General features: G+C 36.6%; 7 protein-coding genes across 10 annotated transcripts; 2 read left to right on the forward strand and 5 right to left on the reverse strand.

The window, feature by feature from the left end:
* Nucleotides 1-10,128: 10,128 nt before the first annotated feature.
* On the reverse strand, nt 10,129-13,903 carry LOC110734422 (transcription factor UNE12-like). Its single transcript, XM_021914572.1, has 6 exons — nt 13,439-13,903; nt 12,928-13,047; nt 12,489-12,554; nt 11,784-11,849; nt 11,120-11,197; nt 10,129-10,940 (listed from the first exon to the last, which is right to left on the reverse strand). The coding sequence occupies exons 1-6, from the start codon at nt 13,784-13,786 to the stop codon at nt 10,710-10,712; spliced, it is 909 nt and encodes a 302-aa protein (XP_021770264.1). The 5' UTR covers nt 13,787-13,903; the 3' UTR covers nt 10,129-10,709.
* A 2,128-nt stretch (nt 13,904-16,031) lies between these two features.
* On the reverse strand, nt 16,032-22,131 carry LOC110734424. 4 transcript variants are annotated; one of them, XM_021914577.1, is made up of 8 exons: nt 21,402-22,131; nt 20,534-20,712; nt 20,311-20,432; nt 19,434-19,569; nt 19,221-19,348; nt 18,946-19,144; nt 18,736-18,845; nt 16,032-16,610 (listed from the first exon to the last, which is right to left on the reverse strand). In XM_021914577.1, exons 2-7 carry the CDS (start codon nt 20,592-20,594, stop codon nt 18,736-18,738), a joined length of 756 nt encoding a protein of 251 aa, XP_021770269.1. In that variant the 5' UTR covers nt 20,595-20,712; nt 21,402-22,131; the 3' UTR covers nt 16,032-16,610. The 4 variants fall into 4 exon arrangements, with proteins under 4 accessions (XP_021770269.1, XP_021770267.1, XP_021770270.1 ...); XM_021914575.1 differs by having other exon boundaries at nt 18,732-18,845; XM_021914578.1 differs by lacking the exon at nt 16,032-16,610 and adding an exon at nt 17,928-18,618.
* Nucleotides 22,132-22,804: 673 nt separating this feature from the next.
* Nucleotides 22,805-27,650, forward strand: LOC110734423 (tryptophan synthase alpha chain-like). The gene is made up of 9 exons (XM_021914573.1): nt 22,805-23,032; nt 24,221-24,367; nt 24,442-24,507; nt 24,597-24,705; nt 25,781-25,857; nt 26,557-26,634; nt 26,769-26,846; nt 27,089-27,148; nt 27,232-27,650. The coding sequence occupies exons 1-9, from the start codon at nt 22,832-22,834 to the stop codon at nt 27,415-27,417; spliced, it is 1,002 nt and encodes a 333-aa protein (XP_021770265.1). The 5' UTR covers nt 22,805-22,831; the 3' UTR covers nt 27,418-27,650.
* A 623-nt stretch (nt 27,651-28,273) lies between these two features.
* On the reverse strand, nt 28,274-32,682 carry LOC110734425 (V-type proton ATPase subunit F). The gene is made up of 5 exons (XM_021914579.1): nt 32,503-32,682; nt 32,150-32,240; nt 31,312-31,393; nt 30,499-30,581; nt 28,274-28,650 (listed from the first exon to the last, which is right to left on the reverse strand). Exons 2-5 carry the CDS (start codon nt 32,210-32,212, stop codon nt 28,489-28,491), a joined length of 390 nt encoding a protein of 129 aa, XP_021770271.1. The 5' UTR covers nt 32,213-32,240; nt 32,503-32,682; the 3' UTR covers nt 28,274-28,488.
* Nucleotides 32,683-33,243: 561 nt separating this feature from the next.
* Nucleotides 33,244-43,211, reverse strand: LOC110734426 (histone acetyltransferase GCN5-like). The gene is made up of 13 exons (XM_021914580.1): nt 42,490-43,211; nt 41,053-41,117; nt 40,863-40,943; nt 40,553-40,624; nt 39,653-39,821; nt 38,088-38,131; nt 37,799-37,898; nt 36,966-37,034; nt 36,168-36,222; nt 35,204-35,322; nt 34,028-34,121; nt 33,670-33,811; nt 33,244-33,582 (listed from the first exon to the last, which is right to left on the reverse strand). The coding sequence occupies exons 1-13, from the start codon at nt 43,117-43,119 to the stop codon at nt 33,522-33,524; spliced, it is 1,701 nt and encodes a 566-aa protein (XP_021770272.1). The 5' UTR covers nt 43,120-43,211; the 3' UTR covers nt 33,244-33,521.
* Nucleotides 43,212-45,383: 2,172 nt separating this feature from the next.
* LOC110734620 (protein ELC-like) lies at nt 45,384-46,355 on the forward strand. The gene has a single exon (XM_021914779.1). It carries the CDS (start codon nt 45,384-45,386, stop codon nt 46,353-46,355), a length of 972 nt encoding a protein of 323 aa, XP_021770471.1.
* A 649-nt stretch (nt 46,356-47,004) lies between these two features.
* On the reverse strand, nt 47,005-57,659 carry LOC110734427 (guanylate-binding protein 5-like). Its single transcript, XM_021914581.1, has 17 exons — nt 56,958-57,659; nt 53,901-54,003; nt 53,613-53,682; nt 53,481-53,519; nt 53,262-53,379; nt 53,118-53,175; nt 52,861-52,925; nt 52,673-52,679; nt 52,263-52,323; nt 51,455-51,514; nt 51,319-51,338; nt 51,158-51,223; nt 50,385-50,552; nt 49,648-49,905; nt 48,873-49,085; nt 47,917-48,188; nt 47,005-47,415 (listed from the first exon to the last, which is right to left on the reverse strand). The coding sequence occupies exons 1-17, from the start codon at nt 57,047-57,049 to the stop codon at nt 47,274-47,276; spliced, it is 1,812 nt and encodes a 603-aa protein (XP_021770273.1). The 5' UTR covers nt 57,050-57,659; the 3' UTR covers nt 47,005-47,273.
* Between the last annotated feature and the right edge of the window lie 12,983 nt (nt 57,660-70,642).

Here is a 70,642-nt window from a genome sequence, read left to right on the forward strand (position 1 = left end):
GAGCCTAGAGGTGAGAATAAGCCTGAATGGTTCCAAGATTCCAAGTTAATGGCCTAATATCATAAGATGAACAAAGCTCGGCTCTACTCCAAAGACTCGTGAACAAGTTTAAATACTTGTAAATAATTTATTTTACATGTTAAAGTTTTAACTTGGATCGATCAATGATGATGATATTAAAACCCTTATTATGTGTGTAGTACACTAGTATGCGCCAATTATAATCGTATGATAGTGATTATGTTGGAAATTAAAATCCTTAGAAGAACAAGAAGATGAATGAAATATCAACCTTATACCCTTTCAATAAGGTGTACATTAGAATTACTTCATTTTCCCACCGAACAATGGGCATAGTTAATCTATAATGAATTGTTATGGGAAACTCGGATTGATATGCCATTTTTTGCTCTTTATAAGTATTCTCTTTGTAAAATTCTCTCTAAATTCGAAAAATGAAAATATGGAGAATACCACGCTAAATCTCTTGAATTGAGATTGATTTTCCTTTTTTTTTTCTTTTAAATTTGGCAAGTGTTGGAGCATGAAATTTTGAACAAAACACAGCGTTTTCTTCCGGGTGTACATGTGTAAATTTCAATTTCCAAAAGTCTAGTAAAAGATCATCTATAATAACCTATAGTAAAAGCAAAACCTTCCTATATTTATATAGTACTATTTGCTTTATATTATTCATCAAAACTCTATATAAAAAAATAAAAAAATAAAAAAAAATCTATAATAACACAATTTACATGTGATATGTTACCCCAAAACTTTCTCCACCTTCTACTATTATGAAATAATTTTTTATATTTTTAAATATTATAAAATACTTACCATCGTTTTTTGTAGTTGTCACATATTCCTTTTTAGTAAATTTATTTTTAGTTGACATGTTTCCTTTTGAGTAAGTTTTATACATTGTTTTTTTTAGTGTACCTCACTTGCTTTATCATTCTCTCTCCTCTCCTTAATATGTGTGCCTAAATTGAACGCGTCAACTAAATAGAAACAGAGGAAGTATATAATAAAAATCATGAAATCAATGTTTTTTTATAAAATTGAACTAGCTTAAAACCCGTTCCACGCACGGTTTTTACAAATTATGTAATGAAAATGTTGACTTAATCATACCTAATTTTAACTTGCCAAAAAAAAAATATTTTTTTAAAAGAAATTAAACTTCAATTTAAATTAATTTGTACCCATGCCAAAGACTGTACCCTTTTTTTTTGTTATTGACACTCTTTGACTTATAAACATTTAATACAAATTAATTAAATTTTTATTTTTATGTGATAATTATAATCAATTTTTTAATTAATAGTTTAGATGAAATTTGTTAATATGATAACAATTGTTTTTATTGATAGGTTATTGCAAATATTTATATAATACCTTAGCAGAACTTGATCTAGAATAAAATCTCATGCTAACATTTTTCCTCAAAAAAAATAAAAAAGAAAAAAATAAAAAAAATTGTTGTTATATTTTCTTTTTTAATTAATAGTCTCAGTCTCTAATACAGTTCCAGATTAATCTTATGGGCTTACTGACTAACAATATAACGTACCACAATTATCCCTCAAACATATGCTATCTGTTTGAATTTGGAGAAAAAAAAAAAAACGGTATCAAATTTTCTACTTTGATTTCAAATGGATAGGATCGTCGATGAGAAGGACTTTGACCTTGTAAGCCAAAAGAGGTATATATTATGACCCAAAATATTATACGAATAACATATGTTTTTTTTGTATTTTTAGTATAGTGTATTTTAGAACATTTTTACACTAATTACTAGTTTTATTTTTATTTTTTGTTTATTTTGTTGAAAACAGAACGCACAAAAGTATTACATTGATTGGAATCATGGGTTTCAATGTATTGCAGACGATGAAGAAATGGATTGACGTATTAAGTTTTGTGTACGTGTTGCGTTATAGCGGAGTATTGTGAATTGAAGATAGTAGATGAATTTGATGAAAGTGGGAAGACGGTGTACATGGGTGAGGGTAATGTTACTTTGGTCACTGTACATGGTGAACAATAAGAATAAAGACACGCGCTAGTTTTGTTCGGTTGACGGGGTGATGAACATATTTACTTAGGTTCATACGGTAGCTCTTTTGGATTCGAAATTGAAGGCAAAAAAAGGTTTTGGAAAGACCAGAAAGGGAGGGATACATCACATTTATATACCCCAAATTCATTCATGGTTTTAAGTGATAGAGAGAATTAATCAATTATAAAAAAAACTTAAATCTTTATACAAATGTGTTAAAAGAGGTACTTTCATTTTCTTATTTTTGTATGATAACTGGTGAAAAATATATTAGAGATGATGATGTTCCATTGGACAATGATTTGACTTTATATTTTACAATTCATGTGATGGAGTTACTAATTTGTAAATATTTTCATGTAATTTGTTAATTGATTCGTAAATTATACTTGTATAATTTGTTAGTTTATAAATGGTTTTATATAATTAGTTATTTAGTGTAATTTTCAATAAGCTATTATCTTTAATTCTCATGAGTGAAAATGTGGAGCATGTGAGGTATTGATAGCGGTAAAACTTGAACATTTATTTTTGCTTTCATTAAGTTATTTCTCAGATACAATGCAAACATTTAGAAAAACAAGATGATATTTACGGTTTGTTTTAAGATAAATGTAATGATGCAAGTCAAGATAAAAAAAAAGAATTTTTTTTTTGAGATCTACAAAGTAATTTCAATGTGTCACTATTGCCTTGGTCAAGTGTTTTTGGAATACAACCGATTAGATCAACATCAAATAAAGCCGATCAAAATAAATCTTCAAAATATTCAGATTTCGAGATTGTGTTCGGTTACCTCGGCAAAAATCTCACTTAAGTATTACAATTAAAGTTGATCGGTATAATATTAATGATCGTAGTTCAAATAATGATGTCTTTATCTATCAAACTATTTCCTCAATGCTACATTCGACTTATGAGTATTGCTAGTAATTTAGAATGTTACTTTATTTTATGAATAGTATTATGATTCTAATTAAATTGGAATAACTTTTATTTTAGTTTAATTAATGGTAAAATGAGGATAAAAATCGCCCACAATTATCTACATAAAGCCCACAATTTTAAAAACTTCGACACTTTTGCCTTTTTTTTTTTTTTTTTTTTTTTTTACTTTTTACCCAAAATGAAATTTTCTCTCACCAAAAATGTGGAGCAGCACTGGATTGCCGAGGGACACCGGAGAGCCGTCATCATCGCCAGAAAATGAGGTACGTTACGGTAAAGAAAGACGAATTGGCGGCCGGCGCATGGTCGGACCGCCGCCACCGTGGCAGTGGCGCCTAGTCAGGAAGCCGCCACCGTGGTAGTGACGTCTGGCTGGAACGCCACAGCCATGGTGGAGGTGTCCTGGCCAGGCTCCACCGCCACGGTGGCGACGTCCCGGCCAGACGCCACCGCCATGGTGGCGGTGGTCCGACCGTGCGTCGGCCGCCATTTCGTCTTTTTTTTGTTTTTTTAATTTTATTTAAAGTTTTGGGTTTTTTTTTGTGTTTTTAAATATATAAAATTTGAAATTAAATATGTGTTAATGATTTCAAAAAAAGCAAACTAATGTTTTATTTTGAAATTATGTTTTAAATATGTGTTAATAATGTCAAAAAAAAAACAAAATTATGTTTTAATTTGAAATTAATATGTGTTAATAACTTCAAAAAAAAACAAAATTATGTTTCAATTTTGTATGTGTATGAATACTTTATATATAATTACGTGTTAATTTTGTGTTAATTATGTGTAAATTTAGAAATTAAATATATTATGCGTTAAATATAGAAATGAAATTTACAATTTAAAAATTTAGAAATTAATTATGTGTTAATTTTGTGTCAAATGTATTAATTTAATCTTTATATAATTATATTTATATGTCATTGTTGTAGGATTTTGGTGGAGACGGTGTTGATTACAGTGGGATTTTTGTACATGATGGTCCATTCGAAGATGCTCAACAAGCGATTGATTGGGCAAAACAGGTTGCAATTAGATCTGGTTTTTGTTTAGTAGTAGCATCTCATAAATCTCAGCGGGATGGTAGAATGGATCGCATTTTGAGATGCGACCGTTATCGCAAAAGGGAGGAATGAAATTTCAGTACAGCGATTCGGTTTGATACAAAGCGGAAAGGTTGCAGGTGTGAGTTCAGAGTAAAGGTTCGGCAACGTTACTCTAAATGGGGGTATCACAACCATGAGATGATAGTATATGAAGTGGGTTATCGACAGTTAAGCGGCCTAAGTCCTACTGCAAAACTAGTTGTCAAAGAAATGAGTGATGCGCAAGTGAAGCCTGCTAAAATATTACCATCTGTGTTAGAGAAATTTCCTGAAGACCAGCAGAACCGAAGACACATCTACAACGTTAGACAGAAACTGAGGTTTGAACGGTCAGAGGGAAGGAACCCTATTCAACAGCTTCTACACCAGGCACAAGTACGTGGTTACCTGTTATGGTTTGATTCTGATGAAGAGACATCGGAGGTGACTCATTTATTCCTTGTGCATCCTGATTGTGCTGATATGATCAAGTCTTGGCCATCTGTGATTTTGATCGATTCAACATACAAGACAAACAAGTACAAGTTCCCACTGGTTGAGATGGTTGGGATGGCTCCAACAAACCAGAACTTTCTGATTGGTTATGCAGTCATCAAGATTGAGACGACTGCGAGTTATTATTGGGTGTTAGAGAAGTTGAGAAACTACATCGGCCCTAATGTTCAGCCATCAGCCATCGTCAGTGATTGTGAGGGAGGTCTCTTTGCCCCTATAACGGAGCTGTTTCCAGAGTCAAAGCATTTACTGTGCACATGGCACATCAACAACTGTGTGAAAAGAAAAGCCTACAACTTTTTCAACAAGAATTTAGATTCAGCAGAGAGATTGGTAAATGGTAAGTGGAGGAAGATCCTGCAATCTACCACAGAGGCAGAATACGATCGAGCCTTGGATAACTTCACAAGGAAAAGTTTGTCAAATATTGGACAAACCAAGTTCTTCATCCTGGAAATACTACAACATGTAGAGTTGAGAGCGCTCATAGAGCTTCGAAGGATTGGATTGATTCTTCCACCTCTGCTCTAGACACACTGTTCGAGAGAATACACAAGGCTATTGATACTCAAAGGAACGGCATCAAGAACTCTCTCGAGGACTCTAGACGGCGACATGGCATGATGTATTGTCATTTCATATTTAAGATTCTCCATGGTCATGTGTCACACTACTGCTTGGGGTTGATTCTAAGCGAGTACAACAGGATGAAGGAGTTGGGTGATGAAGTGGCTTTTTGGTCAGACATAAAATTCAATATCGATGTATTATATAAAAAAAACAAAAATGTTCTATAAAAAAATTGCCCACATATCAGTAATCCCTCTGTGACGCCCACTGCCACTGCTGAAGGGCCCGTTCTAGATCATCAATAACAGCTCTGCCTGATGCAGTCGTCATGTTGTCCCTCTCCTGAAAGAGTCTTTGTCCCAGCTGCATCATCTTTCCTATCCACTACACACAACGTCAGACATAAAATTCAATATCGATGTATTATAAAAAAAACAAAAAACACAACAATAAATGTTTTATGAGACATACCGCATCTATAGCAGTGAGCAGTGGCACATCATCATCATCGGCGTCTCGCCATGGTAGAGGTCTCTGATCAACCTCGGGTGCGAATACCGGTTGCACCATTCCATGTAATACTGGTCACACATGCCAGTCACCCTAGTTGGCGGCCGCTGCAGCTCCGCAGTCCATAGACGGGCAACCATCGGAAACTGCTCCCACATGGAAATCATACTTTCCGACCATTGGACGACGTACTCCTTCGACGACGCAGATCGGACCGCCTTACTGGCCCATGCTGGTGGAGGAGGGACAACTTGGACAAATCCAAGCTGACGAATACAGCGTTGGGGCATGTACGCCTCCACGATCTCCCGTTACTGAATCAGTCCCGCGTAGAGGGTCCTGGGTACCCTAATACTAGGGTTCTGGCCGAAAGGCATCCAGTTCACTTGCACATTTTTTCAAATTAGTAAGATTCATATAATAAATGCATCAAAATTTAAAATTAGAAATAATTTATACACTTTACCTCTAAGGGGGACATCCTTTCAAGCAATAACCGTATCGATCGGAGGCGATCAACGCACTTCTTCTCGAACCGCGGCCTCCACGCACAAGCACGTGCCATCCCATCCCCAATAGGAACCGGGTCGCGGTGTGGTCGAAACGCAGGAAAATACTCGTATATTCAGGTCTGTAATAATGTCAGACATCCAATGAAACCTGCCGCGTCATCCTGACTCGAGAATCCGGCTCACACGCGTCATCCCGACTCGAGAACCCGGCTCACACGCGTCATCCCGATTCGTATCACTGAACGGAAGGTGGAAAGAGTTTGTATCCAACTGCCATCGCTCAAAGAAAGTCGTGATCAGCGTTGAGTCAATCCTATCGTGCATGGTGGCAGTAAGGTGACTCACTCTAGTGCCCCTCAATCGGCTGAGCATATCGCTCTCCTCCGGCCAAGCCTCAGCCCAACTACACAGAAAGTTACAAGTTTTTTCCCGCGTTTGGCATTTCAAAATGCCCGTATCCAAAGCCCTCTCCTGGTCCTCCCAGATACGGGTAGCTATGTGTCCTAGAAAGCTAGGAATCACACTCCCGTCTACAGGTCCCCCATCCACCTCACCCCTCACCACCCAAGAATCATTAACGGCCCTCGACCGTTTTTTGCTTACCGCAGACACAGTGGACGCAGATGATATGCCACATCTACTAACAAATCTACCATCTCTACCCTTACGCACATCTACCCTATGCATCTCATACATATCATCAAGCCTCTGACTGAATGGACTGTAATCATCATATGGTCCACTCTGATCGTCCATCCCACGCACCACATCCTCATCTGCCTCCTCCTCCTCTTCCTCTTCCTCATCACCATCATCATCTTCATCCTCCTCAGGATGGTGAACCCGGTCTCTGCGAGCCGAGGCCGAAATACCACGAGATCTAACGTGTCTGGGCCCCGAGCTCTCCATGGAGTAGATTCTACTTCTAATAACATCCATACTCTTCCCTGTACTAGGTCGAAAATGCGATACTTAACTCCATTTAAATAACGAAAAATAATAGCAATTGTTATTATTATTTATATTAATAATCTATTTTTTTAAGTATCAACAACAAAAATTAGAAATCCTAACCAAAAAAAATATCAAATAAACAAAAAAATACTAATAAATTGACATAAAAAAAATACACAACACTAAAAAAAAAGATAAACCGAAAAAAACAAAACAAAAACAAAAAAAATTACAAAAATTCTAAAATTTTTTTTTTAAAAAAAAAAACCGGATACGGCGGCGGTGCCTGGAGAGGACGCCATGCCCACGGTGGCGGCGCCCTAGCCAGAAGCATGTCCCACGGCGTCGGCGCCTGGGCAGGACGCCTTGGCCACGGTGGCGGCGCCCACGCAAGACGCCACCACCGTGGATCTGGCGTCTCGCCCAGCCGCCGCTGCCGTGGGCCAGGTGTCTGGCTAGGGTGCTGCCACCGTGTCCTCTCCAGGCGCCGCCGCCGCATCTGGTTTTTTTTTTTTTTTTTTAAACAAGTACCTTCCCACCGCGTGACCGCCCTCCCTCCGCCTCTGGCGCCGCCATTTCCTTGCCTTTCCGCCTCGACATTGTAGTTTGAGTTTTTTTTTTAGAGAGAGAAAATGAGAGTAGAGAGTAGAGGGAAGATGAGAGTGTGTTTTTTAGTTTGTGGGCAAAAGTGTCAATTCACTTATAATTTGTGGGCTTTATGTAGAGATTTGCGGGCGATGTTTAGCAATTCACTATTTGGAAAGGGGGCTGTAGCCTGTAGGTGTTCTACACTTGGGTGTAGGTTTTAACAATTACTATTGAATAAGTTATGGCTCATTTGGTACTTTTGAAAGGATAAAGATTAGCAACACATGACGCCGTAACACTTCTTTGTAATTAGTTTTATCAGGAAAACTAGTCATTAAATATTGAACCCTAAACTAAAAAGTTGATTAATTAAAATTATAAATAAAAAAAAATAATAAGTTCAGTTAAAGCATCTAAATTTACTGCATAATTTGACATAATGAAATTTATACAACCCTAATTCCTCTAATCTGATGAAAAAAGAACTAGCCTTTACTATACGTTATCCTTTCAGGTATAAAGTTACGTACTTGAAACGTTGGACTTAATTTCATTTGTCTAATCTTACTGTTATCTATACGCGTGCTATCATAAAATGTTGGTCATTTTTGTAATCTTGATCTCCTACTTTCTACTGAAGTTGATCTTCACAGTTCATAGTAGTTTGTGCACTCGTACTCCAACAAGGGTCGTGTCCACTTCATGCCGAGTTGATAGCTTAACTATGCCCATTATTCGGTGGAAAAATGATGTAATTCAGTAATTGTAATGTTTGAAAAAGTTCATACTTCGTATTTCATTCATCTTCTAAGGATTTTCCAACATAATCACTATCATACGATTATTGGCGCGGTCTTCGTATTTCATAAAACTTCTGAGGGATTTCCAACATAATCACTATTACACTTCGTATTTCATTCATCTTCTAAGGGTTTTTCAACATAATCATTATCATACGATTATTAGCACAATCTTCAACTACAATTAGTAAGCACATTGCCTGGTGATTTCGTGGAAATTCTAACGAAAGCATGTGCTTCAACATGAGAGGATCAAAGAGAAGTATACTTGAGGTGGCTAATGGACCAGATCAAAGACTGGAACATCATCCAAGTCTCCAACAATTGATCAAACACAAATCAGCAAGGTTAACGCACTTAGCTATGCTTTTTAAGTGAGACAGCCCTGCTCCATACATCAGTCTAGCCCTGGTTTTTAACATGGTTGTGGAGTATTTATTCATGTGCCTTCACTTGAATAGAGGCAGATTATACAATGTTTACATTTGGTTACTTCCCCCCCCCCCCCCAGCCTTAGGCCGAATCCCCTCTCCCCCAGTCATCGGTTCCCAATTTCAGCCTTAGGTCAGAAACAAACTAGCTTGCTGGGAGGGGAGTAGGGAACCTACTCTCCCAAAAGTACCCCAGCATATCACGCGCGCGTGCACACACACAACCACACGCACACGCACACACATACACTCACCCTTAATCTCTTTCCCTCACCCCCCCCAAAAAAAGGCTACATAAAAATTGAGATCACTCAAAGACCTTAGCAGCAACTAAGCCTCCCTCAAAAACAATCCTAGACTGGCTTTATACAAAGACAATAGCCAACCAACCACCTAACCTTACATAGGAAAGCAAATGATTAAACGCATAGTGTGTCTTAGCTAACTCGATTGTGGTAAGCAAAGTGACCACAGCACCCCTCAATATTGTAGCACTTCAAGTATGGGTTTGTGACTAGCTAAACTTAAAACAAAAACCAATTCACACCGATTTATAGTAACACTGTAACACACTAAAACATATACTCAGAAAAAACTAACAAGTCTCCTTGATTTAATACTAATGTGAAACCGTCTCGTATCTAATTAAGCTCTGAGTAGGACGCTTTTGGTGGGTGTTCGCTTTTCCCCAATCCCTCCAAATAGCTTTAACCCTCGCTCCCTCCCTCCCTCCCTCCCTCCAAGTGCCTAGGCTCTCTAACTACTAGAGTGGCTGGAGATAAAACCCAAAACCCAACCATCCCACTTCACACAATAAAACAAAAGAGTAAACTCATAGTGCTTAAGAAAGCGACTCGGGGGTATCACCTAGTATGTACACCTACCTAGACTCCTTTCAAGAGAGGTTGGTAAGATAAATCAACAGCTACTTTGGCAGCAAAATATGACGACAAATGAAATACCCACCTAAGCTGCAAAGTAAGCAAAGGGGTTTCCCCAAACAAAAAAAGAAAGGAAAAAAAACTGATTCTACAGGCATATAATTATTCAGGGGATGGGGCTAAAAAGAGATCAAATTTGTCAGCTGACTTTATAAAACATAAGGCCAACCACCCTCCTAAATAAAGATCAAAACATAAAACATAATTAAATGATATGAATTGAACTATACAATAAAAGAAGCTATTCTGGACAACTAAACATTATCCTTTCTAAAATCTGCATTCTTTCCTGATAAGAAAAATACATAAAATATTACAAAAGATATATGTACTCATCCATTCCTTTATCAAGGTCCCACCACCCACTAAGAAAGAGGAAAAAAAAATTGACAACCCTCCACTAACATAATATTACATAAAGTGCTTTTGTCATCCACCACTAACTCTTCATCCCCACCATATTAGAATTCAAAATTCAGAAACTCAAGTTAAGCTTTGACAATTTTCCCCCATTTCTTGCCTTTACTTGAACTCAACAAAGACTAATGTTAGAGGTGTGCTTCCAATTTTTTAGCCATGATATTAGTCCCTATTTGTTGACAAAACTAATAAAAAAGTTGGGCACTATGGCATCTGACTTTGATATCAAATTCAAAGATGAGATGATTGAACTGATTTCTTTGGAGAGGTTGGATTTCGACAGCTATATAGAGTGGGACCCATGATCAGATTAGCGAGTTAAGATGAAGGAAACTGAGGAAAATCACCTTCTGATATGGAGATTTATGAAGGTGGGTTTGACTCGGGCTTCACAAGTGACCCTGCATCTGGCGGCTGTGTGTGGTAGATTGCGGATGCGAGTGAGATAGGCATGATGCAAAGTGCCTTGGATTGAAGGAATTGCATTGCGGCCCCAACATTTTCTTCCATGAGCTTTGCAACTTGTCTTTCAGTTCCGTCATTCGACCATTTTTCCCACACGGGTTGACCTCGCCCACCTTCCCCACCTTCTTCCTGTTGGGAAAGGAAAGCGTACAAGAAAACGACGTCAATGGAATGTCTGAAATTATATCATGTGATCTGAGATGAGAAATGTCAAACTATTGCCTTTTCTTTTTCTCGTACCAGAAATGATATAATACAACAGTTCTTTTAGGTTTTTTTTTTTTTTTTTTTTTTTTTTTTTTTAATACCTCAACAGATGATATTGGCATGTCTGTAACGAGTGGCACCACTGCACCAGCTCCACCCAATCTACTCATGCTCAAAACCTGACAATCAATGGTTAATTATCAGCATTCATAATAACTTTAATTTAAAACTACTACGCTAATATAATTGAGGGCAAGCTTCTCCTTGAAGTAAAGAGGGAAACAATCAATTTAAAAATAGCAGACAAGTTAAAATATAATAACAACAATCTAATAATAATGATTTAATTATAGTGTCTGGGACTCTGGGTTATAGATACTTATATTAAATTGAGAGCCTAAATATAGGGAGTCATGATTGAGGGTCTAATGTAAGAAATGTAGATAACTGTATCATGAAGTCATGATATAAAATGATGAAAGACCGTACTAGGATCATAGGGCATTATTTGCTTAATAATTTGGGCTATTAGTATGGGTCCATGTGTCAATCGAATAAGCATAATGAATGGAGCAACTCACTGGATGCTAACTACTGGGGAAAAGAGACCAATATATAAATTTTGGATTAAAATTTAGATGCTAGGATTGCTAGCATTATGCTAAGTAGCTGAAAATTTTTGAGTTATCTTCCACCAGGAAACAGCTGCTTCCATCATGAGACAAAGAATGGGCAAAAAAAATCCCAACTCAAACATAAGGTTACCTTGACTTGCAACCTCAAGAATTTCACATAATCCACGATTTCATCAAGCATAGCAGCTCTGTCTGTCTGCAAAAACAAATATAACGATGCAAGGATTACAACTTGACATAAATGAACTCTTTTCAACAGTAAAAATGCAACTACATAGGTAGGTCAATGAATTAGTAATGCTTGCAGACAGGGTATTTTGCAATGAAATGCAATATAGTGTAATATGCTGCCATTCGAAATGAAATATGGTGGAAACTCTGTGTGATGGAACTACATTAGATAAAACCCTTAATTTGAACCAATGTGAGGCCTATGAACATAATGAAGGATGAAACTAGACTGGGAATATGGGTATTTTGAGAAAATTTGGGTATAATCATTTGCAAAGGGCACAATTGCACCTAAACCCTTCTGTATTGTGATAATGTCCATGAGGCCAAAAAAATTAACCTTGAGGCCTCAAAAGTGGTGTCATAGTAACAGAACTCAATTCCAATCTATAACAACACCAGATGCTAATCACACGAGAAGGTGTATTGTATCAAAGATTTGTGATCCCAAGATTGTGTTACATGTTTAATCAAATTCAACCAAACACTATCTGCCATGTCTAAAATAAAAGCTAAGGCATAATTTATTCGCATGTGACAAGGGGAAGACAGTTTAGCACCAAACAACCCGTGTTATTCTGGGAAAAAAAAAAAGCAAACCGACCTTGTTGACACTTGGAACAAGCTCTTGCAATGCCCTAATTCTTTCAGCAATTCTCTCTCTACGCAACTGTTCAGAAAGAAAATGAGAGTATGTCAGGCATACTTTTCATCTAAAGTGGTTCAAACATACAACACTTGATAATATCCATGAATGATTTCTCTTATCCAAGACATAATTTGAGCCAGAAGCAAGATGAGCATTATATTCACAAAGCCCGTATATAACCAATTCGCTAGAAACATAAACCGACATATGGAAGTCTAAGCAGATTCACATGAAATTCAAAGACACATCCTCTTCTCTCCTATTGATGATGGAAGGAAGAGTTGCATTTAGACTCTCAAGTACATCAAAAACTATGCCAATGAGATTAATTTGACAGATAGTCATGCTCATAACCAATACTTCTTCTCTAACACCAAATTAACTGAAATCTTACCCTCTCAGCAATACTATGTGGATCAGTAGCCTGCCCTCGTCTAGCTCGTACTCTCGGACGAACAGCAGGTTGATGCGGCGCCACGGGAACAGGATTCGACATCGGCTGGCCATGGTATACCTAAAAAAAGTTCCACACCCATCCTCAACAACTCAACATAAAGATAGCAACTTTAATTAAACAATGTAAAGCTTCAACCTTTTCTCACACCCTTCATTTAACTCAGCAACAATCATATGTTGTAACTTTACCCAATATCATATTCATAATTAATTCTTATCCATTATTTCCTACAACCCATTTAATTAACACCCTTCTTCCCCAAAATTCAACCTCCATACTCCTAATCCAAAATCTAAAACATACATACATACCATATGCTAAATTTCTAATATATCAAAATTGTTACACAATTATACATTTTCAAACATATATTATTCCAAAATTCAGCAAAAACATGGAATAAAAAGAACAAGAAAATATATTTTTAAAAATAAAATTAAAAACTTACATTCTTATGAGCAGAATTAGCAGAAGCATCAACAAGATGATGTTGAGGGTCATCACGAAAACGCTTATTAGCACTACTAGAACCCTCGTCATGTTTCATAAACCCAGAATTGGGCTTACCAGCCTGGTCCAAGCTCAAGCCCAACGGAAAAACGGGCGGCCCATGAAACCCACCTGGGCCGGAGCTTAATTGGAGCATCATCGGAGCTCCGGGGCCCAAATTCACATCAGTTCCCGCCAAATTAGGGTCACCGGCGGCAGCGGCGGCGGCAGCTGCGGCGGCGTAAGTTTGCATCTCAAGAAGCTGTTCGAGGAAATCTTGGTTAGGAGTATCTGGATTGTTCGCCATTGAAGAAGAAGAAGAAGAAGAAAGCAAAAATTTTTGAAGAAGAAGAAAGAATGAAGGGATAGAGTGTTTGGGTTCTTTTTGTTAAGTAGTTGTAAGAGAGAGAGAGAACGAAGAGAGAGAAGAAATAAAGAAAAGAAATGATGAATTTTTAGGTGTTTGGTAGACTTTTTTTTTTGTTTTTGTTTTTTTTTTTTTTTTTTTTAATTTCAAATATGGTTATTAAAAAAAAAAAGTGGGTTTTCTTTAAATAATTTTATATTTGGGCAGCTGTAAAGAAATAAAAATGGGGGGAGAAATAATTATGATAATTGTATAAATATATAATAACGTGTTGTTTTGGAGTTGTTTAGGATTATCTAACTTTGTTTAGGTCTTAATAATGGGATGGATGATAGACTTAGGAACACTAATTGAATTATGCCATGTCATATTTTGTAGGGTTGTATGAATTAATTAAACCTTTGAGGATGAATCTAGTCGGTTGACAGAGCTAAAAAATATTGTACTCTATTTGTCTTTAAAAGTTATTCTTATTTGAACGGTGATTGTCTAACAAAATAGGATAAATTTGTAGAAACGGATTAGATGAAGAGTATTTTATGTACTACCTAATACTTCATAGTTTTCAAATATGAAGCTGAACTTCGTTTATATTGAGTATCTATGGAATTATTTTTGTGAAAGGGTAAGCTGATGTTAGAGAGTTTTAATTTCTTGGACTTGGTTCAATGAATCAAATTATAAGGGAATTGTAATTGTAGGTAAGAGACAAACATATCCAAACAACATATGAGTGGTTGTTTGAAATTTAGAATGTGAGTTTTTAGGTAGCTTGCAAAGTTTTGTTATAGGGTTGTCTAGAATTCTATTCACTTATTATTTTTTTTTTATTACTCCGTAATATTCATAATTTTGTCATTACAGAAATGATAAGTAAATAGCAACCTTAGGATTAACAATCAGCAAAATGGTCGAGTCAATCCATTTAACTATAATTTTATTTTGAAATAATTAAAGTAAACAACACATGTTGCAAAATACCATAGTAAAAAAGTGCTTGTTATCATCAAGGTGAGTTTGAAGTTGCCACAATTCCACAACAAGTATAATCGACATTCACCGAAGAGATGCAGATATTGACACGAGTGGGTGCTTGATAATTGATATCATTAAGGCGAGTTTGAAGATGTTATAGATATAAGCCAACTGGATGCTATAGATATTGATGACATAATAAGGATTGTGAAATAGCTCATGTAAGTTTGAGTAAGAGTAGCTAGTGCAACGCACCATCTTGTGAATGATCAAATTACTTGTTGAATACTTGTCTCTATACGAGAGATTGACCAATAACTAAACCGTTTAATTTGAATTAAGAGTATAGTAGCCTTGAGGAGAACGAAAATGCCAATCAACTTTACCAAATGTAAGGCATCACAAAGAATTTAAGGTACAATTAATTCACTTCATGCTTTTACTTCCCGCAAACATCTAAAGTAACTTTCAATAATAATAATAGAAGGCAATAAACCATAATTTAGAACCATATTTAGACACTATTTCGATCAAACGATTGAGGAAGATTACTCTCCTTTTTCTCAACTCAATTAGAACCATAGATCCAATGTCATAATCAAAGTAAACTCAAGCTCGTTGCCTTTATGAGTTTGACTTCCCCAACTTTAAAAAAAAAATACATAATGTCAATCACTTGTCAAATGGGAGTTAGGTTCCAAGTCCTAAAATAACCAAAATCCTAACTTTCAAAGAAGTCATCTCCCGAGGGAGTTGATCACCTTAATAATTTAATATAATTATTAAAATAAGTACAATATCACCTACTAGTATTAGTGGAGCAAGCCGTTTTATTTAAAGAGAGTTCACTTTTTTTTTTTTAAAAAAAAAAGAAAAATAATAATATTTCTAAAAATGTAATAAAATAAAATACTTGTATATAAAAAGGCAATTACGCGTGCGGCAAATGGGCAAAAAAGAAGTTGACAAAAATGTGTCACGGGGTAAATATCTATCAGATGATTGTCAAAAGTGTCATCATTTCGCTATATTCATATTTTCTACGGCTCCATCTCTGTTTTTTGGAGATAGATTCATTCCATGTGTTTTTCAATCTAAAAAGGCAAATATAGACGTAGTATATACGAAGTGCTCGTATATACTTCGTATATATAAGTTGATGTTAGATGTCGTAAAACAAGATGTTCTTGCAACAACTGACCTCCATACATAAACTCTAAAATTTCTTTAGCTCAATAGAATCCGTTACATAATGATTTGAGAATATACAGTTTATCGCAATAAAGTTATAGCGCAACCCCTTGTTAATGTAGTACAGAGTAATATGTTACCTCGACTTTGCTGCAAGTTATTGTGAGTCGTTTCATACAAGATTTGCTGCTTTCTTTTGATATATTATGTAGCAACACTGATAGCATACATTGTAATAATTGGACAAATGCCAGCAACATATGTAGCTCTCACCTAAGTCAAGACTCGAGTCATTCTCCCTTGCCAAAATATACTGAAGATTTCAACAGATTGCGGGAAGTCCTGCAAGGATCATCAATCAAGGTTGCGTTGCATGTACTAGACTTTTAACTTCAGCTCTAGCCAATCTTGAAATTTTTTTGGGTATATATATAGTAAGATGAAATTCCCACAGCAAAAATTGCATGCGCATACAGGAATCACAGGTAATTGCTGCGATATATTACCCAAAAAATTAATATACTTCTGGATCAACTCTGGCAACTAATGGCTCTCTTGACCAAGATTTGGAGGCATAACTGCAAGTAAACCCAAAGAGCTGAAAAAGAACTTACAAATGTAAGAAATCATCCGACGACCTTGTTAGTACATTAAATGTTTATAGTTCAAGACTTCAAGTATGACCTATCAGCTCTCAAGTCAATATAATGTTCTCAGGGTAAATATGCCAACGATTTTATGCATTAGAGTTTTCTTTCTCAAAACTTCAGCAAGAGTGCAAGTCACTATTTTTACCAAGACTAGACACAATTTAGTTACAAAAAAGATTTTAAGGAGTCACAGGTTCTCCCATTCATTCTTTCAACTTTCCTTCATGAATTTCTCTCATTCACGCCACCCTACCTCAAAAAGGATAAAAGACGTTTGTTCATACTGTTCATCCCATATACGATACAAATACAATGATATGACACCCTCAAAAATGGAAAAACAGTTTAAGTTTTGTTTAAATTGAACAGCTGCGGGGCAAGAATTGGTGAATATATGGGGCTGGGAGCCTGAGAGTTAGGAGAAAGACAATAAATATAAGGATAGGCAACGCAAGGATTCACATTTTGCCTCTCTGAAGTTTGAAAGAGCAGAATAACCAATTAAAGCAAAAATGATAAAAGGGCAAGAAAACTAGATTGATAGCGTATTTGGATATAGGGATTTGGAGGGAAGGGAAGGGGAGTGAGAGCCAGAGCGAGGGATCTAATTTTACTTATTTGGATAAGAAATGGAGATTGGAGAGAGAGAGAAGAGAAAAGAATTGAAGAAAACAAATTTTCTTTCCCTTTCAATAAACCAAATCCGTCCATAGTTGAGAAAATTCGAAGAAATAAACTCACTCCTTCCCTTCCTTCACCTCTATTCTCTGTCCCTTGCCTTTTCCACATTTATGAACCTTCCCTTTCCCACCATCACTACTAACACACATTATAAGAGTGATTGGCCCATATAATCTGGATATAGTATTAAAAACAATTCTTGTCTAGTGCCTAACACCTAGAAAAGAGAAATGATCCTTTCTCCAGCTAAGCAGCACTAAGCTTCTGCTATGATATTAATGGAAGATTGTTAGGAGAGAAGAAGGAATTTCGATAAATAAACTCGAATTGCAGCAAAATGAAGGATATTCAAACTTTTAATAGGCTTGATTCTCTTCCAATCAGCAATGCTAAACAAAGCACTCATCAATATTCAACATAACCCCTCCTATCTCTAATTTGCACTAATAGAAATTTCCAGTAACTGGGCTTATTATCCAAGCCACTAAATCATAATACAACGGCCTACATTGCCCCTTCCCCCCCCCCCCCCCCCCCCCCCCCCCCAAAATATCGATTCATAGCTGCTTCTACATCAGCTACATTACATAGAACAAAAAGCACCCAAGTCTTCCCCATCTTTACCCCACTCCCTTTTAAGATGAATGAAATGTTATGAATCAATGAACCCATATACAACCCACATAAATTAATCAAGGAAAGAGGGAACTTATCCAGGAATGAAAACCTCCAGAATTTCAACACATTTAATCCAAGCTATCCAACATAAGCCTAATTTCTGCACCAATCTTGCCCCTCAATATTACAAGCTATGTCATTCTCCACACTCTTTCAGCAACTATAAGATTCAAAGAGAATTAGCACAAGTCTGAAGAAAAATTGGTGATGATAGTCAAGTCAATTGATTGAAATTTGAATAGGCTCTGAAACAAGTATACACCAGTGAAAAATCAGTTCATTCAATTCTATCTAATGGAAACTATTTGAAAAGCTGAATTTGTTCAGCAATTACCTCTTTCGGTCTTTTCTAGAGGTACTAGGCAAAGATCGCAATAGTAGTCATTTAAAAGTTTTAAACTATGTTTGATCTGCAAAGGTCCATGTAGTCATGTAGACTAGATAAATAATCCTTTAAGTTGGTGTATCACTTGTTACTCCAAGACAATCCTACAAGCAACAAGTTCAAAGACAATCCTACAGTCACAGTTGCTGAAAACAGTCAACAGAATATGTAGTATTCGAAACTTTTGTTCAAATTTTCGGAGCTGAATATTGCTGCACCAAGGTAAAATGTGTGGAATTAGCAATTAGTAAAGTATGACAACATGTTTGCTAGAAATCTAACATAACTAGACTCCACGTATAGACAAGGGTGGAAGGGAACTTACTAACTTATTCAAATTTGATTTCATTCTGTGGCTGGGAGAAAAATTCTTTGGCATTGCGAGCAACTTCTGCCTCTAACATTGCTTCTAGAACAATATCAGAACCTGTTACTTCACCTAATCCATGACACAAAAGTCAGTCTCCGTTAATTCCAGTAAATCACTCAGCAGTTTAAGCAAACATTTACGAAAATAAGTTGATGACATCAAATCATACCTTGACGATTTGGCAGTAAACCTGCACTCTCAGCAGATACAGGAAGGACTGACAGAAGGCCAGGTCTGTCATCAACTGTGTCCATACTGACACTTCCTTCTATTGTCCCAGATTTTACTGCAGGGGTTTCTGCCAACTTAGCATAAGCTGTAGCTTGACTATACAAATTGGATGTTCCAGAAGCCACTGAGCCATGTTCCTGGAGAACAAAATCTCAATAAGTTTTCCATCTTACATGCATAAAGTTGCAAATAGTAATTTGTTCAGCTATGAACCTTAAACACACTAGTCTCTGTCTTAAAGCTATGCAGCTGTTGTTGGATTTGTTGAGGTTGGACCAGGTGTTCCCTAGGAGCAGTGCTCTCGTCACTGATATTTAGAGGCCCAGTATTGGCAGTTGCCCCTAGAAAGCAATACAGCAGCTCACATTGTATTCATGGTACAACTAATGAGACACCATTCATAATAACCACAATATCAATTAATACCTGTGTTCATATTATCTTGGTCAGGATTATCCATCAGCCTTCGCGTCAATGGACCAGGGTTCATGACGGAAATGCTGCTAATTTCATAGCGAATAGCTTCTAGCTGTGCCATAGTATCTTGCAATTCTTTATTTACCTGGAAAACAAGTTGAGCAAAACAGATTTGAGCACTTGATGTTAACAGGAGTAGCCATCATAACATTGACTCCCCAAGAGAACATCTGAACATCAACTATTTATACAAACATAGGAGCATTAATAGACCAAAGTACAAGAGACCAGCATTATTAGCAAAGTGCAACCTTAACTAACTCAAACACACACATCAAGCATATAAAGCTCAAAAAAAGCAAGCTTCCATTCGATCAATGCTTTTTACATCACACACTATAAGATAAGCAAATTAATAAGTTAACTCATAACAGGTAGATCAAACTCCAAGCAAAATCAACTCAAACCCTCAATACAATATAAACCAGTTTAAGCACATCCGGTCAGGTAATATCAAATATACATTTGGTAGATTGCGGTCAATTTCGAGATCACAATTCCTTTTTGGGTTGATTTTAGAATGTTGTTTCAAGTTTTGGGGCGAAAAATCAAAAACCCATGTTCTAGACCCTAACATTTATGGGGTTTTCAGGCCAAGTCAATTTTTGCCAGAAAATCCCACTTCTAATGAATCAAATTGACCTAAAAGAAATCACCCAATAAAGAAATCATCAATATTCTACCCAAATCACAACAAGAATTCCCCAATACAGATAAAATTAACTCAAACCCAGAAAATAAATTTCAAAACTTTCAACATTTCTACAACAATAAGAATCCATGAATCATATTAACAATAATATATTGTATATAAATTGAAAGAGACCTGACGAAATTGAGTTTGTTGCATGACATTTTCGAATTGACCACGAGCTAATTGAACATAACCAATAGCTCTGCCAGCTAATCGACCGGCAGTTCTTGCAATGAGCGGAAGATCCTTAGGCCCTGTTGATTGTAAAATCGAATAAAATTGCGCAAAATCAAAACTTTAATAATACAAATGATTGAAAATCTCAAAAATTGCATAAAAATCAGGGGATACAAACCGATAAGAGCAGCAGTTGCTCCAAGAATAACGAATATTTCACCATATGATAATCCCAGCATGATTTCTATATTGATTATTGGCGTCGCATGCAGCAGAGTTGTTGATGCAGCAGAGACTACGCCCCCTTACTCCCTTAGTCTGGGTGTTTGGATAGTCACGTGCTGGCTCGCCTGCTTACTACTCGGACCCGATGGAAAACCCGGAATTTAGCGTTCTTAATTTCTAGAGTTTATCTTATTTTTGTTTATCTGATCTACGTTAAATTTATTTTTTCTAATGTAATTCGACTGCGTGATTTGATCAAACTAACATGGAAATAATTATGAGTACGAAGTATCAAATGTGTAACTCACTGTGCCACTTTATTTAAATTAATGGTTTTTTGTATAGTAATATAAAACAATTTTTTACCCCAATTCTTACAAAGTATTGTTTATTTTTTTTCAATTTTCTTTACTCTTTATTTTATTTGATTAGGGGATGGCCCCTTTTGGGTCGAAACTTCTCAAAGGTTATTATCGTGCTAAAAATGAGTACAATGCTTCACTGCTTCACTTGTAAGTGGAATAATTTGAATAAACCTAACTTAAATCCGTTCCAATTGTCATCGATTCACTTTACTAGAATTTTATTAAAGTTATGTTCAATTCACCTAATCTGATAAGAATTCTGATTTTTGACTAAATTTTGACCTTATTTTTACCATGATCCATATGATAAACAACCATCAAACGACTAAATGAGATGCCATTAAATTCATTATAATTATACACTTTACAAATATTAATATTTCATAAGCTTCCATTATCACTAAATTAAAGATAGAAGTATTTCATAATAGGAAAAATGGAAATTAAAAATCCAACCTTTGCACTTTCTTCCCTTAAAAATCCAACCTTTTGTTTATCCAAGAATAATCCAACCTTCACCCCCTATCTTCATCTAACTCACTTTCCCTTCTCACTCCTAAAAAACAGAAACAACACAGCACGCCTCGCCACCAATTCCGCCACCACAAAACAACCCACCACAACAACACCCAAATTACATCAGCCTATACCGCCATCGTCATCAACCAGCCATCTATTTCCATCGCAGCCACATCAGCACCTCGCAGCCCCTGCTCGCCTCCCCACCTAGCCACCTCCTAACCGTCACCACCTCAACTGCCACCCTACCAAATAAAACCAAACCACCACCACCTCACCTTCACCCCAAGACGAAACTACCAAACCAAACCAAAATCACGTCCAACCACTTCCCCTGACTGCAGCCCCCACTCCCACCACGATTTCTATTCTCTTGGTGCGAGAATCAACACCCATAAACTTCATCTCGCCATTTTTGAAATCAAGCCACCTCTGTTGTTCTTTTGGCGAGAATCCACCCAAAAAAACCATCTTTTTTCGATTTTCGCCCAGAAATTTAAAGACCACAAACAAATTAGAAACCTATTCCTCCGTTTTTCGAACCAACCCAGAAAATTTGTTCAAACACTGCCCTCAAGGTCGCCACGGCCGTGTTCGGAGCTCCGCCACCGCTAATTTGTGCTCAATTTGGTGGTGGGTTTGCGGGTTTGTAGGTGGTAGGTTTTGTGTGATTTTGTGGGTTTTGTGGGGTTGTAGGTGGTGGGTTTTGTGGTGAGTACGGCGGCGGTGATGGTGGGTTGGGTTGCCGGGGAAGAAGAGGTGGGGATGGGGAGGGGAAGGGGGTGGGCCCGCTGTTCCGATCGGGATGGCGGGCACGGGCGAGGGTGGTCATTTGGCCGTAAAAGGGGGCTGGGTCTTTGATTTCCTTTTTTTTTTCTTTTAATTATTTTTTGTTTTTTTTAATTATAAAAAAATAATATATCTATCAAAAGTGGACACGTGACGTATAATTTATAAAAACCGGTCACCAACAGGTAATGGATCTTTAGATGAAGATAGGGGGCAAAGGTTGGATTTTTAAAGAAAGAAAGTGCAAAGCTTAGATTTTTAATTTCTATTTTTCCTTCATAATAAATAACCATTGATAAAAAGATAAAGATCTAATTTGATTATTTCCTAAAGTAACTAAATCGATCAAATAAGTTGAATCGAATCGAAGATAGCCTAATTCAAGTCCTTTTAATGAATTATTCCCCAAAAATGGTCCTTTTTAATGAAAATTAAATCAAATGATTTTATTTTTGTAATTAATTGGAGTAATTATACTTTGTTCCATAACATTTAAACTGAATATATAAGCCCCTTGTTCGAAGCAGCAAACCAGAAGTGAGAGAGTGAGCGTTTCCCTTAGATAAGAACTCATTCAAATGGCTATAGCTTTCAAAGCTACTTGTTTTCTGCAACACAAACGTTTCGAAACGCAACCCTTTCCTTCTCCTTCATCCTCTCTCAGATTTCGAAACGTTTCGTCAAAGAAAACTTTCGTAACAATGGCTTCCCATGCTACCTCCGCTGAACCAGTTGTCGGACTTTCAGAGACTTTCAATCGATTGAAGCAGCAAAACAAAGTAATCTTCTTTTTCTCTCCTTCGATTTTTGTCATCGTCTGATAAATCTGGAGATTAATCTCGTTGAATGATGGTTTCAACTATTGGGTTTATTGTTATTTGACTAATTTTGCATTTGGGTATTTTTAATTCAAGAAATTTGCTTCAAATTTCAACTAGATGTCTGAAAAAGTTTAAACCTTTATTTATTTTTGATGAATCGGAAAGTTTTTTGTTTCATGTTAATTAGTATTAATAGTATTAATTATTTGATTGCTTTGGGTGATTATATGAATTTATAAAATGTATGTGATTTACAATGCATGTGAGTAATATTCAGGGAGGCATGGAAGAGGAGAAATTGGAAGATATATATGGCCCTTTTCTTCCAAATGTCTTAGTTTTGAAGGGATTTTGATGGGGGTTCTAAACCTTATAATTTTCCTTTGATGTCATTATGTTTGCTGTTATTCATACGGTCTTATGCTGTCAAATTGGAGGAAACTATTAAAAGTCTTGTTGATTAGCTTCCCGTGTCGTATCTGCTTGTCAGTGTGTGTAAATGAATACTTGTATGTTTTGCTTGGATATTTGTGTACTGTGTTTGCGTTTTGCAATGCTGAGTATTTATTTGCAAACATGTGTGTCAAAGGTTTGTGTTCATGTCTTCATAATCTTCCTGGTGAAATGAATGAATAGATGAGTTTTCAATGCGATTGTTCTATGCGTCATACTTACCTCTTTTATTGGGGTGTGTTTTATTAATTTTTGAGTAGAAAAGATTGCTGGAAATGATGAATTACATCTTTTGTGTTCATCACAACTCTGATGGGCAATTTGTAATATTTGAAAATCATGCCATTTATTTACATTTATGTTCAGTACTATCTTGTCCAGTTATTGTGGCTTTCTAGTAAGTTCTGTGGGTATGTTTCTTTGTGTTGTCCTCTGCTGCATTAAACATTAGGATTTCATCCTCTCTTTTGTGCTTTAGGATGATATATTGCTGTTATGCTGATCTTTGTTGCATACTTCTGTTTGCTTGAAGCATCTCTCTAGAGGATTAGCTTCTGTGATTGCATTCTTGTTGTATGTTGACGGAGATGGAGGGGATTTGAATCATATGATTGAGTAAGAGTACTAAGGTTTTTTTTCCCTTGCTAATTCTGTTAAGTCCTAACTCTTGTTAAATATGTATGTATTACATAGGTGGCATTAATCCCTTACATCACAGCTGGTGATCCTGATTTGTCAACCACAGCAGAAGCTCTGAAAGTGCTCGACTCTTGTGGTTCAGATATTATAGAACTGGGTGTACCATATTCTGACCCTTTGGCAGATGGTCCTGTTATTCAGGTAATTTAGAATTTTGTTATTGTGAATTCTGTTGCCAATCATTTCAGAATTTAAATGTAGGTATGTCTTTGTAGGCTGCTGCTACGCGTGCCTTGTTAAAGGGAACCAATTATGATAACATTCTCTCCATGCTGAGGAATGTAAGATCCTGTTGTCTCATTTTTTTAATCTGAACAGTGTTTCACATTGGTAATTCTATTATTTCTAATCTTCTGCTCTCCCTAACCAGGTCATACCACAACTTTCTTGTCCAATTGCATTATTTACATATTACAATCCTATACTCCAACGTGGTGTTGAGAAGTTTATGTCTACCATTAGAGATGTTGGTGTCCATGGTATGGTTTTAATTTTGTTGTCATAACTTCCATGTTTTAGAACTACTGTCATTTCTTTAAAGCATACTGAACTACTGAAGCGAGTTGACAATTTCAACCACAACCAGTGTTGCCACAGATAGACTTACTTTTGTTTAGAGGAAAATTACATAAGAGGAACGGTTGTACTCCATATATAGAATCAACAAACTATTAACTGTAGAGGAGAAAATACATTAGATGCTGATTGTTAGTTGCACAGGAAATAAGTGTAAATTTATCCTTTATGAGGTTAATTTGTTTCTGCCAATCTCATGTGATATTCATCCATCTTGTTAATAAAAATTTGAGCCACTGAGCTTGTTTTCTTATTGTGTCCCATCTCTCAATCATGATGCTTTTTGTTTCCTCTAAAATTATGATGCTTTTCTTTCTAATATTATCCTCCTATTTCTTTTCTCGTCCAGAAGCTGTTAGGTCTTTAAGTTAACAGCTTTTTTAAAAGGATGAAGCAAGTTTGCAGCTGTTCTTTGCTGTCATAAGTATCAAGGAGTGTTGTAGGACTGGTTTCCTTCTTTGAGAAGAGAAATTATCAGTACTTGCATTCTTGCAAGCTGAGCTGCACAGTCTGCAGTTGAATAAGTAACAAATATTTTAGCAGAGTGATTGCTTGAGTAATTGCACTCTTTCGCTGATTTGTTGGGATAGGAGAAAACTGTGGCTTTACTTTCTGTAAGCTAACTAAAAGCATTTAGGCGAGCTTAAGCATGTGGAGCTTCCTTTGATACGATTGCCATTTGATGCAATTTGTTTCACCTATGCGGCTGCTTGCTACATAGACACACATAATATTTTATCCTATGCAAGTACTCTCTTCCCCTAGCTTATGCAGCTTCTTTTACTCTCTTACCCTGTTGAAATGGAAGGGAATTTTTTTTTTTTATCTTGATGGGGAAAGGTGGTGGTGTTGGGTTATGTGGTGGATATCACCAGATGCGGATATGCCTCATCAAATCATACTGTTATAATTGGGCCATTTTTACTTGTGTGTATGTGTACGATAATATTCTGTTAATGTCCATATCTATCCTTATAGGGTTGGTGGTACCAGATGTTCCCTTGGAGGAGACAGAAATCCTAAGAAGGGAAGCTCTGAAGCATGGAATTGAATTGGTTGGCTTCTTCGTTTGACCACTCCATATTTTGGAAATTGTTTTTTATACAGTTGCTAGTAAGTAACGTAAGTATTATCAAGAACAAAATTGCGAGCTTATGCTGTATCTAGAAAGCTAGCCAAAGCCAAAAAAGTATACTTCCTCATAATATTATGAAGAAAGCTTCTTATAACTCTACAGGAGAACTACATGAATACATGACAATTAAAACATGTGATTCGTTATAACCCGGATGGCCAGGTGTAATCTAGAGCTCTCAATAGATTATGTATAAACATAAAATTGTTTCTGATACTGAGCTTAAAAAGGCTATTGGTAGCGAGCCAGTAGGCAGATAATTACCTTGTTTAAGCAAACTAAGGAAAGCCATTAACTTTTTTGCTATGCTTCCAAATAAATAAGATTGTTAGGAAGAAATAGGTCAAGAATAATTGATATGTGTAGTAATGATAATTAAAGAAAAGTAAACAAAATTAGTTAAGAGTATTGTGATATTTGTAGCTGAATATTGCTATACATTTGATGGGACAATCATGAAAATAATAAGAGGCAAGTTACAATAAATTCCTTTTTTATTAATTGGTTTGTCTGGTTTTTTTCTCTTCCTTGTTTGATGGGTAAGGAGAAATATGATTGAAGTATTAATCAACAATGTTTACCTTCTGACCTATTCTGACTTCTTGTATTCGTGGTTAAGGTCTTGTTGACTACACCAACAACCCCTAAAGATAGAATGAAGGCTATTGTTGATGCTTCAGAAGGCTTTGTCTACCTTGTAAGATCTCTTCTTGATTATATGTATTACATCGTTTGTAATTAGAATTTAACAGTTGATGCGGGACGTGGTGCTTGCTTATGTCTTCTAGATAAATCTTGCTGTTTTGTGCTGAATAAGCTCTTCATGAGCAGGTGAGCCAAGTTGGAGTTACTGGAGCTCGAGCAGATGTTGGCGCGCGAGTTGAAGAGCTACTTGGTGAAATAAAAGAGGTGTGTACTGTGTTCATTTGTGAAGTACGCAATTTATTGCTCATGCAACTGCATCGTAATTTGTTTTTATTTGATTTTTTTTTATCTGGCACACTGGAGGTCCATTTCTGAATATTATTGTATCTGATTATCTACTACAGAGTACATATTTTAAATCAAATATGATAAAGTCACTACCTCCTTCCTTGTATTAAATTTTGCAAAATATTTGTTTATCTGACCCTTTCCCTCTTTGTACTTAGGCTACTAATAAGCCTGTGGCTGTCGGCTTTGGCATCTCGAAACCCGAGCACGTAAAACAGGTGAATTTTCTAATAAACGGCTTGATATGATCCTGGATTGCTTGTTTATGATTGTCTGATTGCTATTTTTTTGGGGGGTGTAGGTGGCTGGATGGGGGGCTGATGGTGTGATTGTTGGAAGTGCCATCGTGAGGCTGTTGGGGGAAGCCAGTTCACCTGAAGAAGGGTTGAAAGCACTCGAGAAGTTTACCAAGACTTTAGGTCTGCCCTTATTTGAGAGTGGTTTGAAAAAACCGCATGAAACATCATTATTGTTACCTGCATTCTAGTACATGTAGCACTGCCCTTTCAAATAGAGTGATCATGTATGCAGTTTAGTCTGGCCGTTTGTTTGAGAATGTCTCGCAGTTACAATAATGATAGATTAATCATACAATAAGGATCCTGTAATAACTAGTAAGTATTCGTGAGCCATACTGTTCTGTTTTAGTAGGAGAATCCTACATTTTGAGCTTCAGTGGAAATGAGAACTCAATTCATTACGAGTACTCTTTTTGGTGAAGATTCAGGGCTAATATCTGAAATCACTTGATGCTAAAATGACTACCTAATATCTACATTGTTGAACTTCCTACTGTTTATTTCTGTAATTTAGATTGTCGCAAAAAGTCAAGCTGCTTTCTAAAGTTTATCAAGTTATACCTTTTGGTACTGCACAGTGCTGTGAGAATTATTGCTGTACAAAGTTTTTTCTATATGTAATCTTAAACACTTTGATCTACAGTAGAAAAAGTTGAACCTTTATATTACCCAGCTCTTAGCCAAGAATTCCACAGGGATTATAATTTGTAAAGTGACTTGCTCCAGTAATAATACCTTTTGCAGTCTTCTATTAGTTCGGTACAGTGCAAAATTCTGCAAAACTTGCCCCGATTTACCTTATAAATTTGTCAGAAAAGTTGGTTTTCTGAGTGACTTTCACAGTTTTTATTTTTTTGGTAAGAAAATACCTATTGAGTTTTACTTTTTTGTTGGTAATGTAATGCCAAATTCTATGTTAATAGACCAAAACAATCTCTGATGCATCACAATCCGCTTCAATGTAGCCATCCAGTGCATACATTGAACAATGCACTCCCTCTAAAAGCATAGCTTGTATGTATTGGTTGATTAGACAATTAAAAGTTTGAAACAGAAAAACATGGTTACCCATGCTGAATGGAGCATAAATATGGAATTGCTGAATTCATTTGGTTCAGAAACAAACTCGTTTAAGGTTGACATACAAATGTGATAAATTAATTACACACCTTATTCTGAGAACATAAGAATGGAATATCAACTCAAAATGTGAACAGTTCTAGAAACTCAAAGCATTCAATATTTAGACGAACATCTGTCTAAAATCTGCTGGATGCTGATTCAGCGGAGAAGAGGTATTTCACCCGTGAAAGAACTGAGTCATGAGCAGCATCGTAGGGATGGTCCTTTGATGGGATCTCCAAAATTGCTGGAATTGGTTTGTTGTAGCTATCAACAAGAAATCTTATCATGTTTGCAATCTGCAACAGGGAAAATGGAGCTTACTATGGGCAACAAAAATCGGAGAGAGAGAGAGAGAGAGGGGGGGGGGGAGCAACAAAGCAGAATGCTTAAACATACACACAATCAAAAGAAAGGAAAAGGCAACCAAAGGATCAGATAGAAGCACTTCATAACAAGATGGGAGAGAAGGCGCAGATCATATTAACCACACTAGTTCTTTTAGAAGAAATAGATATCAGGAGCAATAATAATGTAAGACCTGATATGGAGACAATCAAAAATTTATATTCCACTCTGAATCATATTACAGTTGACAATACTATTCTTATAGTTATCCACTTGAAGTACTGATGTATAACAGTGAATTAACTAAAATTTAGTGACTCTAATACACGAGAAGAGAATATGCACCTTTAACCACAAGAAATACTTGAGTATATCAGGAGGAATATAATTGTAAGGCGTGGTAGAGAGAGAAATACTAAACCAGGTATTACATTCCACGTCATGTTATAGCTTACAATTGAAAAAAAAAATAAACTTTGATTAAATCAACAACATTATGGTAAGTAATGAATGGGCAGCTTTGGGTTTCATAACCAAATGAAGCAAACCCAGCACGTAAATGAAACCCCGGGATGCCAAGTTGGTGATTGGAACAATATGTTGCAACTCTTTGACTACCAATGCAACAAAATTATGAAATAGCCATTTAATTGAGGCAAAGTTAACAAACTCATTTTCAAACCTATTAGTGGGTCTCTTATGGTTTCAAACCAACTTTTATGACCTTAGGGAACACCCCACACATTCACTATAGTTTTGATTTTTTTTTTTTTTTTTTTTTAAATTGATCCAAAAGTGTGGATTATAGCCTACAGTTTTGAATAATTTTTTACTTTTTAGGGACTCAAAAGGAAAGAGGTCAGAGTGTTTCCCATGGACATGAGACCTCGGGAGGCCATTTGGGTGGTTAAAACGATCCATTTTGTTTTTAAACGGTCATTTTAACCAATTAGGCCACCATTGGCTTTTATGTAGCCGAGTAGTTGTTGTGTATGGTTCCAAACAACATTATGCCTCCCTTACCATCACTTGAGTTTTCGACATTGGGTCCTAAAAATGGTCTGATTTTTGTAGTATACTTTTTAAATTTGGTCTTCAGATAACATATTTTTTATTCAACAAGGTTATGAATTGACGTGCTTCCAAGGGTCCCCAAAGGGCCCGAGAGGCCTATTTGGTGTCGGGAATTGATCGACCCCTCATTATCATATCTTAAGATGCCTTGTTTTGCTTTGCCTTGCGAAGTTGTGTTGCCTAGCCTTGGCCATTTGTTGCCTTCACCCTAAGGCAAGCCAACATGCTACCCTCAAATGCCAAAAATAGGTGTATTTTTTTTGGATGAGGTGTTTTTTATGCCTAGTCCTCATGCCATGCTCCTTGCCTAGGCCATGGCGTGCTTTGACTTGGGCAGAAGCACCCAGCCTCCATGCCTTGGCTTAAGCAGCAGCGCCTAGGCCTTGGCTGGGTAGTGGCAGCAGCACCAATGTGCACGGGCAGCGGAGACACTGAATGAGGGGAAAAGAACATTTTAATGCCAAACATGAATAAGTCTCTACATAATAGACTTCTTTGATTAAATCCATAGCTGGGGCATGTCTCTTATCCCCCCCCCCCCCTCCTCTCTTCCCCCTGATATGTAGCACTAAGTTAACTAAAACTCAGAGACTCTAATTAATGAGAAGAGAATATGCAACTTCACTTACAAGTCAATAGAACAGTCAAGTGAGCATCTACCATTGCAACAATCACAATTAGACAAATAAAGATAAATACAACTTAAATCAGCAATTGAAACTTACATATTGGCTGATCAATACGATTGCTATGTCCTCCCTTGCTGTGAACTCCTTAAACGCTTCTTCAATTTGTTTTACCGTTGTTTCTAAGTAAGATAAATAGGGTCAATGAGATAACAGTACCAAATTACTTTGTATAAAAAAGGTTAACCAAGAGTAAAATTAGCAGCTTACAAAACTCAATTTAAATACACGAAAATTATGAATTGTCTGGGTCTGGCTCGCCCTGGGGTTCAGGGGCACAAGCTCCTGTCTTATACAGTGGTTGAATGTAGAGTAGTCATAACTTGGGACAAAAGTATACCACAAATAAATAGACTAAGAGCAAAGCTGAAACTATTGTGAAAATTTAACAATAATATCGTACGCTGACACAATCTCATCTTACTATTCATATATTATGAAAAAAGCTTAGCATATGATAGGAAACAAGGGGGAAAAATCAATACATTTCATAATTACATGTTAAAACAACCGAAAATTTCTTTTCTTTATTTTATTTTTTTTTCCTTTTCACATCAAGGCCTCGTTTACAAGTTGACAGTAAAGGTCAACACTTTCAAATTAAGGCATCAAAGGTTAAAAGACAAAACACCCTTTTTTTTTTTTTTTAGGTTACATAGAATACAACTCACCAATAAGATAGATTGATTTGCATGACTATTTTTTTTTAGGCTAGTAGATGCAAATCAAGTTGATGTTCAACAAAGGTACAAAATTTTCAGTGTTGGAAAAAAGGTAGAAGAGATTCCAACTGTAGCACACTAGAGTACTGGACTACAAGCGTTATATCATTTTGAAGATTCAGGCACTTACTATTGTCCACAATCAGGTAATTTGTCTTCCTCCGGATATCAACGTTACCAACTCCAGCAAGCAAAAAGCCAGTAATGGTATCCTACATGCAAGGAATTAATAAGATAAGCTTATAAAGAACATCAACAATCCAACATAAATCTCACTATAGCGAGAGTTTGAGGTTGTCATGATGTAAGCAACTTCCCTCCACAGGCTCCAACCCCAAGAGCATGATTTTATATTAGTCCATGTGGTGTGTCTCTTATATAGAAATTTGGAAACATCCCAATTAGCTCGAACTTGGAATACATTCAGGTTTGATCAAAATCTAGCCTCTCTTATATTATGCAAATTTCTTGTTTCAAAATCAACAAAATTCCAATAAAAAAAGTTGATCATTATTGAAAAACTCTAATAGAGGATATAAGACAAAGCTTAACCCAACTTGCATCATCAATCAGCGTTAAAATATGAAGGATCATAAATTCATAATTCTTAGAGGTCATCTGATTAGCATCTGAGTTGCAATTACTAAGATAACAGCAACACAATCCCACCAATGCTTCCAAGAAAACACCATAGTATCATCGAGTCACCCTCCCTCGATATCACATTGAGCTATTGATCACTAAGATTGAAGCTAAAGCATTAATAATTTCAATTTGATGATAATAATTGCACAAGCAAACTTAACCAGTTAGCCCTCATTGACACGCTCAGTCAACCCAAAATGTCATCTTTCTTAAATGTTCAGCTGCAAAATTACACCATCGAAACTAAAATTTATACCTCCGTAACCTAAATACAAAGGGCAAAAAAAAAAAAAAAAAAAAAAAAAATATATATAAATGCATACCTCATCAGCAATAACAGCAATGAGTGCAGAATTCTTATTAGGGATTTGAGGTTTGTTCGACATAGTCAAACAAGGTCAACAACCAAAATTTCTGAAAATCAAAGAAAGATAATACTTCAATTTCATGAGAATCAATCAATACAACTCATATCATCATCAAAAACCTAATAAAATTTCAAAGACTAACAAAGAGCATAAAATCGAAGATGTTAGAAATCGATCAACATCAATAACAAGACATTTAGGCAACAATTGTAATTTTATAGAATCGAATCGAATCGAAATTTTAAAAAAAATAAATTGCGCATTATAGATTAAACTAATAAAAATTGAAGAATTGTGGAGAGATAAACCTGGGAAAATTGCTCTGATTACGGTGGAATTTAGTAGGAATTCGGGAGTAAAATTGACCTTGAATCAATTGAATGATGAACACTGATTCTCTTTCGTACGAAATTTAGACGGAGCAACAGAGATAGTCTCTCTCTCTCTCTCTTTTTATTTTTTTTTAATTAATTTATTTATTTTCTTAAATTTATAAATGTGTTGGATCATTAATATCCTGTGGTAGATGCTAAATGGATCGGTTTTATGTTGTCTCTATACCCTCATCAAGGCCCAAAACCGCTATTACCTTATCTCGGTTTGGAATTAGTTGTCACGTAATTCACGTTACTCACGTAGTATACAATTCACAATCCAATTTTACATAAATATCCCTATTCATTAGGTAATGGCATATTAGAAAATCTAATCATGATTATAATTGATTTCAATGGCATAACGTCTTTTTTTTTCCAACAACCTAAAACAATATAATACCTCTATTTCCTTTTAATTGCAAAGATGCAACGTTGGGCGTGCACAACTATTAAAGATAACTGAGTTAGTATGTACAAAGTATAATGTAGCTATTGATTTTGGACAGGAGTATAAATTGCTTTTGCCAAGATCTCTTTTTAGCCCTAGCATTGGTAAATTGTAAGGCAATCAATATTGACAAAACAATAAATAGTGTTGTCATGCAGATGCGCTGATGATCTAGAATTTGAACAAGCTAATGGAAGTTAGGAGCTTGTCGAAATAAGCAAGCATTGAGAGGTAAAACCAACAAATTAATTGATGACACTAACAAAGTTACAATCAATTATTTTTCATAAATAAACTGCTTCCAATATGAGATTCATTAATATCTAATTTAACAATCGGATTCTAATTTAACAATACCATGATATTAATAGTATACAAGTTCAATTGTCCATCAACAGCTGCAATTGGTATGTCATCTAGGGTTTCTAACTAATGTCCATCTCGCATATATACACATTACTAAGGCCGCGTCTTTGGATCAGATTATACAGCTGCTTGAGCTTTACTTGAGAAATGGGACTCCAGCTTGCAAATTTGCTTTACTGGTGAAATGTGCCTCCAACCTGAAAAATCAACCAGATAAACAAAAATTCCAGGGGAAATAATAGTGTACTAAAGTGGAAAATGATGATAAACAGATAAAAACATGCCTGGTTGCACATTTATAGTAAATGGTTTCTGGGGAGTTATAGGTGCGTGCATTTTCAAACATTCTCCGGGCATCAGCAACAAACATCTCAAATGTCACATAATATATTTCTGAATCCACCCTCTTTGACATTGTTTTCAGGTCTGCATCATAAAATTTGTGATTCTAGTGTTACATCATAAAATACACCAGTTGCTCAGAGATGAATTACTGATGAAAGGAACTTAAGGAATTTATAAATAGTAATGCAATAATTTCAGTTTGGTTGAAACATGCAACAATGCATGTCACCCAGCTAATTCAACTGGAAACAAAAGATTACTGGAATGCCAAAAGAAGTTTGAAGAAATTGCTCATACCCATGGGATTCTTGATGATATCGTAATAATCGGGAACGTCACGAGCATCAACTGGTTCCTTAAATGGCCAAGCATCAGGATGGTCTTGCATAGACTGTTTAGGAGAGGAAAATGTATCATCACAAAACTACTCAGTACTTCAGTGTTATTCAAGCATCAAAAAAAGAAAACCAGGGAGAGGGCGTTACACCACATTCAGATTAAGATTTAAGGAACTGGTCCCTTATATGGCCAGGTATCAGGATGGTCATGCGTATAACTTATCTAAATATAACATACTTATTACTATTTATGCAAGGCTTTAGCATTATTTTAAGCATCAAAGGAGTAAATCATGGCAAGGGTGTAGCATACATCACAACCATAGCGAATTTATTAATGCTTAGACTGATCTTATAGCTTTACAGGTCCCTGCCAGATAAAATAAGTGCAGCCAGATGTGCAAAAGGCAAGTAGAGCAAACATCTAAATGAACGAGGAGATAATGACTGGAGTTCAGGTGTATACTACGACAGTTACTGGCCTTATTGCACCCAAAACGGTATGACAAGCCCCAAGACAACCTTGGACAAAGCTTCACTTGAGCTCATTGCCACGGTCCTTGAGCTTTATTGAGCCCAAGTCTAGTAAGTGGTGCAAAACACATGGCTAAGATTGGCTCAACTTGATTTTCATTGTTTTTTTTTTCCTAACCTTTACGAGTTTATCATAGTTTCTTTATTGTCAAAAAGGTTTTAAGCAGATTCCATTAGATATAGATGTCTAAGTCCACAGCATAGTAGCTTCAGGGCACCTGAAGCTGAATTTAAGCCTTTTATTCCAAGCAGGAGCTTGACCCAGTTCAACTCCAATTAACACTACAGAGTAATCTTTGAAAAGGCACACCTTGCGATGGTGCCCAAGCACTTAGAAAAGGTCCTAAGAGGGTATTTTCATCAAGGCATACAAGAGCACATTACAACAAAGTAACAAACAAAAGCTCGCTGGGTACAATCTAGAGTCCATGGTCTGCAACCAAAATTTCAGCATAGAATCTTTAATATTTAAAAGTGAGCCTCATGCCCGTGCTTTGCACCTAAAGCTCACGGACCCATATGCCTTAGCCTTGAACCTTTACAAACACTGCAACAGAGCAAGCAAAAAAATGCCAAAAATATGCACAAGCAGAAAACTAACCTTCAAGAGTGAGCGCATGAATGCAGTAAGAGATTTCTGATATGAGGCATTGTCCCCAGAAGCAATTGAAGGTTTAAACCTTGAATGTCCATATTGTTCAGGTGTCCACCCAGCCTCTCCTATAATAACATATATTAACAATATCAATTATAAATCACGATATTTGTGCTTGTAGTTTTTATTAATAACATTATCACTGCAATAGTAAATCTATTAGACCTGATAACATACTAGCTTTACAAGTGGTGCTGCGGTTTTGTCTTCTGAAAGAATATGTTCTTAGTTATAAAATGCTTTAATTCTTCCCAAACAGAGGGTGTATAAAATAAGCGCCTCACACGCTGAAGAATATAAGCAAGGACAAAGAAAGAAGCAACATGAACACCAAAAATCAACTACCAGCACAAAACACTAAACATAGATTCAGCATAGAAAATCAATACCAAGTGTCAAGCCAATCAGAAAGCCGGAACTCCATATGTCCGTTTTGATTATGCACTATAACAAAATTCATATAAAGTACAAATCCAAAATACTTCCAGAGTCTGCTATAGGCGCTATTATAAGCATTCCCTATTAGGTGTACAACAGCAGGATTATTCTCTATGCTTGCAGAGATATTGGTCCGACATATATTCTAGTTAAATATACAGACAGCCCAAAAAAAAAAAAAAAAAAAACACTAAAGAATCTAAAACATTCAGAGAAAGGATTGGTAGAAAAGAGCATAAATAACTATGGAGGGCTTTTGAGAAAACAATGGATGAGTGGTTGACATAATCCCATGTTATCTGATATATTTAGGTTATCGATGCAAAACAATTTACAAGCAGTAGGTTGAAAGAAGAATCCAAAAGCTCAGAGAAAGGAAATTAATCAGAGAATATTATACATCAATCATTTGAGTCATGAAAACATATAGAGATATGCATCACAAAGTGCAGAAAAGATTGACACTACTTACTCAATCCTGGAATATCCTCGACTTTGAAGACCTTTTTGGGGATACCAGCCTCCTTCTGAACAATATACTACATAGTTAGATAAATTCTGAGTGCATGATCAAAGGATTATACAGCACTTGAAAAAATAACTTCTAGAAATAAGCTGTCTCTCATAGTTCCATGTGTACACACAATTAAGACTAAGTAAATGATAAATAAAAAAGAGTCCATGCTGTCTCCAAAATAAGCAACAAACTCCATTGTCTCTTTCAGTTTATGTCCTGAGAATAATGCCTTTGAACAATTCCTAATAAACATGACCCGAGAATAATCACTCATGCCTTCACTGCTTAATATCTTTAAAACTCAGAATCTTTTAATATCAGAACGGCAATGGTATAGGCTAGACCTCTCTAGCAGGTCATTAAAAAGTGTCAGGAGGCGCAAAAAATGATTGCCTCTAGGAAGCCTAGAAGCTCATTGAGATTGAGTAGTGTGCCTCTGCACACCTGATTCGATTTTCATCTCAGTTAACCTTGTGTAGTGATGTGATAACAAGGAAAACAGTGAATCTTAAAGCATCTTTTTTGTCCTCAAAAATTACTAAAAAAATAGTGACTTCTATTGCTAGTTTAGTGAGTCACACATGATGATTGAGTAAAACAATCTTTGATATAATAGCATTTTCAAAATTAAAGGAAACATGCGCCTCACTTCACCAAGGCATGTGACTTTGCCTTGCATAATTTGCTAAGGCTCGAAGACTAACATCACTTCAGTGCAATCATGCCTATTAAAAGTTAAAGTTGTGAGATTACCTTCTGAAAATCAATTCCAGGGTAAATAGTATGACAATTAGAGAGCTCTCGGATTTTCTCATCAATGGCCTGCATCACCCAAACAATGACGTTATTTAAAGAAAATGTGGTATTCCAACAGAAAAAGAACTATCAAACTAAATTTTAAAAAGCCCAAACTAACACAGCAAATTTTCCACCTGAGGAAAGTACTTTTATGGCTCATTTGGTATGCGGAAATGAGGAGTCAGGAGTAGGAAACTAGAAACTACTCTAACAAGGGATTGATTCCTACAAAATATGTGCTTAGTACAAGGGAGAGGAAAATGGCAAGGGGATGGAGAGGGAATCAACTCCAACCAGTATTATCACCAATGGAAGGGCTGGATTTTAGAAAGTAGGGGTGGGAGTCGTGGGACTAGAGGAATAGTTTCCATATTAAATCATAACTTAATGCAAATGTTATTTTTAGTTATTTTCACCCCATCCCCTTTTCTAATACTTGTGTACCAAATACAGATGTAAGAATGATAACTTTCATTCCTGTTACCAAAAATAACTTTTTACACCCTTTGTTCTATTCACAAAAAATGATTACCACATATCCAACTAGTTGTAGGTTAAGCTTTTTAGAGGCTACAAAAATGAGCAAACCTATCGCCTATGAATACATGCGTGTATGAGAAATAAAATCCTAAATAGCTCCTTAACATTATACCAGAGAAATGTTGGCATGGAGAGCTTATATAGTTGCTTATACCATTTGGCATAGTCGAATAACTATAAACCAGAAAACAACATAAGAGATGGAGTTACTGTGCCAAAGCTACATATGCAGGTTTGAAGTTTGCTACCTGTCTCTGACGATGGATCATGGTTGACAAATCTGTATACGGAAGCTTAGGATCCATTTTGCATTCCATAAGGATTCCTCCGTCATAATCTTTAATGTACCTTAAGGATGACACAATAATACATAAAGGTATAAATAAATATTAAAAAAAAAATACTAAACAAATTAGCCAATCAATCCACAACAGTAGAAGACAGAGATACAAGGAAGATGGTAACAAAATTCATTTACTTATAAAACTTTGTTTCCCAACTCCCATACATACAAGTGGTGCAGCTTGAAAAACTTACCCATGCCATATGTCCTTCTCCAAGGAGATTTCTTTAGTAAACCCCTACAGAATATGAAATTGGGACAATGTCAGCTACTAATCCAAGGAAAATTAAAGTAAAAAGGAAAAAAAAAAAATGAATTACAGAAAAATGCAGTATCAGTCAGTTGAAAAACACCAGACGGAAAAAAAAAAAAAAAAAAAAAAAAAGTTTGAATTGTACAAGAGTCTGAATCCAATTCTTTTTTACAGCTGAGGCCCATATTATAATTACATGTTCATAAGTTCAGTATGAGGTTCTTCTTGTTCTTGGTTTGATTTCAAGTTTTGTTCTCATGGGAAAAGGGGTGGGAATTTTGTAGTTTATATCACCTTGCAAAGTCAGCACCTGTTGGTGTTGAGCAGTGTAGGGAATTTCATTGTCTGACAGATGTTTCACCATATGTATTTATGGGCCAGCTGTCTTTAAAGTGAAATAAGCAGTTTTCCTCTCCAATAAAAACAACAAATTTCAGCATAAGGCTAAGCCATATGTAATATACGTTCTTTACTTTTAATCCGTAGAAAAACAAAATACCCTAAATTGGAAGGTTGATTCATCATTCATCAGCAGGTTTACCTTAGTTTACCCCAGTGACGCTAATCTCAACAAAATAAATCACACACACACACAATTTTAGAGGTCCAAAATCTCAGGCCATAATTCACAAGAATCATTAATGACACTACTTGACAGGCTAGATAAGAAAACATTATTAGATACTTAACAGATACATTTAGCTTCATTTAAATCAAATTGGCCTATATAAGAAATTAAGAAGACCCAGAACCCATCATAATTTCTAATTTTTCATGTACCATGTGGATGTTTTACTACTCCACTTGACAATAGAACAAACCATACACATGGAATGGAAAGAGGCATGTTTAGAGTATCTAATTCCTCCAACTTAGGCTCTTCTCAGATTATTTTTGCTGAACTAAACTTATTATTGCTAAAAAAAACTAATTTTTGCTGAGTTTACTTATTTTTGCCAAACCAAACTTATTTTTGCTTTAGTCTTCCCTAACTTGTATTTTACACGTTTCCACAATTCAATTTGCTGAAAACAAGCTTGTTCTTACTGAAAATTATTTACAACTAGGGTGGTTGGCGCTCGCATCAGCTAGTTATGTCCGGGGAGTTCATTCGATTTAGCCTTATGTCATAACTTTAGTTATTGGTAGGATTAATGAGGGAAATTATATAAACAAATATTTTTAGGGGTATAAATGTAAGCACACTATTCTTAAGAGTAAAAAAAAGAAAAGCAATTAACATTAATGAGGGAAAATAAGTAAATAAATATTTTAGAGGGTATAATTGTCCAAACGCTATTTATAAGAGTTAACTCAAACTTTTAAAAAGGTAATGATGATAAGTTGAGGAGAACAGAGCTCTAGCTAGTTTGATCCAAATCATTCATTTTGATGAAGTAATAAGGCATATGTGGATGAATTTTTGTTGTTTCCTAAGATCATGATAACCATTAAATCTCATTCAATCAATAACGCCACTAAAACAATCATGGATGATAGCTTTACCTGTTTGATGAAATAACCAACAGCATTATTGTCTGCATAAGTGAGAAAATGACTTAATCCATCAATATCGCGAGCATGCTGTTTTAGGTGATTCATAAGTCTAGTGCCATAGCCTTTTACTTGTTCGTCAGCAGTAATAGCACAGAACGCTATCTCCCCAAATTTTTGGCTGTAACATACCACAGACAATACAGTCAAAAGCTATAAATGAACCAATCACCTCTGCAGAAGTGGTTTTGCACACACAACAAAGCAAGAGAAGGAAATTGAGAATATTGTAAGAACTTGCATCAGTGCACCTAATATAGATAGGTCATGCTAATATAGTAAAAAATGGCACAAAGAATGAAGGTCCTTTGAGACAACAACAGCAGCAGCAGAAGCAAATCTGTCAAGCAAATCTGCTTAACATAAACCCACTGCTTAACAAATCTGTCAATTCCAATTTTATTTGTCTTCTTTTACACTCTATAGGAAAGCATAAAACCTTAAAAGGTCATGTTTCTGCTTCTAAATGACCAGCAAGTTTATGAATCTTAATGGTCCCAAATGACCTATTCTTTCTAATAGTCTCTTTATAGTTTAAACAAACCCAAACTAATTCTGATAAAAATTACTACTATCACGTTACTAAGCAGAAATTTTTTTATAATATAAAAATAATTTATTTTCCAACTCTTTGCATTTTTTGAATTTTTTGGAAAATTGTGTATTTTGTTTTTCTGTTAGTATGCTTTCCTTTTCCATGTATCAGTATCACCGAGTTACACAGCACCAATATCTTACAAAAAATTATAACTCATTTTCTCCTATAAAGAAAATTTATGTAACATTCAGATGTACAATAAAGAATGGGATCCAGAATAGAAGATAATTGAATAACCTGAACATAGCATTTACCTCTTGTATGGACGGTAAGTGATGCCACCAACAACAGTTGAACGTCTGATTACCATCACAGATTTATGGCTTCTGCAAAAAATTCAGCACGATAATGGTTGTCCTATAAAGCATCAGCAACTTGGTAAGGTCTGGAATGAAATGCAAATTTGCAGTATATCCTCTCCCTCACCCATTTCCTTTATCAATCTCTCTCTATACAGAACAGGGACCTTTTTGCGGAAGATTTATGACTTTTATGGATAGAAAATCAGTAGGAGCATTTATAAATTTGCAATTAACTCTGCAAAAATCACACATATGGGCATACCTGTCCATAACAAGACGAACAATGTATTCCTTTGGCATGTTAGGAAGTTGCCTAGCAAATATATTTTTCAGACCTATCAGCCTGAATAACCAAAAACAAAAATTTCAACATTGGTCATCACATCATATATTTACAACTACAAATAAATTTTTTTGTTCATATAAGCACCCAGTGAGTAATATTAAGATACCAAACCATATGCTCATCAACTCCATCATTTGAAAGACATAAGAATCTAAGTTTTCCCGTCTCCTCCTGCAAGATTCAGATAGATTTCTTCATAAAAAATAAAAAAAAAATAAAAAAAAATAATAAAAAGAAGATGAAAAGCCATCCAGAGAAGTAAAACTTGAATATCAAGACCAATGTAAACACAAGTTTTCTATAGGACAACAGTCTGTATGTTTTCTTTGCTGGTGTAGCATGACCTAACAATTTATTAAGGTTATTAGATCAAGGTATATTTACTGTAACCATGGGCAATTTTTAGTATCAATCTGGTCTACAACCTAAAACAGACCATTAAAAGTAATGGCTTAAACTGTACATATTGAATGAAGTTAAGCCTTTCTGATACAACCAGATAGGGATAAGGCTACTGCACATACAGAAAAACAATATTATGCAGCCAATTTATATATGTTCAGTACTGCGCTATTTAAGTTCAGTTCACTGCTTAAAAGTTAAGATTCAAGGTTACTAATTCATTCTGAGGATAACAAGTAAAGATATACCCAGTTCAGTATGTTCAAGCTTCATTTAAAGACATTATAAATTCAGCTCAGATATGTTTAGGTTTGAGCTAACAATGTTAAATAAGTTCTGTACAGAGCTAATATGTAAAGATAAGTGTGGTTCAATTAAGTTAACAAGTTTGCAAGTGAAAACAATATACACTAATATAAGATTGCACAAAGTCCTTACCCCAAATAATATTACAATAAGAACAATGCTCCCTGAATATTAATAATTAAAAATAAACCCTGAAAGAAGAGTTCAGCAATCACAGTGCCTACCTGACTAAATAACGTTTCAAGGAACTTATGTATTGGAAAAACACATGAGAGTAATATACACACTTGTACAAGTACCGGTGAGTTACTATTAAACCTCAATTGATAAATCCATACTGCTTTAGTGCCAACCAAATCATAAATCACACTAAAAGCAAAGTTCTTTTCGGCACTTAACCAACATTTAGTAAACCTTAATACGAGTGTATCCTAACTTATAGCTCATGCTCATGAGCTCATCATAAGTTCACCAAGTTGATGCCCTCTAGTTCAACTGAGTCTACCAAAACTACATTCGATTAGCGCCCCAAAATATGTTCAATTAGCCATTAAAACAAACAACATTACAACAGCATCATTGTAGTTTGTTAAAAGACTAGGTAAAATGTTTCTTCCTTGCATCCAAAATTATTTAATGCAGCTCCCAAATTCTGCAACAATGAACTATGAATCCAATTTATACAGCAGAATAACCTAACTGGATGAAATAACTCGATTCGAGCCAAAATTTACACATAAAACTGTTGCATCACCTAATCAATCAACTAAATTTGCAATGAATCAACCAAAATTGCAGCAATTAGCTAAAATGGTGATAAAATTTTCAAATATACCTCGCGCTTCAAACCTTCTTCTCGAGCACTATAAGCACCACTAGTCTGAATATTCTCCGTAAAAATACTCTTCACAGGATCCTCCTTCACCGTCACACCACTCGCATTAGCAGGACCAACAGGAACAGCACCTCCACCAGAATTCGCGCCATCTTTCGCAGAATCAGGAACCTCAACCTTCACCGAACCGCCATCAACCTTACTAAGCTTAGTACTCCTCGGCGCACCGTCGAGGCGAGCGGCAGTAAAGGTACGAATAGAGGAGGAATCATTAGGAGGAAAGTTATCATTATCGTCGTCATCGTCGTCGTCGTTATCGGCGGGAGTAGCGGCTGCGGCGTCATCGGAGGAGTTATCGGCGGGAGTAGCGGCGGAGATGGAGTCGAGATCGTCGGTGGTGTCGGCGGAGAGGAAGGAAGAGGGAGGAGGAGCGTCGTTGGTGGTGGTGGTGGGAGGAGGAGGGCGTTTGCGTTTGTTGTGGTGAGGGTGGTGGTGGAGTGAGGAGGTTGCGGCGGAGACGGAGGCGGAGGAGTGGGAAGGAGATTGGGATTGCGAGTGCGAGTGGGAACTCCGGGAACGAGCTCCGGCGACGGTGGTGGTGGGGTTCAGGTGAGATGGATGAGAGTCCATCGCAAATTATTAGGCAGGCTAGCCGATGTGACGTGAAGCCGTGAAGGAAATTATCTGATTTCAACTCACGGTGATGTGGAGTTGTGGAGTCCTTGACTGTACTTTATCCGTCTCTAAAAATTACTATTTCGAGTAAAACGTTTTGACTTTTTGCTATTTATGTAATCAACTTTGTTTTAGTGATAACTAGATTAATGCTCCTGCGATGCACAGTAGTAATAATTTATTTTTTTTCTTACACAAATAATAATCTTTTTCCCATAATTAATTGTGATATAATATAAAATAAGGCAACTCATATAAAATAAACAAATGCAATGCATATAGAAAAATAATATTAAGGAAAAAATTATTAAAGTTACAATTGAGAAAAAAAATAATTGTTGATTAGTTGTGTTGTAAATATTTAAAACTAGTATACATTATATATACATTAATTATAATGCATATTATTCCTAATAAAACTATACAATCTAGCGACTATATGATTAAAGACTTATTTATAAATGTCCTTTAATAAACATGAAAATACTAATCAAACAACAGAATAAAATCTACGGTAAAACTATTAGCACAACATACATGTAAATACATAAATTACAAATAATATATCACCTTTATATCCAATAAAATAATTTCAATAGAAATAAATACTACTCGGACCATTAAAGGCAATAATAATCCACAATTAGGCAACACTAACCTATATTATTAATAGTACATTTTCTGTTTATGAATTGATGCTCTACATGATATCGTCGCTCTTTATTATTATTATATAAAATTGTGTTTGAAGCTATCCTATGATTATTGTTTGTTTATTACCATAAAAGTTTATTTGTAGATGATAGCTATTTATCGAAAAAAAAAGGATACACAAGAAGATGTCACTTTTCACTACGTCCGACATATCTTTTACTATGCAACTTATTTATAATGTTGAATGTAATAAATTTATTATATCAATCAAATATTTCAGCAAAAGAGAATAATTTTTTTTGTAATTACTAAGATATTAATTTATTTAATTACATAATAACAAAAAATTGATTGATATTTTCTTAGAATTAGACATATGATATAGCTGTCAAACACAACATTTATTTCATAGTCATATCTAATACTCCATTAGTCTAAGAAACAAAATATTAGAAATATGTAAAAAAAAAAAAAAAAAAAAAAAAAAAAAAAAAAAAAATTAAAGTGATGTTTTAAGGTAATTTCTTTAATATCAATTATATGAATCAATTTTATTATAACTTTTTGGGCAAAATTCAATAATACTCCGTCTAAAAGATGTCCAGGCGGTAATGATTGTATTTTGTGTCTGAACCAGTGGCTCACTTTTTCTATAATTTATAAAGAGTTGGAATAATATTTCAGGTAAATGTGTATGGAAGAATTAAGAAAACGAAATAAAAAGAAATCCATTTTATGTAAAGATAATACATAAGATTTGGAATAAAATTATTATAGTTGTATTATACAAATATTTTAAAAATAAAAGATTCTTTGCCGAAAGGGGAGGGGGAGTTTTGGAGGGAAAAAACAGTACCAGGAAGTGACACGTGTCATTCCTGGTGTCTGTTTTAGTGTTATGTTATTGATTAATGATATTATTGGTGTAAGTATTGCATTAGAATACGTGTGTATGAGAATACGAAATGAGTGTTCATGTTTTGACACTTATCTATCTTTAAGACTTTAACTAGAGAGTATTTAAATGTCAAGTGATTACTGGTAGTTATGTACTCTGTACTTGTAGATAAACTAGTTAATTAAATTAGATCATGCAACTAGTTAGTCATACTCCGTACCATTGAAGCAAACTGATGTCAATATCACTGTCAAATTATCGATTCTATCTTTTTAAACACACTAAAAAAAAATACGAAAGTATAATTTTGTATATTCCGATGGTGTAGAAATTTGGAGGAAATGTCCCTAAATATTACAAAAGACGCTATCTTTATTCTTCCTTAGTCCTTACACTCATAATCAATGGATAAGCGCGTAAACAAATCTTAATTCTTGACTAATGAATATTAAAAGACTATAACTAAGCTGGTTGTTATCTTGGTCAAGGCCACTTAGTTAAATACTACTAAATGGTAGATGACTTGGTATAATCTTAGCCCTTAAGATTATTTATAAATTGGCAGTCCATGATATAATGAGCCCCTTAAACATTTACTTCTGAAACTATATATTATATCATAAAACCATATTTTTATGTATTTTAAGCCATGAAATCAACATCTTCAATGGAGTTTATAGACACTGCCCTCTTTGAAAGTTGTTCATTTGAGCTCTCTTATAATCCTCTCCAAAAATGGTTAATCCGAAAACATTTTCTTAAACATTTCCAAGACTTTCCCTGTTTAATACCATCAACTAACAAATTTGATCATTTTGATGGTACTACTATGAATCTTTTGAACGTTAATGGCTTTCTTCATGTCTCGGATTTCTTACCTGATGTTCCTCTCATTATTTGGCTTCATGAAAATTACCCTTTGGTGTCTCCTATGATCTTTATACCATCAAACCCGGAGTGTCCAATTCGCGAAAACCATCCATTTGTTGATCCTTCTGGTGTTGTTACAACACCTTACATATTAGATTGGGACCAAAAAAAGAGTAACCTATGTGACCTTGTACACAACCTTATAGACCTTTTTCAACTTGAGCATCCTTGCCTGCCCGACACTACATTGAAAGCGACAATCCAAGATGATCTAGATGCGAAGTTTTATGATGATTTAGATGTGAAAGAGACTATCATAGATGATCTTGTCAGGAAGATTTCTGATGATTTGGCTGCCTTGAATGTTCAAACTCGAAATGATATCGAGAGAGAGTCTAACAACCAAGCGAAGCTGAAAGAAAGAGGTGATGTTATAGATGGTTATATTAGTTTATTAAAGGATGAACGCGACAATCTTGAAAAAAGTGTGGCAGAAGTGGAAGAGTATAATGATAAGCTGTCAGATTGGTTGAGAATCAGCCAGAATGCTTCTTCAACTGCTCATGTTCAAATAGTTGGCGACAAGTCGAAGATGGTTGAGTTTAAGGCTGCAAGCAAGGCATTAGACGATGTCCTATATGCTTTGGACAAGGCTCTTGAACAAGGTGTGATAAGTTTAGATGTGTACATGAAGCAAGTTAGGGTGCTAGCTAGAGAACAATTTTTTCACAGAGCTATGTTTTTCGAGTTAAAAACATCTAGTTCCTAAATTTCATCATTGTTTTGTAAATTTTGGCTTCACAATGAATATTATTGTTTCATCTCTTCCAAAATTCCAGCATGTTTATATGTTCTTTGGAAAAGCAAACATATAGAGTTGTATGGTTGATTGATGGATTGCAAAATTGTGCGCATGATTATTACTTTATTAGAATATGTTAGTGGCTAACTGGTTTAACAAGTATACATCACCTGATCCATTTGATGTAACTATGAATAATGGTTGAGCACTGATCCGTGTAGAGTGAATGGAGTCGAACAGACACGAGTCAATGACCATCTATCCAACTTTTTCACTCGTTGCTACCTCCCATATCACTACATTAGGATGTAAGCAACTGGATCGCTCTGGGGTTAGAACAGCTTGTCAAGCGCCACAAGTTGGAGGAGTGGCTAGCTCCTCTACTCCAAGATCCGCCAACACCCATCACAGGTGTTAGAACCTCATTAGTCACCATTATGCTGTGAGGCCTGAGAATGGCTGAGATAAGGCACTGCGTTTTGTACCTCTCAAAAACATATATATCCACCATAAAATAGTGACAACAAAAACTAAACATCAAGGAATTCTTTCTCAAATGCGTGATAATGTAGTCTGATTGGGAAGGGGGAAAAAAGAAGAAAAAAAAAAAAGGAGCTGTAGTCCAAAAAGAACATTTTCATTAATTTTGATAATCATACATATGGGGTGGTATGCTACAATTGAAATAAACACAATCGAAGCCGACAGTGCCTAACGTCTGATCCTGATACCTGTTTATAAACTATGCCACTATGGTAATTTAAAGGGTCCATGAAGCACCCCAAAATCCCAGTATGATGAGAGAGCTCTATATATGAAAAATCAAAGGCTCGCCCAAATGAACAAATCAAGAGAATCTTAACGGTATACATAATATGGGTATAACTAATCTGTTCTTGACCGATTTGAACTACTTTTTTGATTGTTGTACAAAGGTAACAACCACCTAGACGAGTTCTTCTTCCTCCCATAACACCGCCAGTAGAGTATAAATAGAGCCACGAAAACACACAAGGGAATTGCCCACCTGGTCAAACATAAAGAGCCAAATGAGAACAGGAACTTTAAAAATTTATTAGATCAACGAAGATATTTGTGAAGCCTTAACTGAGTAGGGAATAGTGACACACTTTTTTCAGAAACAAGCAAGAGGAACATCAACATCAGGGTCAAATTTTCATACTTCTGACATAAACGGGTGTTTTGGAATTTTACTGATTTGGAGTGGCATAATTTTGGAATAAAAACCTGAGATGGGACGAGCGTATCACAATTTAAGTACTCCTTGACTCTTAGATAGATTTTACCCAATATGCTGGTTCTATATTCACTTTGTACAAGGTTTCTACAGACTAATGAATCAATGAAATTGCCATCTGAGAGGCATTCTGAACGTTCATCTAAAGAATCAATCAGAACATTTGTTATCGGTAAATTGCTGGAAACTTTATGGGGGAAATCGAGCTAAAACAGACATAGAGGAAGACCAAAAATTCTTTGTCAAATAAGTGACAGTATGTTTAATTACCTGTCTAAATCAATGATCGGGCTGTAAACAACTGTTTCCCAAGTGCCTACAATGATGTGCCACGCGGGATTGTAATATAGAGATTCTGCTGACCAGAACATCCTCGTATATGTCTCCAAGAAAATGAACATGATCCATGCACCAATCTCTAGCAAAAAGAACTTTATGATAAATCGCCCCACCACCACCATCACCAAAGAAAAGGCAACCAACCAATTAAAAAGTCTGTTGTTGTATTCCTTAATAAATAGAGAACGCGACTTTCCCATCATCTGCAGAATAACATTGCACAGGTATTACTAATCAGCCAGTGAAACAGGACTTGCAAGACTGACTTTGTTCTATCACATTTCAAAAATGATCGAAAATTTTTGCGTAAGACTAAGTTCAGGCAAGTACAGAAGGAATACCAAATGCATTACACAAAACAAAGTTTGGATAATTACATGCAAGTTCAAATTAGAATCAACAAGTTCAGGCAACGGGAGCTCAAGTGAAATAAATGAAGCTTATTTAACCCATTATATTACTCATTATATTTGTCTTATAAAGTTACCGATGTAAAGTTGTAGTTGCCACCAACCCCGATCCCAGCCCACACTTAAAACACTCTTTTACATACAATACTATCTTACCTACTTTTTCTTACACATGGTGCACTTGCTACACTCTCCTTCTTACCCTCCTTAATGTTTGTGCATTTAGTAATTGTAGCTAACTCAAAGGAACAGAGAAACTATAACCTACAAAAGGTTTTACAGCAGCAGACCTTTCAGAAATAACAAAGTGAACCAATATGCAAAGAAAATTCTTAGGAAAACTAAATAATTTCTCTTCAGTAATAATTATGTAATAATTAATTTGTCAAAGTATACAAGCAGGCAGGAAGATGAAGCCAAATCACGCAAGTAGGCATTGACATCTAGAGTGGAACATAGTAAATCATGAAACATAACCTTCATCATCCGTTGTTCATAGTTGACTTTTGAAGGTCCAACACACAGTTGTTCAAAACTCTCATTGCACTTCAGAAATCCTGCATTGAATTTAGCCATGGACGGAAGTCTGAGCACCTGAAGCTGGTCCATCTTGTCCTCACAAGTTGTATACAGCATCTCACAAAGTTTTGTTGATTCATATTTATTTGCCATTACATAATTCTCAAACACCTACAACATGAATAGCAACACTCATCCTCAGTCTAATGTCCAATATCATTCTAGCCTGTTGTGAGAAATGCAAAATGCAGAAAATACAATACAGATGAATGATACTGCATAAAAAAAAATTGATTAAAATTAACATATAACCTAAAAATCTAATTATATACTTCAGGCTTCATACATTTTTCATTCATCCCTTTCTAGTTGAGTGGGAATAAAAGGAAAGAATAAACAGTAAGATGAAGAATGAAGTGAATTATCGGGATGCATTCTAGTAAACAAAGCTGTACAACACTGCTTGTGGTGCAACCAAGAAATCAAATGAAAGACAACTGACATTTCTTCCAATGTCACAGCCCTTTGCAGATTAAGGAGTGTGAAATTTACTTGTACTAGTTTTTTAACACAATTTTGTTGGAACAATGGTCATCAAAATATCAAAGATAGTAAATCAAAAGGTAGAAACTATTCATGTGCAGTTTGAAAACACCATATCCAAGTTACAAAGGCTTTCAAAGTTTCTACTGATTACTGATTCTATGGTAATAGTTCAACTGGATAAATGTACCTTCTTAATTTCTTCATCCAATTGATCAACTGATTTCTTAGCATGATTACGACCGAAATGCTGTTGATCAAAAACTTTCATGGAAGCATCTCTAGAATCTTCATGGGCTATTTTCAACGAATCCTCAGAGAGAGGCAATTTCAAGATAGACATCTTTTCATTGTATAACTTCAAACACCTCTCAACAATTTTCTTATTAAAAACCTCAACAAGAGATCCAGTGGAAGGGATTTCTCCTTTGTTCAAAGCTTCAATAATCTGAAACACCAAAAGGAGTAGTTTTTCAGAACGTCGAAACAAAAGAAGCATCACACAAGCTGAAATTAACATCTTCCATCTCAACCCCACTCAACTTCTCCCCTCTAGTATAGACATGTAAAGGTGGTCATTCTTATTATAGCTTCCAGGCAATCATAACACATAATACACTTGAACATGCACGTGCACACAGGTTACTAGGACAAAGGCCAAAAAAGCACCATTCAGTTTATGTAATATGATACAAAGATATGGGAGAAAATTGAATATTAGGTTTGAAGATCAGTGACACAAGGCAAAATATTAAATATGTTGCCAGGCATCTAGAGTCTAGAGTCTAGACATCCAATCATCCAAATCCAGCTGATATGGTCACTATCTCACATTCTGAAATTTGGTGTTTAAGTCTTAGAGCACAGCAAGAAACAGTCCCAAAACTGATCACAAAAATTACATTTTAAGTGGAGTACAGAAGGCACCTGTTCCAGAAAAGAAACAAACTCCTTCCCATTTAGCATTTTACCCTGCACAATTTTTGGTCGAACAATAGAAGCAACAAGCTCCTTCATCTGGTCCCTCTTTTTCACATAGCCAGGATCAAGTTCAGTGTCATTCATGTCACAGAGTCTTGTTCTCTGTAGATGAGGCTGTTTAAAATCCAAACATTATTATTTATTAGAATCAGCCAGTCATAGAATTAACAATTTCCTTACTAAAATTCAATGAGCTATTCATATTATGATAAATGTATAGAAGGATGGATAAAAGGAGTGAGAAGATATCAGCATACAACCAGCAGGCAGATATAGCTTTAAGAGTTCCCACACAAAATGTCTAATTTATCTAATGCTTGATGATATTGAACACCACTACCTTCCACCACCACCCAATAACACAACATTAATGCAAGGATGCTAGAGTACAATGTGTGCAAACACCATAAAAACTTATCATTCATAAATGATGAGTAAGGTCAATTATATTGACTATTATAATTGACTATTGAACCACAAAGGCAGCAGAAGAGGGGCTGACTACAAAAAACCGATGCAAATACATACATAAAGCCATAAACAAACATTCATGCAAGGATGCATGCTCAACTGCTTGAGTAATTTGACTTATTTGAGTGCAAACGCCTTGGATACTGATCATTCAGGAGTATGGTCACTTATATTGACTACTAAATAAAGGAAACAGAGGAGAGTCTGAATACGAAACTTGATGCAAATATTTACTTAAAAAAACAAACCTGTGGTAAGCTGAAAGCTGTGCTGCTGTCACCCATAACACCCAATGATTCACGGATCTGGTTAACCTGATAGATAAAATTCAACAGTGAGTCCTCTCCTTCAGGTAGTCATCAGTAAGTTATCATGGAAATATTCATTTAATCTAGTTAAGCATGCATACCTGCTCAATATCTTTGTCATCTGAGCGGACAGGTTAACAGCAAAACCCATAGTCAGAATACCCGTAGGGAGAAGTAACAAGACTCAAGATTAACTCATTAACTTAATAGACAGGTGCAACTAGGAACTAGACAAACCATTTTGATTGGGGATACGCCTAAGAGCTTCATTTACCATTTCTTGCACAGATTTCCCTTCTGTAAAGAACCAATAAGAATTAGTTCTTAACATGACTCAATACCATCCTTGTTGTTAAAATAAAATCATCAAATCCCGTACAACTAAAATAACAACTACAGTAGTGATGCATATTTACGCAGCTATTTTGAGTTTCTTGAATAAAAAAAACAATCATTATACCTTTCTTGGATTTTGATATATTTATTATACGATTACACAAGCTAAGCTCACGTTTTTCATATGATAATCAAAACTCAAATCTGATTTATATTAATTCTTAACCACGTATTTATAAGCTAATAATTAGCCTAAAATCGTGTAGAACAAAATCTAATCTAACTAGGAAACTTATCCTAACTTGTAAAGATAATATTTTGCAAATATAATCTTTAAAGTTAAGCTATCTTCTATTAACCGAATTAAACTAACAAATATATCCTAATAATTAAAATAAACTCCTAAGGCCTAAAACAAGAAAAACCCTTTCAAGTGAAAGGTAAAAACTCGTAGGCAAAAATCTAAAATAAGCAATAACCATCTCAATACGTATCAAGTAGGGCCTAAACTTTATAGGAAGTTAACCTCGTCCAAAGTTTTTTTTTTTTTTTTTTGTAACTCATTTTTAAAGGCTGTGGGACCTCAAGCAACGATAGAGACCCTTGATTGTCCAAAATCGTTAATTGCATGTTTTTAAATTGTTAGATAACCGTTATTTCCCCATCTGAAAGAAATCACTATAAAAAGTTTACAGAACTTAGAACTTACGTAGGAAATCACGTTGTATTAGCCATAGAAGCTTAGCAGGTTCAAAAGCAACGTCTTCGCCCTACAAAAATGAGCCAATTAAATCATAGCAAAAATTTCAGTCCACTATTATTGTATCAGTTTGACTTTCACAATTGGAAATGCACAACTTTGATCTTTACCTATCTTTAAGTAATAATTGTAAAAGGTTAATAATTTGAAAATATACATTGAGGAAAATCCGATAACATAGTACATGTTCAATTTTGTTTCCATAGACTAGAAAAAACTTAAAACATATGGACAAATATGGTAAAAAAAGGGTATGTGAATAGTTCAAAAGTCAAAATGATACAATTTAAAATAAAACGAGGGAAAGAATATTTATCATTCAAAAAATGGGAACTTGAAAATTTCACAAGAAAGCATACCTTTACTCTGCTTTGTGTGTAAGAAGGCATACATGGGCCAAAAAAAGAGAAAAAAAAAGTTAGTGATAGCAATTTTTATTAAGGGAGAAAGATTGATTAAAAAAATATATATTGTCGTTCATGAGCAGTCTGTTAAATAATGGAGTAACAGTTTGTAAAAAAATAATGTGTAAATCAAAATTCTTAACCTTCCATAAAATTCTTCAGCAAGCTCAACAGCAAAAGAAAGTCGTGATATATCTGCTTCACGCACCTGAAACAAGTAAATACCAATCACTCTGCAGCACAAGTACATTATAAGATCACATATGTTATATATCATTGTGTACGCAGGGTCAAATGAAAGAAAAGGTCCATCTTTAACTTCTACAAGAAATATAAATAAATAGAAAATACACAATAATAAGGAAAAGAGAAAAGAGTGATACAGGTAGAGAAAACAAACCGTCTCAGGCAAGTTATAGATAAGTACAGAACTCATTACAGTAGCCAGCGCAAAAATCCTGTGGAAGAAACATCAGAAAGGCTTTACAAAAACTTACTTACCAATAAATTCCAGATTCAAAGTTAATTAAAGAGCAATATTTACCGGTCATCATAAACATTTGATTTACCAATGCTTTCAAATCCCTCTGTATCAAGGTAGAGTACAGATGTCTTGACACCATCAACCATCATTTCCACTGGCATTCCCCACACCCATATTCCTGCATATTGAAATTTCAGGAAAAACAAACAATTCATAGCAAAAATCAATAAATATCATGAAATTTCCAAAAGAGTAAAAGTCTAACTTATTAAATCATACCTTTGGTTTTAGTATCTCGCATGTGTCCAACCCCAAAACCTGTTAGAAAATAGTTTTAAAAGTGATTATGATTAGGCAAAATTCAAGCTATAATACTTTCACAGTAACTTTTTAAAGTATATAGTACATCACCTTCATTACAAGAAAGTGACAGGAGCTGATTAAGTAGAAAAGATTTGCCAGATCTATAGGGTCCAATCACCTAAAAATATAACCACAATAAGTCAAGAGAAACACGTAAATCTACATATGCAAGAAGCTTAGCATCAATAATCTCTGTCAGGTAATGCTAAAATCAAAATTTTATCTACACCATCTTGACGTGGGAGGAAAAAAAATCAAAATAGATAAACGAGCAGTATTAGAGAACAGATGGAGGCTAAGTTGAAAGAAATATTCAAAATAACAACATTAGCTTACAGCAACAGCGGAAATTGGTGTTGTTATTCTCTTAATGGCCTCCAATCCCTCCATTGAAAGGCGTAATTTTGTATGACCAGGATCAGGTTCTACAATGGGAAACCTGTATAAACAAAGACCAATGTCAGTATTGTCACCACCACGACATTCCTCAATCACAAAATCACTCTTCCTGGGCAGCACCCACGCAAACAAGTAAACAAAAAAATGCAGTGAAGATAAAAGAAATTCAAAATAAGGAGCAAATGTGGGTAAACAAGCATATATTCGTATGGAGTGAGCTAACATTAGGCTCAAACAGACATATATTTTCATGGAGTAAGCTACCATCATCCTACAGAAGACATGAATTGTCAACCGTGTAGGATAAGGGTAGCACATATCAAAATCTCATGAGCGGTACCCTAGTTGTTGAACTAAAATAGCTCATTCCTGGCTAGTTAGATAAAACCATTATAGCCAATTTTGCATAGCTCAAAGACACAATATAAGGTTTAATGAGCAATGACCAATCTATTAAAGCTGAGTAGCTGTATCAAATCGAATTGATGGAAAATTTGATAATTGGAATCTTCAGTTTAATTAGCAATGAAGAACAAACATACCCGCACTTCCAAAACAATGACACTACCCAACACTCCCCTGCCCATTACCCCCAGTCTCCCACTCCAAAAAAGGAAGGAGAGAGTGATTCAGGAGCAACATCACATGATTCACATCCATGCAGCTTTATGCCTCTACCTATGACTAATAGTCTACATAGCTCAATCTTACTGTAAAACAGCATAAGTTTTTAACCTTTCTCTGCATAATAAGATAACAAGCCCTTCATGGACATCTGTAGACTCCTACCTATGACTAATGGTAGGTTTGTGAATTTCCCCTACATAATCTGATAACAAGCCCTTCATGGAAGTTAATATACTCTTCTTCGCCTATGAAAACTAGTTTGAGACTTAAGTACTAAAGTCCAAATTTTTGTTATTACAGTCATAATAGTATATCAACTAAAGGATATATTTAGGGGAAACAAACAGCTACATAAGAGTATCAGAAGTACTGAAACAAATGTTCTGAATGAGAAAATTTTGCTTTCGTGATTGCAAAGACATAATAGCAAGTTAGCAACAGTAAAAACATGACCCCTGGTTCAAAATTAAAAGAAAAAACCCTATTGTTAAAGCTCATATGCACATAAAGGGAGGGATCCACGCAATAATTCATTCATAAAATTTCACAAAATTTTGAGGACCTGCACTACTTATTGGCATGCACTCTGACATAATCTTAACTACTCGCTAATTGCCAAGAGAAAACAGGACAAGTATCAAAATTACAGGCAGCATGACTGGCATTCTCATTTTCAAGGAGCAACTTTTGAACAATATTATACTGTAGCTAAGGAAAAAGCTTATTTATTGAATGAAAGAGTAGAGCAGCAAACAAATTGCTATACCACTGAAGGATTGGATTCATTTATCGCATTAAGTGCTCAATACAAAGAGGTCCAATAAGTAAATCAATTAACCATCAACTTCACCATGTGCAGAGCATGTGCCTCTTACTGTTTATATCGCTGTTTGCTAGTGGTTATATAACAGAAACTTCTTGACAATTCCACAGCATCTCTTAAACAAGTTTCCATTTACCTCAGTTCCTTTGTCACTCAAAGTCTTTCAAACATATGAAAGGACCTATTCTAGGTTTGGATAGGAATAACTGAACACAGGTATGAAAATGAGAATTCTTCTGCACAAGCTGTAAACTTATAGATATCCTTCATAATTTATTGAACTACTCTCACATTCACTAAGTCACTCAATATAATTATATATGTAAAGGCATCTTGGAAAATCCTATTATAAACCATTGCCTTAGGTAACAACTAGTTTCTAATTTTCCAAGATATTGTATGTAACTATTTTCTGAAGTCAGAGGGAGAGAAAATTTTCCAAAACGGCAAAACAGATTAATATAGAGAACATCTCTCAATATACACCTTAATATGGTGCACTAGTCTGTAGGAAAGTATCTCAATTCTCCTAGGATCATGTGACGTTCTTCCTTGCAATGCTGTCACATGATCAATGGTTTTCTTGCTTGTCTTTATCTGATGTATATCGTAGAGGGTTTGAAATATTAGAGTTGTAGTCTGACTAGTCTCTACCTAGGGTATAAGTCAGGTGGAATGCAGGTAGCAGCCACCACAGAATACTGAAGCTGCAAGCATAATACATAGCAGAAAATTCTGTGCTAAAAGAACACAACTGAAATAGAAAGAAAAAATCTTTCTTAATCAAGTTTCAATTTTAAACTTTAATAATCTTCACAATTTATAAAAGATACTCGTCAAAAGATCCGCAAAAACACACTCAACTCAAGTCGAGTAAAATATTAGACTATTGTTCATCTTCTGTCCTGTGGGATTTTAAGTATGGAGTTCTTTAATTAGGTCAAATGCCAGTTCTTTGTTCCAATCAGTAAAAACAAAAGTAGTACAAATTGCTAAAATTAGTATGTCAAAACAAAGGTTAAAAACTTAAAATCCCCTCTATTTCTGTTTTTGTCTTTTTGATGCTCAAACTATAACAACTAATGTGGTATCTTAAATCTTAGAAACGATCACACTTCCTCTCTAACTCTTTTCCTTGTTCCAATTCTCTTTTCAATACAAAAAACTTTCTTGGTAGGACCTAAAAGACCACACCCTAATCCATTTCACTGGCAATGCTCCAGCAAGGTACCGTCTTGCCGGTCATTTCTCAGCACACACGGCCTTGCCCAGGGTTGCACAATAAACTTATAATGTATATAGCTCACACAAAATGTGACACAAGTTATGTCATGTATAGAAATTTACTCAATTTGAGCTTACATATTAACATATACATGCAATTAATACTAAATTTACCCAAATCCACAATTAAAGCAGCAATTATAAACAAATACACATGATAAATTTCAGTAAAAATTTAGAACTACACAAAAAACATAAACCTTGATTGACCAAAAAAGAAAGCTATAAACTTGATGAAAGAGAGAGAAATTATAACATACGCTTGATGGAAATCATCAATTGAAGAAGACCCAATTGCAAAAACCGATAAAAGAATCGAAATAACCAAAACCCAACTCCAAATCTTCACCATTGTTCTTGATTCAATGTAAACCAGATGCTGTAAGATCCCAGGTGGGTCGGGTCGGGTTGTATCACATTGAAATCAAGAACCCATCATTTGAATTGATAATTATAACAACCCCAGAAAACCCAATTGGATTAATTTGGCATCAAATCAAAATTCTTTAAAATTGCAAAAATTGGGTTAAGTTTTATTACGCTTAGAATCCTTGCCTTGCACCGCTTCTTCTCCTCTTTCGGGCGGTTTAAGGTTTCCTTCCACGAATTTTCCAAATTAAAATATAAAATATATTCAAGAAAAAAATAATCAATAAGTTTTTATTTTTTTCGAGTGAGAATGTTGAAGATCTTAAGAAGAGGAGAGAGAGTGTGTTTTGAGAAGAACGAGCTTGAGATTTGAAGATTTTGAGCCATTGGAGGTGATGGGGGCCATGGGGTAATTTGGGAGAATGATAGGGGTATTTTAGGTAATTCATGTTGGTTATAATGTAAATTGTTATACGTGGTTTGAATCTATTGGATAGTGATGTTGGTCAACGGAGCTTAAGAGGAGGAGACTTTCTAATTTTATTATGTTCATTCATCTTTCGAAACATGTTGACTTGATCATGAATTCGTGTAAGTGAGCATTTGCCTAATGACCTTATTGAAGGAGCATTCTTTTTTTATGCTATGATTTGAAAGTGTTTATGTAGGCAACAAAAGCCGCTTGAAGTGAATTTGACATGTATTGGTATAATAAATAGGATTGTAGAATTGGAAAACGCTAGTTGAGTTGCATATTAGTAGGTTTTACTATTTACACACTACTCGTCACCTAAACAATCAAGCTCTTATGAATGAAAATTCCAACACTTGATGGAGATCTAAACACTCATCTACAATTGCCATTCTTTAGAATTCTTCACACTCGTTGCTCACATGGTTAAGTAAGAAAACTATAATTGTATTTGGTGCTTTATACGTATTGTAAAGCAATATCATTTGTTATTTTGATAGTATTATTTTAGTGTATTTACAAAATATCAACTCCGCATACTTTTTAATTGAAACTTGATTAAAGATATAGCCTACTTCAATACATCATTAGTCATTACATATGTAATACGAAGTACTTGGTATGTTGAATATTGCACATTTGCAGTTTTGCACCCAATAAAATTATGTATCCATGTTGAATTGCTTATTAAAGAGCTAGTTGTCTTTAAGTGTCAGGAGGTTAGTAGGCCTATATGATTTTAGAAGCCCAAAACTCAGAAGGTCGTTCAGCCCATTAACTCATTAAACTTGGCCTAATTGAAAGCCCAAAACTGTGCCATGTGTTTATTTCCACTTAGTACTGATAAGAATGTGGGCTTTATGGCCTGTTTTGGGGAAACTATGTTGTCTAATAGACCCAAGCAAAATAAGCAATGATCCTAACTTGAGATAAATATATAACAAATTATGCAACTTTTACTCTTTCTACTGTTAAATGAGAATTATCCTTCGTAATTTATCATAATTATCCACTACTGCTTAAGGTGATATTGATCGATAACAAAAAAAACGTACTCCATACTTGATAATGAGAAAATGTAATGCTGAACATTAGCACTCGTGTTCTCGTACAAAATATCATTCAGTACCTTATAGTCTCTTACCAAATGAGTCTAAAAGAAATTGGATGGTTTGTATCATTGTATGACCATAGATACAAACTCTAACATAATACTTATTGGGGAAAGAATGCCCTCTAGTATCTGCAATTAATATCAGAGTTGAAGAGTACTTGTTTGCAACATTTCATCACTCATCATAATAAATTAAAATACGTCACATATATGATACATTTAATCATACACATATATCACAGCATAATTGCACTTTGTTTGAAAGAGTATAGTCACGTACTATATATCTAAAATAAATGAGTATATTGATAAAAATAAAAGAACATATCTTCATGTTCCATGTTATTTAGATAATTTAATCACAAATTTACGCACATTTATTTATACCATATGTCACTGCACTATATCTTCATTTATTAACTTATAGTCTTATACAACTACTCTGTACGTTATTTTGATGAATGAAGTAAGCTAGCGATAAGGTTTTTTTTTTCCTCTTATTCTAATTCGTTCTTTTATTTAGATTTGTTTCTCTACGAGTACGATGTGCATCATATTTTCAGGTATACATCTTCTTCCTCACCCTAAATTAGTTGTTTTAAAGAACGAGAGTGGACATGTAAAGTATTTGAGTACCATTTTCTATAACTACTTCAATAAAACAGTGAAATCCTATATAATTTTACCATAAACTTTATTTACTTTTACCTTAGAAAATTGACATTAGTTGAAGACTTGAAGGACATCTTTAATCATGGCATGACTTTTGTTAGGCAGCAATGGCTTTAAAATTGAGTGATCAATGTTTATGTCTTACGACTTTAACATCATTTTTGTCAGCCTTTTACACTTTTTATTTATTTTATTTTTAATAGCACCTGTCTTTTTTATTTTTTACCCAGACTATCATCCCACGCTGAAAATGTGACTCTACCTATAATTTTATTTTACCTCACTACATTATTTTATAACGCAATATTTTTTTTATTAGTTTTCGTTCATTTTATATTTGTAGAATACTATATTATATAAATTGGTGATAGAAAATAAAAAAGTATAGTTGGTTACACACTTGGCGAATATTACGGTACTTATAGATGGTAACAGATATAGTTGCACGTGAATGCATTATGCTTTTGCACTCTTGTTTGGTACATTTCCCCAACTGAAGATGAATATCACACATTTTTGGGAAAATTAATAACGTACGCACTGCACTACAATTCAACTAACTGCAGTATTAATATTCTCTTATACAAGTATTATTATTACTCGTATAACAATGAACAAAATTCTTAACAATATTTTAGGATATTAATGAGGTCTCTTATCCATGTTCATCATATGATCGATATCCACCTCCTAAAATGTATACTCATCCCTGAACTTATTCAACTACCACAGTATATTATTCCTTTCGACCCTTCATTTTCATAATGTTGCGTATTGTAATCACGTTACAGTCAAAGTTTTCATTCTTCAATTACATAAGTTTTTATAGAAACATGAAGAACTTTATAAAAGGGAGGATATACAAAAATTCGGACTACTACTATCGTTGATACAATTATATGATATGATGGAGCTTCAAATGAATAGAAAGTAACGAGTAAAAGGATAAATGAGGTTTTACCGTGATCATAGTGTCATTAGTGATTTCATATAGATTTTGATTATTGATCCTCAATAAGAATTAAATTAATATTTAATTAGCTCAAAATTCTTTAGGTCGATATCAATTAACATTAAATAAACAAAAAAAATAATACCTCATTAATAAATAAAACTCGAATTCAATACTACTTGAGAAATATTATTATATTTAACTGAAACTTGAACCTTTAACAACTATGAGTACTACATAACGTTAGGGAACTGATCGCCTTTAGTCATTAGAAAACTACAACTCTACGAGTATAGTAATATCTTAAGGATTGATTACTTACACAAGTAAGTCGAGATTACTATAAGAAATAAAGATATATACTTATATTATTTTCAAGTTGCCTCTTTTTAATTTCTTAGTTTGGAAGAGTAATTTTGCTTTTCTTTTTCTCCCACTATATACATGTCATAAAAGTCAATAATATGAATGTATAATTGTATATTGAAGTCAATATATCCAATACAACCTTTCGATGGATCGTTAGTCAAATTTTCTGACTTCACCCTCTTTAATACTTCGTATTTATAATTACTTAAATATATAATGTATAGCCTCAAATCAAATATAAGAAGTATGCAAGCTAAGAGTCTAGTGCAAAGGATCTGACTTCGAGACTTGAAAGTTATAGGATTAAATCTCATCAAAAGCTATTTAAAGTGGGAATTCTCTTATCCACTCACTTTTAATGAGTGTAATATACAAAGACGAATTGAATTGATCATTAAAAGATGCCGATTCAATAAGATTTTTTTCCTTATATTACAAATATAATAAAAAAAATTAAAGGCCACCAGAAGTCAGCCAAAGTTAAAGGAAACGCCATTACTACAATTTTCCATGCAAACAATGACACAATGTTCAACATAATGTTATTCTACCTAATTACCAGTATGAAGAAGAAACAAAAATTAGCTCATTAAAACTTTATCTAACTCATGATATATATGTCGTCATACGAAGAAGAGGTGGTCCAAAAATGCATGGTATATGAAATACTTTAGACCTAAATATAGTGCATGTTTACCTGCACTAAGAGCCGAGGTAGGATGATGAAATTCTCGTGTCTTTGGCAGTTTTCTCTAAAGAGGAAACCCCTTCAACATCTCAATTCACGAGTATAGAACCACCCCCCCACCCGCTCTCAACAACATGACCTCGTATCCTCGTGTAAGAGAAATCTCACGATAACTCACTATAACTTTACTGATGAGTATTAAATTAAAACGGTCTTACATACAATTAGGTGTACATTAAACACTCAATAATCGCTTCAATGCTTCATACACATGAAGCATGGTGTTATGTGTGTGCATAAACCTGTAATTAATAATCAAATATAATTTGGTCAAAACAATAATAGTCCCTTTACATTGGAATAACTACTCTCTTAGATATTATCTCTCAAAATATGTGTCCCTCCTTAGAGTCTTTACTCAGGGTAGTTGCATGACTTATGAGTTGAATAATTAGCTTTATTAGATTTAATTACTTGATTATTCTTATTGCATATCCTCCATTTAATGATTGATAACAACGTTAGGAAGTTTCAGATCGGAAGAAACTAAGATAAGTAATCTCAATTAGCCATTCAACCTACTTACAAGTCAATTTCACGATAGCCCAAAATCGAGTAAAATCCCTAAAAAATAAGATAAAAATAAATAAATAACAACTCAACAAGCTACTACGATAGAATCAATCTAACTCATCATTTTGAATGAATTAAACCAAAATGTACGAACAAAAATTTAATGGAAAGAGCGAGTTCACTTAATTAGAGGTAATTGAAAGTAAAACATGGTTATTCAACTAGGCCATATTGTTATTGTTTGGGTCCAATTTAGTCCAATTGGGCCTAGGCATTAAATGATCCAATTAAAAGCCCAAGGTCAAGGTTCATCTCTCCAATTGTGCTAAAGTCAAAGATCAGTCCTCAAGGCAAGCCAATTGGGCTAAGGCCCAATTTCTCCATGTATGTAAAGGTATAAAAGCCATCAATATTACATTTGTACATTAAAAAAAAAAGCAAAGCCTCAAGCAATTAATTCTCTTGCATAGTGTTCTCTTTCTACACACTGTATTGACTTTAGCATCGGAGGGGCCTTCCTCGGCAACACCCCCGAGGCTAGTTTACGTGTGTTTACTGTGCAGAAAACCTTCGGCCCAACATCACTTGGACCGAATCCAATCTTCTCCACTTCATCGAACCTTCGACAAGGTCCCATTGTTTTCACCCGAAACAATTTGGCGCCGTTTGTGGGGAAGACTTTCAAAAATCTTTAAGCCAAATTTCTAACCAAGATCATCTTGCAATTATCTTAGTAGCAATGGCTAAGAACCGCAAGAGCAAAGGCCTCCGTCAAGGAGCAGGCGAAAAGCCTAAAACCCCTACACCATCACCCTCGCCGGACCGGAACTCTCCCAAGGGTGCCAGCTCGGGGGAGGATCATACAGGGAGGATTCCCTTTCTCCCGTAATTCATAACTCTCATCATAGGCCGAGTCACTCTCGGTCTAGCAGGGGTGAGTCCGATCATAGGACACATTCAGTGCCCCAAAGCCAACCATCGTCTGTGCGCTCTCATTCCCATACTCGGCCGAGGACCCCTTTGACGGGGCCCAGCTCGGAGGAGGTGGCAAGAGCGCTGGCAGTGCTCATGGAGGCAATGAGGGCACAAAATATGCCACCACCTCGTGATCGAACTCCTCCGCATACCCGGCATCAACGGAGGATGCTAGACCATGATGGTGGGAAGCTTCCTTCCTCCCGGGAACTGGAAGAGGGGGAAGAGGATACCTGGAAAACTGAAAAACTGAAAAAGAGAGGAAAAAGAACCCTCAATTTTTCAAAGGATCCTCATCCTCCCGACCAGAAACGCATAAGAGCAGCAGCTCAGCTTCTCGGCCAGAATCTACTCACCGAGAACAACCTGAGACTGTTCGCCGAAGCGTCCTCGACCGACTCGGCGGCAAGGAACTGAGCGTGCACAGTCGCCTCTCGTTCCCTGCGGCCGAGGCACAGACTTCCCAGCCAGGGACGAAAACCACTCCTACCTCTCTAAGAGGGCGGAGCGCGGTCCCTTCGGCCAGGAACAAGGGCAAGGACGTTATGCTACCCGCCAGTTCGCCATTCGAGCAATGGATACTGGAAGAGCACGTGCCCACGGTTAAAATACCGTCGCACATCACATATGACGGGACCTCGAATCCGAAGGACCACGTGGCCTCGTATGAGACTCATATGCATCTTTGCCCCAGATCCGAAGCGACTTGGTGCAAATATTTCCCAACCACTCTCAAGGGGGTCGCGCAAGCGTGGATCTCCAAGGGAGTAAAGCAAGGCTCCATAACAGGGTGGGATGATCTGTCCTCCAAATTTAGGACCAAGTTTTCCACGGCAAACCGCCGAGAGAAGACTACTGCAGAACTCATGAGTCTGCAACAGGGGGAAACCGAAAGCCTCCGAGACTATCTGACCCGTTTCAGTAACGATTCATCCAGCGTCTCTCAGCTGGACTAGGGGCTAGCCGTTTTTGCAATGTTGAATGGCCTTCAGCCCGGGAAGTTCCTAGACTTCATGGTCATGCATACCCCGCATACCTTGGAGGAAGCTCTGAATGCCTCGGATAAGTTCATCCGAGCCGAAGAATGGAACAAAGCGAAAACCCAACCTCAATTCGGGGGAGGGAAACAAAAACAAATACCCTTGTCTGAAGGCCAAGGCCATAAGGCAAAGGGAAAGTCAAAGGCCTCGGAGCAATCTTCGGCCAGCGACCCAAAGAAGGAAAAATCTGCCTCATACACAGGCAGATACGAGTCCTACACTCCGCTCTCTCTTCCCTGCGCCAAAATTTACAGCGTGACGAAGGAAGAACAGAGTTACCGAAAGCCGAGACCACTCCCAGAGTGGTATCAGCGAAAAAATAAAAATCAGTGGTGCGAGTTCCACGAATCTCCGGGACACAACACTGAGGAGTGTATCCAACTGAAGGACCAGATAGAGGACATGGTCCGGAAGGGATACTTGAAAAAATACATCGCGGATCACCGCGAGAAAAAGGAGGCCGAGAAGTCAGCAACGGACTCTCGGCAAGACCTCGACTTCCCCCGGAAGAACAGTAAAAATGCGGAGGGAAAATTCTCTCCGATCAATGTTATCTCGGGAGGAATATGCTCTCGGAGGGAGCACAAGAGACACCTTAGGGCTTTGACTCACCAGGTGAACAACGCTGACATTTAGTCTCCCCAATTGCCGGTGCCGAACATGACGTTCACAGCCGCCGACTGCCGGGGGGTAACGTTCCCTCACGAGGATCCGTTGGTGATCATCGCCACGGTGGCCAACCACGACGTCAGTAAGGTCCTTTTTGACGGTGGCAGCGGAGCAAACATTCTGTTCCGAAAGGCCTACAATCAAATCAAGCAGAAGCCCAAGCACCTTACGTCGGTACCCTACCCTGTATCCGGGTTCAACGGGGCTTCAACTTATCCAGATGGGAAGGTGACACTTCCTATTACCATCGGCTGCGATGAGGCAGCCAGGAACGTCATGATTGAATTTTAGGTCATTGACGCTCCTTCAGTGTACAACGTGATTTTGGGGAGACCCATAATTCATGAGATCCAAGAGGTCGTCTCAACTTATCATCAGCTGATGATTTACGTCTCAGACGCTGGCTTCCCCGAAAGGATACAGGGCAACCAAAAGGACGCCCGAAGGTGCAACTACCTCAAGTCATCCAGTAGTCGCTCAGATGACGACAAGGATGAGGAGGAGAAAGAAAAAGAAAGAGAGCCAAGCACAAAAAAGCCGAAAGGCCTAAGTGCTTCGGCCCAAGGATCTGTACCCAGAGGTAAAGGGCCCGAAAGGGAAAAGGCTAGCTCTTCAGCTGAACAGCAAGACTCAGAGAGTCAGCCGAAGAACAAAAAGACTGGGACACCTGCTGACATAGGCAGCAGGCCAGATTCTGAAGAGTCCAGTCCATCAGCAATGGACATGGACCAACAGACTGAAACAGTTGAGTTGGCCGAAGGAGACGTTGAGAAATGTGTAACAATCGGGATGGACCTTGATCCGAACACCCGTTGTGAACTTATTCAGCTCCTTCGGGACAACAGAGATGTGTTTGCTTTCTCGGCAGCTGATATGCCCGGGATAAGTTCAGACATCATCTCCCATAAGCTTAATGTTGACCCAACGTGTCGACCAATTAAGCAAAAGAAGCGGAATTACTCCGCTAATAAGAACCGAGACATCGCAGCCGAGGTCAAAAAATTGCTGGAGGCAGGCTTCATCGAGCCTTGCCAATATCCAGAATGGCTGGCAAATGTGGCGATGGTTCAGAAGGCTATCCTCTACTCGAGAAAGTTGCTTTCGCGGTAGTAGTAGCTGCTCGGAAGCTGAGGCCCTATTTTGATTGCCATCAGATAGTGGTCTTAACTGATCAGCCGTTGGAAAAAGTTCTCGGCAAGGTTGAAAAATCTGGTAGGCTAGCCAAGTGGGCTTTTGAGCTCACCGAATTCAGCATCAGCTACCGTCCGAGGGCTGCCATTAAGGCTCAAGCTCTAGCGGATTTCTTGGCCGAATGCTCATACCAAGAAGCGCTGGACAATGAAAAGAAAGTCTGAACCGTGTTTACGGATGGATCTTCCACCGAAAACGTTTCGGGGGCAGGAGTAGTGATAACTTCTCCCGAAGGCAAATCCTTCGAGTATGCACTAAAATTTTCTTTTAAGGCCTCGAACAACGAAGCTGAATATGAGGAAGCAATCGCCGGCCTAGAATTGTGCATCTCCCTGGAAGCCGATCATGTCTGCCTGAAAACAGACTCTCAGCTAGTTGCATATCAGATTAGCGGCAGCAACGAGGCCAAAGAGCCCTCCATGATAGCTTATCTTGCCAAGACCAAATCAGTCATTGCAAAGCTGAAAACTTTTGAGGTTCAGCTGATCCCAAGGGGTCAGAATACTCAAGCCGATGCACTCTCCAAGCTTGCCAGTTCAACTCTTACTGAGCTGAACAGATCTGTATATGTAGAAGTGCGTCGAGAGAGAAGTGTCGACGAAGCACCTGAAGTGTGCTGCGCTAACCCAGAGCCTAGTTGGATGGACCCCATCCTAGCTTTCAAACTTCGGGGAGAAACTCCCGAAGATAAAGCTTTGGCCTCCAAGATGAAGAGAACCAGCTCAAGGTTCATTGTCTTCAGGGGGGAACTTCTGAAAAAGTCCTTCTCAGCCCCATTGCTGAAATGCGTGGGACCAACAGATGCAGATTATATCCTACGGGAGATTCACCTCGGCATTTGTGGGAACCACATTGGGGGGAAGGACCTTAGCCCACAAGGCATTGAGGGCTGGATATTACTGGCCCACCATGATCGCAGATGCTAAGGAGCTGGTCCGGAAATGCGAAAAATGTCAAAAATACGCTCCAGTTATCCACCAGCCAACAAGGGATCTTCAGCCGATCCTTAATCCACTCCCGTTTGCCCAATGGGGACTGGATATACTGGGACCATTTCCAGAGGCTGTGTACCAGAAAAAATGGCTGATAGTTGGTGTTGACTACTTCAGTAAATGGATCGAGGCCGAAGCAGCCTCGAACATTACAGAGCAAACTGTCAGAAAATTTATCTGGCAGAATATCATCACTCGTTTTGGCATCCCGAGAGTATTTGTCTTCGATCATGGGAGGCAATTTGATAACTTACCACTGAAGCGGTATACAGATCAGTTCGGCATCAAACTGGCATATTCAGCGGTATGCCACCCGCAAAGTAACGGACAAGCCGAAGCTGCAAATAAACAGATCCTAAATGCCCTCAAAAAGAGGGTGGAAGATCAAAAGTCCAAGTGGCTGGAGGAGCTCCCTGGAACCCTTTGGTCCTTTCGGACAACTGAAAAAGAGGCAACGGGCTATTCACCTTTTGAACTGGTGTATGGCGCCGAAGCCGTTCTTCCAGTGGAAATTGGCTCTGAGAGCCTACGAGTGCACCACTTCTCGGCTGAGAATGAGCGACTGATGAGGGAATCTCTCGATTTCCTCGACGAAGTAATAGACTTAGCCCGAGACAGAATGGCTGCTTATAAGCAGAGAATCAGCAAATTTTATAACCGAAGGGTCCATGCAAGGCCTCTTAAAATTGGAGACATTGTCCTTCGGAATGCTGCTGCAGTTCAGAAAGGCCGAATCCATGGGAAACTCTCAGCTGCATGGGAAGGGCCTTATGAAATCTGTGATGAGCTTCAGCCAGGGACATACCGACTTCGGCAGTTGGATGGAACTGAGTTGAAAAATCACTGGAACGCTGATGTACTGAAAAAATATCATGTGTAAACCCTTCAGGGCAGAACAATCTTTGTAAGTACATTTTGAACTAATGAAAGGCCTTGGAGCCGCCATTTATATAAATATTTGCAATTTTTTATCCTTTCAAAGTTTTCCTGGTTCTATCTACTCTCTAAGGGTTTTTTATTCAGCCTCGTCTGAAACCTTCACCTTCAGGTAACTGGGTTTCAGATTGCTGACAAAACTTGTCTTTTTAAAGAACACTGGTCTTTCAGCTGAAGTCAAACTTTAGTAAGACTTGTTATCCAAAGACATGAGTCCATGGACAATTCTGGGATATTGCCTTAACTGAGCCTTGTATCCCAGAAAGCCATTATCCGAAACATTGCCTTCAGTTGGCCCTGTGTTTCGGATATTCATTTTTCAATGATAGACAGAAAATCAAGGATAACAGCAACTGTTGGAAATTGTTTATTCAGCCTCGTCTGAAACCTTCGCCTTCGGGTAACTGGGTTTCAGATTGCTGACAAACTCGTCTTTTTAAAGAACTCTAGTCTTTCAGCTGAAGTCAAGCTTCAGTAAGATTTGTTCTCCAAAGGCATGAGTCCATGGACAATTCTGGGATATTGCCTTAACTGAGCCTTGTATCCCAGAAAGCCATTATCCAAAGCATTGCCTTCAGTTGGCCCTGTGTTTCGAATACCCATTTTTAAGAAATAAAGAAATTGTTTATTCAGCTGAAGCCATACTTCAATTTCTGGGGGGGCAAGAAGCACTACCAGTGCAAGTTTATGTTCAGCAGAATTGAAGAAACAGTAAAGCATTCAAAAACAAAGCAGCTGAAGAAAAGAACATCAAATTAATAATTCATGCTCAGAAATTGAGGTACAAGTTCAAATAAGTTAAAAAACTATATCGGCAGTCGCCCACAAGCGGAAAATAACAGCTGCCAAAATACGTACAGAAGCAAAAAAATAAATTGTTTTGTACGACAAGGCAAGCTGAAGCAAAAAACAAACAAGGCAAAAATTCAGAAAGCGGCAAGTCTAAAGTTGAGCGCATGATGAACCGCAAGATTCTGAAGACGACTGCTCGAGTTCCTATGCTTCAGCCCGAGGATCAGACTGGTCAGCATTGTTGGGCCCCATGGTGGTCTCAGCCCCAACAGCAGAAAAAGCAGGCTTTGCACTCTGCCAAGCCTCCCTTTCCCTCTGTTTAGCCTTTAACTCCATTCTCTCAGCTTCTTCTTTGGCTTCCTCAGCCTTAAGGATTTCAGCTTCGACTGGAGTTGCATACTTCATATGAGGGTCTTCGGGATCCTGGACCCATTCAGCACATTTGGACCAGTCCAACTTCGGCTCAGCATGAAGGCAGACTCTTCGGCACACTCTGAACCCGTTTCTGAAACCCATTTCATATTCTTCCTGGGTATAGACACGGACTTTGAGTAGAGCCTCAGCATCAGCCAACTTCTTCTTTGTCTCCTCCAAGTCTTCCTTGGATTTCTTCAGCTCATCGGCGAGCTTGGAGGAGGAACCTTTCAGCTCATTCAGCTCCTGCTGAACTTGGGAAGCCTCTGTCTGAGCTTGGGCCACTTCTTCCTTTTTGGCCATCAGCTGATCCTCAGCTTCTTGGAGCTTAGCTCTCTGAGCTTCAGCAGCAGCAGCAGCCTCTGAGAGTTGGACATCCCTGGCTTGGAGCATCTCTTCAGCAGCCATTCTGTTGGCTTCAACTGAAGTGCAGCAGCTCCTTCCTGGATTCGGCTCTCAATGGTAGCCTTGAATTTGGAGATGTCCACTCTCATGTGCTCTTGGAGGAATTTTTCCCCTTCCATCAGTGGGGGAAAAACTTCCTTCTCCATAGCATCGCAGAAGGTTTTGAGGGCTTCAGCAGCTTTTTTCTCATATTCTTCACCCTTCTGCTGCTTCTCTTCAGCTGCTGCTTGCTTCAGCTTAGCAAGCTTTAACTCCTCTTCGGCTACCTTTTTGTCGTGCTCGGCAGCGTCCACCCTATCTTGTAGGGTATCTATCAGCTCTACAGTGAGAGTCTGATTGTGCACGAACTGAAAACAGGAGCACAATTTAAAATAAAAAATAATAATAATAATGATAATTAAAGAGCTGAATTTTAAAGGAGATAAAGGCAAGGAAAATCACCTGCATCATCAGCAGTTGGTTAGACCTGGCTGGGTCAGGAACTGATCTGCTGGATTCGCCCATCCCAGCAGTGGCCTTCAGCGACCAGATTCTTGCCCTATCTACTTCGGACATACCAGCAAAATCGCCGAAGTAGATTGCAGCACCTTCTCGGTTCTGACCCCATATGAGGTCCCAGATGTGATCTGGGATTGGAATTCGAGGGGCCGAGAAACCCATTTCTCCAGATTGCAGAGTCTGGAAGGAAGGAAAGGATGACGATGGAGCTTCTTTAACTTTGGATGGCTCAGCATCCTCCTTCTTCTCAGAAGAGTCAATTATTATGACTTCTTCTTCTTCAGGGGTGAGGACGAAGGCCTCAACCTCTCTAGCAATGTCTGCCGTGAAACCCTCAGCACTGGGCATCACGACATCCTCATTCTTGTGCTCAGCAGCACTCTCTTGAACTTCTTCTTGGACCCCTCCCTTAGGTTCGGGAGTTTTCTGATCCATCTCCATCTCGGGAGGTGGCGGAGGGGTCTTTGGAGGTGATTGAGGTGGTGGCCGGGGAACCCTCGGCGATCCATTGGCTTCCTCGGGTTCCCTTATTTCGACGCCGATGGTCATCGGCCTCCGCTGAAAGTCATGGGGGCCGATGATGGCCATTCTTCGGCGCCTTTTCTGAAGCGGCTGCTCGTCCATGTCTGAGTCTGAGGACTCTTCTTGTATCTGGTCTTCGCGACGAACAGGGGCTTTCCCTTCTCTGTGTCTATTACTCTCTTCAGACTGTAAAAGACAGGGGGGGGAAGAATGTGAGTAAAAAAAACAAAAAAAACAAAACAACAAACAGAAACAGACAAAATTAAGTCTGAAAGCTCACCGAGGTCTTCAGCAAAGCCTCG

Source organism: Chenopodium quinoa, unplaced genomic scaffold, assembly GCF_001683475.1.
Source record: "Chenopodium quinoa cultivar QQ74 unplaced genomic scaffold, ASM168347v1, whole genome shotgun sequence".
In the NCBI taxonomy this organism is placed as follows: domain Eukaryota; kingdom Viridiplantae; phylum Streptophyta; class Magnoliopsida; order Caryophyllales; family Amaranthaceae; genus Chenopodium; species Chenopodium quinoa.

Bases quoted from the DNA above. Each gene is read 5' to 3' on its own strand.
- LOC110734422 (XM_021914572.1), bottom strand. From the start codon at position 13,786: ATGGCGAACAATCCAGATACTCCTAACCAAGATTTCCTCGAACAGCTT. The intron at 13,048-13,438 runs GTAAGTTTTTAA...AACTTTTTTTAG, and splicing joins CTAATTCTGCTCATAAGAAT to GTATACCATGGCCAGCCGAT. The intron at 11,850-12,488 runs GTCGGTTTGCTT...TTGTTTTTGCAG, and splicing joins TTGTTCCAAGTGTCAACAAG to ACAGACAGAGCTGCTATGCT.
- LOC110734424 (XM_021914577.1), bottom strand. From the start codon at position 20,594: ATGCTGGGATTATCATATGGTGAAATATTCGTTATTCTTGGAGCAACT. The intron at 19,349-19,433 runs GTATTAATTGAT...ATTGCTTTCTAG, and splicing joins CCAAGATAATATGAACACAG to GGGCAACTGCCAATACTGGG. The intron at 18,846-18,945 runs GTATGATTTGAT...GTCATGGATTAG, and splicing joins TTTACTGCCAAATCGTCAAG to GTGAAGTAACAGGTTCTGAT.
- LOC110734423 (XM_021914573.1), top strand. From the start codon at position 22,832: ATGGCTATAGCTTTCAAAGCTACTTGTTTTCTGCAACACAAACGTTTC. The intron at 24,706-25,780 runs GTATGGTTTTAA...CTATCCTTATAG, and splicing joins TAGAGATGTTGGTGTCCATG to GGTTGGTGGTACCAGATGTT. The intron at 27,149-27,231 runs GTGAATTTTCTA...TGGGGGGTGTAG, and splicing joins AACCCGAGCACGTAAAACAG to GTGGCTGGATGGGGGGCTGA.
- LOC110734425 (XM_021914579.1), bottom strand. From the start codon at position 32,212: ATGTCGAACAAACCTCAAATCCCTAATAAGAATTCTGCACTCATTGCT. The intron at 31,394-32,149 runs GTATGCATTTAT...CCTTGCATGTAG, and splicing joins TTGCTGTTATTGCTGATGAG to GATACCATTACTGGCTTTTT. The intron at 30,582-31,311 runs GTAAGTGCCTGA...TATCTTACTTAG, and splicing joins TTACCTGATTGTGGACAATA to AAACAACGGTAAAACAAATT.
- LOC110734426 (XM_021914580.1), bottom strand. From the start codon at position 43,119: ATGGACTCTCATCCATCTCACCTGAACCCCACCACCACCGTCGCCGGA. The intron at 36,223-36,965 runs GTAATCTCACAA...TATATTGTTCAG, and splicing joins CTGGAATTGATTTTCAGAAG to AAGGAGGCTGGTATCCCCAA. The intron at 35,323-36,167 runs GTAAGTAGTGTC...ATGTTATTATAG, and splicing joins CGAGGATATTCCAGGATTGA to GAGAGGCTGGGTGGACACCT.
- LOC110734620 (XM_021914779.1), top strand. From the start codon at position 45,384: ATGGAGTTTATAGACACTGCCCTCTTTGAAAGTTGTTCATTTGAGCTC.
- LOC110734427 (XM_021914581.1), bottom strand. From the start codon at position 57,049: ATGGTGAAGATTTGGAGTTGGGTTTTGGTTATTTCGATTCTTTTATCG. The intron at 53,520-53,612 runs GTGATGTACTAT...ATTTTCTAACAG, and splicing joins GTCACTTTCTTGTAATGAAG to GTTTTGGGGTTGGACACATG. The intron at 48,189-48,872 runs GTTATGTTTCAT...GTTATTCTGCAG, and splicing joins ATGAACAACGGATGATGAAG to ATGATGGGAAAGTCGCGTTC.